The 65,071-nt window shown below is 38.5% G+C and overlaps 1 protein-coding gene across 2 annotated transcripts; it reads left to right on the top strand.

Moving 5' to 3' along the window:
• The first annotated feature begins 14,297 nt into the window (after positions 1–14,297).
• Positions 14,298–45,612, top strand: MAP3K7CL (MAP3K7 C-terminal like). Of its 2 annotated transcripts, XM_010014136.1 has the most exons (6): positions 14,298–14,666; positions 16,806–16,950; positions 17,468–17,576; positions 26,767–26,825; positions 36,639–36,754; positions 44,451–45,612. In XM_010014136.1, the coding sequence occupies exons 3-6, from the start codon at positions 17,507–17,509 to the stop codon at positions 44,629–44,631; spliced, it is 426 nt and encodes a 141-aa protein (XP_010012438.1). In that variant the 5' UTR covers positions 14,298–14,666; positions 16,806–16,950; positions 17,468–17,506; the 3' UTR covers positions 44,632–45,612. The 2 variants fall into 2 exon arrangements, with proteins under 2 accessions (XP_010012438.1, XP_010012437.1); XM_010014135.1 differs by lacking the exons at positions 14,298–14,666; positions 16,806–16,950 and adding an exon at positions 17,196–17,213.
• The last annotated feature ends 19,459 nt before the right edge of the window (positions 45,613–65,071 follow it).

Raw genomic sequence — 65,071 nt, 5'->3', positions numbered from 1 at the left:
GTGCGTTTTGCTTTAGGTGAATGTAACCAACCGAAGTCAATGGTCATCCTACTATTGCTGTATTTATGTCATATTTATGTAATTTATTTAAAAGGAAAAGACTCCAGTTCATGCTTTTCTGGAACAGGTATGAGAGCATTGCTAGATTTATTGTACTTGGTTCAACTTACTATCTCTTTTTGTCAGGGGTGCTTCGTGGTGGTGGTCTTTCATCATCAGCCATGTAACAAAGTGATGTACCGTACGGTGACCATGGCTGATGCTGGCTCCTTTCTTTCACTATCAAGTGCAGCATAATGTCTCCCGGGTGTTTCTCTGAGTACATTAAGTGACACATGTCCCAGAAACAGTTAACAGTCTTCATTGCCACTGATGGCAAAAACTGGTCATAAAACTTCGCAGACTCCTGTTGAGTATTTTGCTGGGTACAGACCTGATTGTTCAAATGGAAGCAAAATGTACTGATAGTCCTGAGGTTGATAGCACTGATAGCAATCTAAATAGCAGCCCTGAAGAGAAGGATTTGGGGGTGGTGTTGGTCAATGAGAAGCTCAACATCACCCAACAATGTGCACTTAAGGCCCAGAAAGCCAACCATATCCTGGTCTGCATCAAAAGGAGCATGACCAGCAGGTCAAGGGAGGTGATTCTCCCCTTGTACTCTGCTCTTGTGAGACCCCACCTGCAGTACTGCATTCAGCATTGGGGTCCCAAACATGAGAGGAACATGGACCTGCTTGAGCAAGTCCAGAGGAGGGCCATGAAGATGATCAGAGGGCTGGAGCACCTCTCCTATGAAGACAGGCTGAGAGAGCTGTCTCTGTTCAGCCTGGAGATGTGAAGTCTCTGGGGAGACCTTATAGCAGCCTTCCACTACCTAAAGGGGCCTACAAGAAAGCTGGAGAGGGACTTCTTACAAGGGCAGGTAATGACAGGACAGGGAGGAATGGGTTTAAATTGAAAGAGGATAGATTTAGATTAGGTATCGGGAAGAAATTCTTCATTTGAGAGTGGTGAGACACTGGAACAGGTTGCCCAGGGAAGTTGTGGCTGCCTCATCCCTGGTAGTGTTTAAAGTCAGGCTGGATGGGGCTTTGAGCAACCTGGTCTAGTGGAAGGTGTCCCTGCCCACGGCATGTCCCTTCCAACTCAAACTGTTCTATGATAGGAAGACTAAATACAGTGAAGTCCTTATTGTCCAGGGTAATCCCAAGTAATATGTTTGCTACAGGACACAGTGAAGCGTACTTAGGAGGCTCACCGTGACATCTCTGTAAAATAGCTGAGATCCAGCCAGGAGGCAGTATGGAACTGCTTTGTGCTTGATAAGTTTTATTGAATTTCCTTCCATGCCGCACAAAATCAAGCATACTTTTTCAAGGCCTTAGAAGTAATACTGCTGTATTTAGGCCATGCAGTATCTGAGCAATATCTACTGACAGAGACTGAGCTTCTCCACCTCTGTGGCACAGATAGGCTGCCTGCAAGGTTAATCAAATCTGTTGATATGTGTTGCTTAAGCAACCTCAAGAGGATGCACCTGGTTTAGGTCTACCGTCCTGTAAGTCTTAAAATTCAGTCAGTTTTAACCTGTAACACATCATGGCAGTGTAACAAGAGAGTGATGATAGAACGTGCAACTATATAAAGCAACCTGTGAATGAACTTAGAAAAATCTGTATGCAGTTTTGCTAGAAGTACTCAGAGGCAGATGCCACTTGAAGTAGAAGAAGGAACCTACTCAGCCTTGCCTATTGTGACCAAGGAGTGGGGGCATTTCCAAAAGGAAGAGCTGGGGCTTGGAACAAGGGCTGTAACCCCGTTTATCTCTCTCTTTGCTTTTCCAATGTATCTCACCACAGTTCAGCTAGGAAAGGAGGAACTGCCTGTCCTGTTCTACAGCCAAGGTACTGGAAACTATTTTATAAAGCAGCTTCTGTAATCTGTTGTTGGGCACAAAGATCAGAGGAGGTACTTACTCCTATGTCAATGTAGAAGTCTTTGTCATGAGCATGAAGTCATGGGCACTATATCAACAGTTGAATGCATTCTAGTCAGAAACAGTTATTTCAGGGCAGAGAGGAAAGATGGTTCAAGTGGTTAGATTGTTCATCAGCAATGGCAGGATGTGTTTCAGCTCTCTGTGACTAATAATCTGCATGACCTCAGGCGAGCCTCTAGTGATTCATCAACACTTAAAAGTTTTGTCATTTTTTTATTGTTTATTTTACATTCTTAATGCCATCATCTGGATACAGCTACCTCATTGTTGCAGGACTTAACATGAGTATCATTTTTCCCAGATAGGAAGTAGAAAGGTGAAATGATGAAATGACTTCCTGGAAATTTTGCAGTCTTGGAAAAGTCCATGGTTCTTTTCCTGTAGGATCCTATCACTTGCCTAGGTGGGTTGCCAACCTGGGCTTAAATTCATGTACGATTTGTATTAAAATATGTTTCTGAGCTCATAGGTATGCGTTGGTATTATTCTCCATCTTTGATTTTTGTCAAGCCAAATAATAGAAGAATCAAGGCAATAATATGCAAGATGCTAAAGAAACAGGATTTTATTCTTAAAAGCACTTTTCAAGTTTACATACATTATAATTTTTCCATAACAAGAAAGGATGAATATTTATCTTTCCAAAACTTCTGAACTATGTTCCCTGATTTTTCAGGCATGGCCTCTCCAAAGCACTCACTTCATCAGAATCTTAGTAAATGTTAGCTCAGAAACTAAATTAAGGGATTTCTTGGCAATGTTGTGTGTTAACTCTGTGAGCATTCATCTTACTAAGAAGGTGACATACCCTTTCTGAGTCTTCAATAATTAAAATGCTGATATTTAATTAGTCTCTCAAGTGATTATATACAGGAAATGTAGCTTACATAATGTGAGAACTACAGCAAAATGCAAAGTCAGCTCATACAGGCCAACAGTAACCATCGCAGAGTTGCATGGCACTCTGCTTGAATAAAACAAGCAGCTAGGGAGTATAAAACTCAACTCTCCATATTCAGCACTTCAGCTGTCCAGTTCACTACACTTTATGTTTTCTCATAATGTTGCTTTTGCCTGGAGAAGTAAATTTACGCATGTTTGTTTCTACTCATAACAATAATATTGCAGAGTCATGAAGCTGTTGTTGCTCAATGATCCCACGCTCCAGGTCTAGTATTTTAAGCAAGACAGTGGCCAAAAAGGCAGTCTCATATCTGCCTGCTTGTTTCATGTCTACAGTTTCCTTCCCCTTCTCTCAAATTCTCTCTTGACAAGCATTTGTGCATCCATGCAATAAACCAGATTAGGGAACTGTTCTGCATTAAGACTAACCCAAAAGAAGCCTAGCCAGCTTTCAGCTTTCCTGCTTTCTACATGGCTGTGCAAAATCTTGGACTGGCACAAGGAGAGAGGAAGGAAGACAGGGCAGCAGTCTCTCTGGCAGTGCTGCCTTATGCCATCTTCAAATACATCTGGAACTGCCTTGTTGTTAGAGTGCTTTTATTGAAGCTTACATTAACTACATTTTTTAAAGTGAGAATACCACTACAGCTAAAATATATGTGTATGATTGTGATTATGAATATATACAATATACAAATATGTTTATCTGTATTAAACTATTACTAAAACATCTCTTTCTGTTATAATCAGAAGTTATTCGGGACTTGCTGTCTAATCCCGACTTTGACTTGGCCTTGATCTTTTTTTAGCTACTTGTCTACACCATTTATATTCTGCACAGATATTGCCATGCTAAAAGACCATCCAAAGGTCAGAGGGTTGGCTATTGGCAGTTGACTGCCCTTTCACCAGCCAAAATCTATTACTGTACACGTGGAAATCCCCAGTTTATCTGTAGGCACATATTTGTCAAATTCTAGGATGGTAAAATTTTAACAAAATCTTGGGAAGTTTATGAAAAGGACAGAATGTTGATTTCTATTTGGTTTTCCAGCAGTGGGAACCTGAGCAATTGGAAAACAAGTATAGAAAAATGTCTGCTGAAGTCATGGGTGTAACATCTGACTGTGTTTATCCAACAACAGTGACATCTGGCCAATGAAAAAATGTGAGTGGCATCTTGAGGGAAGCCTAAGGGCCATAGCTAGTTTGCAGAGAATCATGCTTATACCTGAAACAGTCCATCGGGCTGAACATTTGGGGTGAACATAATTCTCCTGTAACAGCAGCAGCAGTTACATCAGGTTTTCCCAGATTGTGTTTATCTCACTTATGACATAATGAGAAGGAGCACTCTAATCAACTGGAGCACTTCTAATCAATTAAGTATTTCTTAGGTCATTGGTCCACAGCTCCTGGGTTAAACATGACCCTCATCCTGGGCTTACCTCACTTGGTGGTGCAGAAGATCGCAAGCTAGACAGGAAAGCAAGATTACTTTACCATTTGTATATTCTTACCTCAGTGTATGTGATTTCTGCTGTAGCTAAGCCGGTTAGTTTGGGTCACTGGAAAACACTTCTGGGGGTTTTAGAGCAGTGTTGCCTTTGCACTGGATCAGTAAATTAAATTGTTTGAAAATGTTGACTAAATAGTGATGACAGTCCCCAGCTGAGTAAAGTATCCAGTATGTTTGATTCTACCTGCATGAGTGGTTAACAATTCAGAGGTTTCTCTAAACAAACAAGGTTGGAAAGGATAAAAGTCTTAGAAATGAATTGGTGCTGTTTGTATTGATTTTGTATTATAAGTACAATCAAGGTATAAAATCATGTTGTGACACTGGTACAGTACACACGAAAATAAAATTCAAGAGCCTCTGCTTCGTGAGAGAAAGCAAAATTGTTGAGATCTTTTTGGTTTTGATGTCATAAGAAAGAAAGCATAATAGGACAAAATTGACATCTTCTAGATGGTGAGTTCTGTTTTGCATGAGGATGTCAAATCCAGAATCAGGTAAGGGCTAGAGAAACATGTCTCTTAATTTTTCGAAGTGTCATATAGGAATTTTTTTCCAGTGGAGTGCACAGGAGCCAACTGCTCTTGACAGTTTAGGTGTTGTTGTTGGGGTAGGAAGAATCTATCAGTACCTATGTGGATGTGGGAACTTGGAGAACATCATACTGAGAAGTGAGGGAAAAAGGAATTCTAGGCTCTAATATAGAAAAGATAGGAAATAGTGGAAGAAGGTGGTTGGCTCAGCATTGAATAGATGAAGACTTCTGCAGAAATAGCACCTAAATGAAGACGTGAAGAGTATATAACAACTGTCTGCAGACTCCTGAAAATAAGCTACTACCACACCTGATTTGCATTTCTTCCATCTCTGCAGACACAAAGCAGAAAAAAAATCCCTGTAGATAAAAGGTAGAATTCTGAGATCAAGACCACAACTTATGTTGTTTGGCATCTGGGCCACTGAGATCTGTGGTCTTCATTTTTCACTGTGTCGTGCCTTGACTTGGATTCCTAATCTGGAATTTTCTAAGGATGGTCTAAAACAGTACTAGATCTTCAGGACAAAGACAGAGGGTTTTTAAATTTTTAATACTTTGTTTCTGTATGCATATAGTATTAAAGACCTTGCCCAAGTAACTACAAATCTTGTTTCTCCTATCATCCCCATTCTTGTTTGGGGATCAATTTTAGGGTTCTTAATCCTGTGTCATCTGAATATACTTACTGAGAAATCCATTAGTTCTCCAGAACTCATGTCAGTGGGAGTCTCCTGGCCTACCTGTCTCCGAATAGGGCCCAGGGTTTGCAGAGCACTCTCCTTCTTCCTTGCCAGCATAGAGTGTGAGCCAGCAGTATGACCTGGGAAACTCCCCATTATTTCCTGGCTAGTCTGTCAGCTCCATATATCTACCAGAAGGTGAGAAAGTAACCTGAATCTATGCTTGGTTGTGAATCAAAAGAATTCCAGACACCTTTACAGCCCTCATTTCTGTGCTGTATAACCTTCTTAGCTATAACTAAGAATCATAGCTCACACAGGAATGCATAATCTTTCCTACATGATTCCTGAAGTTTTTAAAGAAATGTTAATAAATCAATGCTGTGCACTTCTTCAGAGCAGGAGATACTATACCACATTGTATAAATAAGGGGATCAAGCCAGAGTGTAGTAAGGGCTAAAGGCCACAGAATGGATTCATGCTAGCAGTTGGGCCTATCACACAGGACTTGTTTCCAATATTACATGCTAAATCCTCAATGTGTGATCTCATGTCTGAGCCATAGACACATCACCTACTACCTAAAAAACCCATTAAGTTAAAGATTATACCCTTGCTATTTAAGTTCCACAATAGAGAAAAAAGTGACATATATATATATATGAATAATTATGGACAGTCACCAAAGTATCATTTAAGCACTTCAACACAGTTTACTTCTAAAGAATAAGCAGAGAACATTTTCTAATAAGCAACAAACCAGCTAATTATGAGTATTGTATGAGTATTGTAATATGTACGACAAAAGAAAAGTTGACGTCTTGGAGGTTTATTTAATAAGAAAACCACCCTAATGAGTATCTAATCAGAAAGAACTAATTTTTGTACGGTGCTATGAAGATATATAAAGCTCCTGAAATACTGCATTACTTTGTTCACTCTGATTTACATCTATTTGCTAAGTATTTGATCTCCAGATGCTTTGCATACTACACAATGAATGGGTGAAATAAGAATGAGGGAACTGAACAAAAGGATGTTACCGGACGCCAAAGTTCCAACACCATATCCCTAACTCAGCAGTATCAGTAGTTTTCCTTTTTGGGTCTCAGCCAGTTTTAATTCTGAACCGTGGGGTTCAGAATTGGGTTAAGATTCTTGAAACAGTAATTGAACAGAAAATAAATTTCTGCCTTTTTTGCTTTAGAGGGATAATTTTCCCACCTGTTTTTCAATGACAGTATTGCTTATCTTACCAACTCTGCAGGCTAGGTGTTCATTGCTCAGCAAAGAATAGATTTTATCTGTGATGCATTTTAGCTGCCTTTTTTTTTTTCTTTTTAACATAGTACAGTGAAGTGAATGTCTAAATATTTGTTATGCAGTTATGCATCCTTATGGTCCAGGTTCTCTTGACTAAAATATGGACATCAGTAAGGCAACTGTGAGATTCACAGCAGATTGTCTGTTAATCACTGTCTTGTATGAAAATAGACCAACACATATGCTACAGCATCACATCCATTATTTAGATCCACTAACAGATGTCCCTATCATCAGCCAGCTGGGTAGAGCCTGCAGAAGACATTAAACCAGTGCTTTGAGTGGCAAGCCATACCTCCACTCTTTTACTTTGAACATCAGCATGTTGCGGTTTTAGGAGGGAGTCATCTATGTTCCCAACACCTGCAAAATCTCTGAGACAAAATTGTCTTGTATCATTACTTACAGAGGCTTTGGATAGGTTGGCCTAGAAGACACCACCTTCGCAGAAAGGATTGGTGGAAGGCAGAGTGTACGGATTCCAAACCATACTGGTATGGTTATGCTTCACTTGAACTTAATTTGCTTTATTAATTTAAGAAGACATTTGACAATTAGACTTGCTTTGTGCATGAACTCAGAAAAATACAGTGGAGTAAGGTTCGGAAATATCTCTGGGAAAGACAAGAAACCCATAACAGTCATCCAGCAGTGTGTGATTCCATTTACAGTGATTTTGAAAACACAGGTGTAACTCCCTTTTCTCTCATCAGCAACTTGATGACTGATTTTCAAGCCTTCAAAGTCCTTGAATGTTAAACTCTCACACCTAGTGGAGTACTTCATTGTGCCTCCATGCCTCCAATCCTCTATCATATAATCTAACCAGCAATTTCTTTTTTAATTTCTGTTACTGCTGGCACATTCAGGAGAACTATATAAGAAAATTCTCTGTTCTGATGAGACTAATAAAGGATTATGAACTTGAGGACTTAAAAAAAAAAAAAGGAAAAAAAGAAATTAAAAAATATCCAGCACGGATTTGGTTTGGAAATTTTATTTTGTTCTTAGATTATTGTGATGACCACATGAAGCAAATCAGAAAATCAAAATCATCGTATCATTATGGACTTGCAGGAATGTGGTGTGAGGAATAGTCAACGATTTTTGAATGGCGCAACATTATACTGTCCTGACCCAGCTCTTTGACACGAGATGGGTGAATTTCTCGAATGTGTCCTCTAAGGGGCAGCATTGAAGAGCAGGTCTCCGTAAACGGCTGCATCTTTTCATAATAGGGAGTAGTTGTTAAGTAAGTGACTAACAGATTAGCGCCTATTCTCTGTTGTTTGGAATTACAGGTTTTCAAAGGTAACCAATATTATTGAGAGTCATTACTGACAATCTGTAAAAAATCCTGTAGCAGACCTATTTCAGTTTAAGTAATAAAAAACCTGGAATTTTCCCCTTTGGAGTACTAGAAATCATACAAAAAAGGTGAGTATTTTGTTAATTTATTTTTTGTTGGTGGTGATGGTTTTTGTTGTTTGTTTTTTGTTTTTTGGTTTTTTGTTTTTTTTTTTTTTAGTGAGAAACTGATGGCAGAGCCTATTTGCATTTCTTTCTTGTGAGAAATATCAATATTGTGTCATTTCTAGAAGCAGTATGTCATCTTGACTAATGCTAATTAGATAATGTCAAGTCTTTCCTGTCAGTATTGCACTAACCAGTATAGTGTGGGTGACTTAATATGGGAATATTCTGGAGTATTAATATCACTGGCTTAGTCCTGAATATTAGATCAGAAGAATATCTGCTTCTTCCTTATTAAAGTCCTGTGATAAGAGGAAGGTTGTAGCATTCATGACAAAACGGTAATGCTTGATTCTTCACTTCAGCCTCAGAATGATGGGTAGTCATTTAGGAAGAATGAAGTTCAAGTGATCTTGTCCCCCTCCACAAAATTAGCAGTTTATTTTCCTTACCCTACTTTGTCTCATCAGTGTCCCAATAGAAAATTGGTAGAGTCTTGTTTTCTAGGCAGGAGCTGTCCCTGTGTAAGATAGCCTTCAGAATTGTCTTGTACAATTTGTCTGCCAGAGCAAAGTATTTTTTTTTTTTCCTTGTGTGCCTTTATAAAGAGATAACATGTTTGGGTTTATAAAAATATAGTATCTTTAACTAGAACAAGCAATTTGGTTGAGTTTGGGCTCATGGGGGAAAGTGGCTTGAGCACCAATCATTAAAGACTGTATCAGAGATGCACAAGAGATCCAAACCAACTGTAAATAGGGAGGCTGGTCATAACAGAAGTTTTTGACTTTGTAACCGTAATGATTTCCTTTTTAATATAGCCCATTCTACAAAACGAGATAAATTCATGTACACACATCCTGTCCTTGTGTGATAGTCATGTGCCTGATACATTTACTGCACTGCAGAACTGTCTGCTCTGCTCTTGCAAGTTATAATATCAATCATACATTTTCTCTTCAGGGAAGGAGAGAAGATAAATATCTAGAGGAGATGTGAGAACTTCCTGGACAATTATAGGCTGCATTTACTAATGAAAATTTTTTGCTAATAAACTCTCTAGCATTTATTGTTTCTAAACATCTTCTTTTTGTTTGCAGCTCACACTATTAACTAAGGCAGTTGTGGTGCTGAATCAGCAGTGAGGTTTCAAGTATGGGCAGAATAACAGCTGCTTTTGGGGATTTTGCCACATTCTTCTGGTTGCTGATTTCTTCCTTAGAACATCAAAGCTTCATGGAATTGTGTGTTGACTTGAAAGTCGTGTGCATGTATCCATGAGAGCATGATATTCTCAGCCATCACCAACAAGTGAGGCTGTAATGTATAATAGTAGCTTTTTCAGGCACGTTCTTAAGGTAAGCTAAGCATTCTCTTAAGAAATAACAAGTCTAGTTGAAATGAAGTGATTACTTTGCTTTTATGAGAGAATTATCTTTCTGCCCTAGGACAACTGGATTTGTTTCAGTGGCACAACTGGTAAGCAAAATTGAAGCATTTGTGTTTGAGTACTTGCAAGAAAGTGATGGTGTTTCTAGTTAGCAAGTGCTAACTAGAACATTAGGCTGCTGATCTCCCAGTGAATTGCTGTACACTGCCTATCCATATTGACCTTCAGTATTCCCTGTTGAGATGGCCCACCATCATTCTTCTTGTAATTAGTTTCTAAAAGTTATTTCCATCTCTATGCTGATGTGAATGAAGCATTTAAGGATCATTGGCATGCACCATATCTCAAAGGCTTCAGTTTTCTTCCTCTCAGCAGAATTAGCTTCCCACAATTTCTGTCTAGAGTTTGCTGCAGAAGTGGTGGAGCTTCTCAGCAGTCGGATTTTCAAGTGATTGAAGATGTAGTTATTTCCAGATGGTCTTAAGGCAGGTGTAAAAACTGTTGAGTCAAGTCCTGTGAATCCACATTATCTTGATGGAGCTAATTTTTTAATTTCTCTGCAATGGTCTTCTTCATTAGATATGTATGATCCTATATAAGTGAATTCAGCTATTGCATATCAATTTGACAGTAATTATGAAGTTTCTTGTGCTATTTTTTAAGTCAGTGCTTAATGTATGTTTCATGCTGGTTTTAATAACTTAATTTAATCTGATAGGGTTTGGCCATTTATGAGTATAGAGCTTTGGGGAGAGTACATTATTTTACCTGTGTTAAAATACTAAATAGGCAAGGAGACTGGAGGAAGTATCTAAGAAGAGTAACGAAGTGCTCTGTTGGCTGCTGTGCTTGTCAAGACTTGGGAAGTCAGACTGTGAGTGAGGTGCAACAATACAAAATAATTTATATTTAATACCTTTCCATTATCCGAAAGACAAGAAAGAAATATTCTTCTCTGTTTCTGGATTTCTGGCTGGGAAAATTTGTGATTTTATGATTTCATTACTTTATTACTTATTCTACTGTTCTGATGTCACCTAGGATAACTGCTGCTTTAGTAAAAAACACTTCTCTACCCAGTTCCATGCAGATTTGAAGTGGTTATCCTTATGGACTGCAAGAAGAGATCACATCAACAAAGAAATTCCATTTTTGTGGCTGGTGTGAGGGCACTTATTCAGTTACCATGGCAGACAAATGGAATATACCGTCTAGTTTTCAATATTTGGCAAATTCTGAGCTACACAGTCCAAGTGGTGCTGGAAATTCTGCAGGTAATGTAGAGTTAAAGGATGTGACTCATCAACACTTATGCTTTCAAAATCAATCCTCTATAGCATGGAACAGCTTCACTCTGAGCCCTGATGTCAGTAAAGGGGATCAAATCCCTCCCACAGTGTGATTTTTAACGAAATTTGGTGCAGAGATAAGTTCATCAGAAAAAATAAAAAATGGGATTCTGTTTGTACTCAGAGGAATCTATAAAATGAAGTTTTTGTTCCATGTCTTATTTTATACAAGCATTTGAATTTTTTTTTTTTTTTTAATTTCTTCTTGGAACATCTTCAATATGATAGAATATTTAAAGTGTATTCTTAAATAGTGGCTGGCAATCTGTGAAACACCATTTTAGCATGAATGAGGTCATATGCTACTAAAATACTACTTATACTAAGAAACAGATGAATTGAAAGTAGCACAACTAAAAAAGGGAGGGCAACAGGTGTTTTATTAGATAGCGGATATTGGCTTTTTTTACATCTATAGCATAACTGATACTTCATCCTAAAAGTTGTTACAAATTTGCATGTTTCTACTACTGAATATCAGTAAGTCATACTGTTCCTAATTTAATCTATGTTCCTTTAAGGTGTTTTTGATGAATTAGACATGGTACCCTCTTCTAGCATATCACCAGTTTCATAATGTGGTACAGGACTGAAAGAATTTTGCTCGGGTACCAGGCATTTGATGACTAGAAGTATGCTGGAAAAGGGAACAGGGCAGGCTGTGCTCCCGCACAAAAACCCTGGAGTTATCAGCATTCTGTAATTACAGAGATGACTGTAAGGTGTATGTGCAGCCTGTTATAAAGAAGTAATTTTTGTGTTGTAATAAATGGGAGAGTAATTTTCTTAGATACACAGATCTTAGTCACCTACTTAGTGATTTATCTCTACCCAAAATTTAAAATGCCTTTGACTATTAATTTCAGCAAGCCTCCAAAGTGAAGCATCCTGGATGTCAATTTTCCCAGTGTTTAAAATTGAGATCTTCCCTAGTTTATTACTATAATTTAGAGAACCTTCTAAAATGTGCTGTTTAAATCCATACTGTTGGGAGTTTTAGCACCATAGACCAAATAATAAATAGATGATAAAATGGTTTCAGTAAAACCATTCAACCTGGTGCTTCAAATTTAATGTTCTGTATACAGAATGCTACAATATTCTCACATTCTAAAAATATGCTACCTTCAATAAAGTAGTAGTTTCAGATGACTAATCATCGTGTAAAGCACAGAACTGATATTTAAATGCAAATCAGGGGCCCTTAGGTTTGTGCAGTTTTGGTATCTTAGCACGATTCGCACCTTTCAGAAGCAGCACACCCCTTAGGAGTGTGCGTATTAACCAAAGTACAGGTGATTCCACTTTCTTTGGTACAGTGTGTCTAATAATATAGATTCAACTAGAAACATTGACATTTTAAAAATATGTGTGCAATGGATACAAAATATAAAATGGTTTGAATTCAGTTTGCAAATGCACATACTATTTAAACTGAGCACAACTGAAGTGTCACTCTGGAAACGTGGAGTGTCAGAGCCATCTGGAAAACACACCCCTGGGCTATTCAGACATTTCTGTCCAAGACCCTTGCTGTCATGGCTGTTGAAGATCTTGCATGTCTTAAGATTTTATGTAGAGAGCCTTTTTTAGGTTTTACTGTAATGGCATGTAATGAAGGCATTCATGTCACCTAAATACCATCTGTCCATACAAAGTAGAAGAGGGTCTTATGATCTGGGGGACACCCTGGCTCCATGGAAACTGAAGCAGAATATTTGTAGTGACTTTACTGGAGCTAGGATTTTCTATATCTTCAAACAAATACTTTTGCAGTAACTGGACCTGGAGCTGGAGATCAGTATCAACTGCTGATGTTATTGAGCAGTACTGGTGATGCTATTGAGCTGTAGAACATTATTTGCCATAATGATTGTGATCAGAGACAAATCTCTCTTCCCTCTCCTTCCAAAGGAGACATATAGGAAGGAATCCTCAACCTTGTCAGAAACACACCAAGACAAGAGAAAATGATCAGGGTAGTCAGAGTTGCAGTCCCACTTTTCACTAACTATTTGGGTGAGAGTAGTCTGCTCTGAAATCACACTGCAGTTAAAAAGATGGCCTTCCCAGATACCTAACTAATGGTGTAGCTGCCCATGTCACTGCTGGGGGAATGTCTTCTACCCACAGTTTAGTCATTTCAAAGTATGAAGAAAAAGGTCTTTTGAGGCCACAAGGGCAACTGCTGGTTTCCTGAGGTTTGCACTGATTAAATCAATCCTGGGCTAGGACCAGAAGGTGAGAGGGCAAGGAAGGATGAAAACTTGACTTCAGATCTTCTTGTCTCTATTTGTCCTTAGCTGAGCCAAGAGAATCTAGCAATGTGCCTATACAGGAGCTCTGGGTTAGATAAACCTCTATTCAGAATTTAAAAATATAAAATATACCTTAAAAACACATTTTGAAATATAAAAGGAAGAGAACAGCTTTTCAAGCACAAAACAATAAAAATAAAGATATTCTGTGTAATCATTCCGTAACTCTCCGGTTTTCTTCATTATTTCGAGTGACTGTGCTAACAGTCAATCGAAGAAGTCATGCAGGCAGTACATGTGTGTGGCGCAGCTACAGAAAATAAAAGTTTAAGCTGGAGAAATTCATCTGTGATACTTCAAGATTTATCTACTAATTGCTTGCCTGTGGTTTAAAAAATTGGCAAAAGCCATCTGAAATCGCACTAGGAAATCCTCTCAGTTCAGACAAATCTCTGATTTAGTCAGCTTCAGCTACCACTGCGATCACCAGTGCATCTATAAATACATCTGCTTTCACAACATACGTATTCTGAAATTTGCCCATTGCCTCCTCAGAAGTGCAGGGCTATTGTTACTATTAGACAAGCCTGGCTTGACCAAAGCCAACATGAACCCAGCCTAACAGGCCAAGCCCATCCCTTGTTGTTAGCTTTGATAGCTGCTGCTATCATTTGATAGTTAGCTTGTAGCCTGTCCAAGTTGGCAGTGTCAGCCCAAGCTGATTGGAGCTGCAGACATTTTTGCTGACTGGAGTCATGCTATCTTTGCCAGTTTGCTGGAATAGACACAGACACTGATTGGGTCATGCTGAAAACATTCCTGTCCTATGAAGCAAGTCTGTTTGTATTTTAGGTTTGCCAGGACTAATGAATTAAAAATCTTGGGCTCGCCACAGTTTGCTGCTCAATAATGCCTGTGACAGAAGGATTTTTTCCTCCCTGAAGCATGACAGCATCATAATCCCTCGTCACTGGCAAGGAGAGGAAGGAAAAGCGGAATTGTGGAGAAAAGCGGAAAAGGGTGATCTTTTGGGACAGCAAAGCCTATGGGAAGTGCAGGTAGCAGCATGTTGCCCTGACAGCTGTCTCAGCTTCTCAGACCTTGTCAGTTTGTTGCTATGCAGCAGGTGCAGCCTTTTCTTTTATTGAAGCTTTACTCCATAAAGGCAACGACAAGCCAAGGCAGTGGCTGGCCCTGGATTATACAAGTGCAGACACTCCGCTAAGTGAGGTAAGGCAACAGGTGTGAAAACTGAACTGAATTGATAGACCTGTAACAGCGCTTAATCTGAGTTCTGCTGCAGGTTTTTCATGGAGAAACAGCAGCCAGTTCTATAGGCAATTGTTGTGAAGAAGAGAGCAACTCATTAAATCTCACTAAATTCCAGGTTGCCCACTCACCCTCATCTCTGTCTACAGAGATACTGTTCATGCATGGAGAAGGCAGGTGGGGAACTGGGGGTAGTTGGTCTGTGTGTTTCCTGTATCACTTTTCCTGCACACAGGCTGTTTCCATCCCTCTGTTCTCTGTGACTGCTTTTTGTGATGAAGAGCTTGAGGACTCTGCACAAAAAGGAGTGAAGGAATAAATGCAGTATAGAAAAAATGGATAGCAGGATAACTGCTGCATATAAAGATGAGATTTCTTTTTCTGGATTGGAATAAAATGAAAACACTTTTTTGTGTTAAGATAGAATTCACCCTTGCTTATTGAAGGGGTATTGATTTTGCCCTTACATATTAGGTGGTTAAAAGAGGTAATTTAAAGACATTGCAGACCACAGAGTATGTGACTGGGGTAAAAACCCGTATTTGCTTCTAGCAATAATTTTATGGCAAATTTAAAACCTCTTTCAGAATGCATCATTTTCATTTCTCAGGCTATGATATGAAATGTTAAGTATACTCTTATGTGGAATACCACTTGAGATAGCAAGCAGATGTCAGGGGACTGTGTACCAATACAGAATGATGAACAGCCTTGTTTCAAGGATGTGCTTATCACTTTAAATCTCTTGTTTTCTTCTTCTTTTTTTTTTTTTTTTATTTGCATGGGGAGGTATGGAAGGGAAATATAATAAAGAATTTTTGATTAGTAGTTCTGTTGTTTCTGAAGAACAATGAGATGTCTCAGATGTTTCTTATAATGTGAGGGTCTGGAGGAAAAAAAGAGATCAATAATGCTCAGAAGGTAAAAATCATTAGTCTAATGCAATGTATTTCAAAATAGAATATTTCAGTTGACTCCAAGGATCTTTTCCTGAGTCAAAAAGCATACAATACAGCAGTTTAATTGACTTTTGTTTGTCTCTGCCCAATAGATACCAGTTCAATTTTTGTGTATCTTGATTATTAGTAATAGGGAATAAAGAATGATACCTGATACCCCTCATGTATTAGTAGAAGGAGACACTCTCAGCTCCAAGAAGATTTGTTCAAAGTAATCATTTTAGATTTTTTGCTATTATTTTAGAGAGGATTATGTACTTCAGATAACAGTTTATTGTGTAGCATTGCCACAGAGTAACCGTATCACTCTGCTAGGTAAATATTAAGACAGACAAAGCAAATAGAAAAGAAATGCTGAAATTAATGTGCCAAGTGCAAATCTGATACTCTTCCACTGATTGCAAGGCAGTGATGCCAGGGAAGTGTTTGATTCACTTGTGCATCACCAAGGAAGATTATAATCCCGAAATACTGCTCTGTTCTATTGGCATTCCAAGACTGTCAAATAAATAAGTGTAAATTAGAATGAGTTATTGGGATTTCTGTGCAGTACGATAGCTACTTTACTGAAAAACTGCAAGACTATTGGCTTAGGAAACTGGCTTTTGCTTTCACTAGCTAAATGCTGAGTTGGCTACTGACATGTGGTACAACTATAAGTAAATTAATTGCATTTTCCTGAAGAATTTGGTTTCTAATTGACTGTCGAGTTTTTATCTTTATTTGAAAGTGACTCTCATAACTGTCCATATAGTTGGTATGGGTGCAATGCACTCTGGATAGCATAGTCTTCAGTCCTAAAATAATTTCTTTGTGGGCAGATCTTTTGCGTGCATGATGTTGCACTGACTTCATGTTCTCCACACATGGAGCTAATCAGAAGATTAATATCTGTGCATTTTATGAGCTTTGTGCTAGATATACAAGGAGATTAAGTTTGCATTTAGCTGTTTAATAGAGTTTAACCAAAACTGTTTATTTGTAAGGTTAAATATATATAGTAGAGCTCTGAGTATAACGTTTGAGTGCTCAGAGATGCTTTAATTATACCATTACAGATCAGTAGTGGCTAATTCTTTTGTTGCTCAACAATTCTTTAGTGCCCTGCTTGAAATGAACTAGCAGTTTTCTTAATGGACAGGGTTTCATCTCAGTAAAACTACTTTTTGGGATTGGTGGTCTCAGAAGAAAGACTGAGGACTGAATAAGGTCCCGATCCAGGAGTCAAACCCATGCAGACAGACCCCAACACCTGCACAGAGTTCCACTGAAGAATCACCACCAAGGTTTGGAGACCCAGTAGCTTTCTGACCATTAAGTGTGTGACTATCAGGCACAGTTTGACTGGGGGTGTATGGGTGGAAGGTAGGAGGATGGGTGCCTCCTCATTGACACCATGTGGAGTGGTGTGCACGTTTCCAATCACATGGCAGGCTTGGGGTCATGTTACTCTCAACTCCCCACCCCTTCTTCCTTCTTCACCTTCAGAACCAGGCAGCATTGCCACGAGTCAAGGCTTGCTGAAGGGGCAATGGCGGGGAGCAAGCAGGTGAGGAGAGGGGAAGCTTCCTTTGCCATTGTTCTTTCTAATCTGTAAATAGCAAAAGAAAGGCAGTCTCTGCACTGAATTTCACTCAAATCCTTTTTAAATGGAAAAGTGAAATGGCGCTCCCTTGACTTTGATTCTAAACGTTGCTTAGCTAGAATGAGAAAGGTAGCTATGAATGCATGAAAAGCATTAAAACTCATTTGTTGAATGGTGTAACATGCTCTGTAATAAATATATTGTTTGTATTATTACAGCTGGAACAAACAAGTAAAAGCATTGACTCAAGTGCCCACATGATCACCACCGCCAGGGTACCTGCTGATAAGCCAGTACGAATTGCCTTCAGCCTGAATGAATCCCCAGGTACACTTTAATTTATGGAGTAAACCACAGCGAAATGGTCACTTTAAAATTTTACATGTTCTTACCAGTGTTTACAATATCAAATGAAGTCCAGTGTTATTGGTGGATTTTTTTCCTGCATGATAGCATGTGATCAGTTTTCCTGTCTGATAACTTTTAATGTTTCCGTTAACAATTTCATTAGACTAAAACCATGAGCTTGACAGTTTATATCTTAGCTTTCTTTCAGTAGTTTGAGGAATATAATTTGGATTATGATTAACTGTTGAATTTATCCGCATATGCAGTATGTCTGATTTTAAGGAATTTCAAAACAAGAAAAGAAAAAGGACATTTTGTACTGAGGATGATGCTAGAGCAGGAAGAAACTTTCCTTTCAGTAGGGAGGTTGGAAAGTGCCGCATGTGCCCAGCTTGATGAAAGGTTTCAGGAAACAGATGCCCCACATGGCATGTGCCCTGAGAAAGCAGCAGAAATTTCATTGATGCTTATCCTGTCAGCTAGTGCTGATTGAGTATTTCCCTAAACATACCCTGTACCTACATGGATCCTTTCGTCTTTGGAATAGATATATATTATTAGTTTACACCTTAAGTATTATGGAAGTCTAGAGAAGCTGTTGCCAAACAGTTAAAGTTAGAATGAAATAAAGTAGACCAGAAGCCGTGAAGCATCCCAAAAAAAGTTGACTGTGCTGTAGCTAACGGTGGATGCCTGGAGTCAGAGTTGAGATGTGTTTATGGCATGAAATATAAGGATCTTTGATAACCATAACTGAACCTCGCCGCTGATGAGTGCTTTATGGGATGGTATGCATTGTAGGGTAATGTGTGAGGCTGCTTCCTGAGCTTTGTGCGAATAGTCTCAGTTTAATGCAGTTATCTCATTTTAAAAGTATTTTAGAATATGCGTTATCTTTCCCAGCTAGTTGTTGTGTTATATTAATTTGCAGCTACAAGTCTGAAACAGAATCTTATTCCTAAGCAAGACAATCCAAAAACAAACATCTTCATATATTACTGCATATCAGTTTAAGCTCAGGAGTACACATGTCTATGTTCCCATTTTTGTAAATTAAAATAATTTGGTAATAACATTTTATTATAGAAAGTAATAAGGAATCATTCTTATCTCTCAAGGCATAGTAACACGGCAAATTTCTTACAGGAATTATGGCAAAAACAGGTCTTGAAGAGAGATGTAAAATAAAGGGGAATGCTCTTACAAATTATGGAAAAAGAATGCTTATGTGAGATCCTGAAGACAAGTCAGGGAAAGCTGAGACCATGGGAAAATCAAAGAGGGCAGAGTAGTTTGTGACAAGAGACGACAGTAGGAAATGACAAGGTTGTGAATAGCTTGGAAGAAGATGACATGAAAGGCAGGAAGCCTAGCTTCCTTAACATTGCATCATATTTTATTTTTTACTTTTCTACCATGCTAATAATTCCAGCCTCTCTTCTAACATTTAGAGAATTAAACTCAATTACAGAAAGGTAATCTTTTTCTGCTACATTTTGTTAACTTTCCCATAATTTTGAGTCCTTTTTTGTCTATATACAAGTGTTCCTGTAGTATGCAATCCAGAATCTCTTTGAGTACTGATTAAACAGCAACCAGTAAAGTTGCTGTTTAAGGAGTGTTGAATGTGCAAAGGAGGGCCAGCTCCTCTGCATCATATCCCCTTGGGGTCTACCAGGAGGTGTAAAACAGCATACTGTTTTACCATGTCCCTCTTGCTCTTCGTGGTAAGCCTGAACTTGGTTATTACATTTGATATGTTTAAATGAGGCAAAGGAAAAAAACTTTTACCAGCTTTGAAAATTTCCAGCAAACCATCATTGAATCGAGAGAGTACAAATAATTATTTAACACTTTATTTTTCAAGTTGAGCTACAAGAACATTTTACAGATAGACCTCTAGGTATTCCATACTTGGCTTTTGTTGTTGTTGTTGTTCTTGTATTTTTTTTCCTGCTTATTTTTTTATATTTAATCTTTTTTTCTCCTTGACAAGGAGAAAAAAACAACAAACAGGTGTTACCTACTGTGTGATGGTAAATCATCAGTTAAGGCTTGTGTACTGCTTGGGTTTATACAAAATGTTCTTCACCGGGGCTAAGTGCTGAGGCAATCTGTCTGACTTAAGCTTTTCCTTAAATTCTACCTCACTTGAAAAGCACAGTGACAGATTTCACCAAGAAAGGCTTGCATTCTCCTTCCAGGGGCTGTACAACTGCTTACTAGGAGGAACTGGCAGCATAACTAGATATAAAAAGGGGAAATGGAATGTTTCTTCTGGGTGGTGATTATCTCACTGGCTAGGATTGTAACCAAGCACTGGGTGTGAGGAGCAGCGAAAGGAGAAACTGCTCTCAACTCATGAGAAGAGATTAGTTTGTGTTAACTGACCTACAAGACTGGAGCTAGCTTATCCTGAATGTGCAAGAAATAATTTAATTGTGTTATATTATTTGTCAGTCAGCATCTGGTGACTGAAATCCTGGTCAACTTTGAGCAGAATTTTAATGTGAAAGTAGGCTAACCAGTTCCTTAAAAGTCTCAGGAGCAGCCCATGAGTGGGTGCTATATAAGAAGTTTTATTGCGTATCTCTTATTCATGTATATATAGATATATATGTTCAGCTCTTTTACTCAGGTTCACTAAACTGGCATCAAACATAGGTTTCTCAGGGTGTGTCTGCACACTGTATTACACCAGTATGACTTAAGGTACCATTCTAATTTAATGAATTTGTAACCTATTATTTCAGCCTATCTTGTATCACTTGGAAAATAATGGTGTTCCAAAATTTAAATGTGTTCCTAAGTTGAAAGTTCACTGCAGTTTATCAACATCAATTTAACTAAACAAATTAATTTCAGTGTGTCCTAATTTACATCACTGACTTATTTACTGAACATATTAATATACAATGATTATAACAGGAATTTTATTAAATTTAGAGAAGTGGGTTTGTTTTGTGTAATAGTTCTAAAGGAAGGTTTGTAGGTAAACATCTCTTCACTTTCCCTCCTAGAATGAAAGCTTGACTCTAGGTGAAAAGTTCTGCTAGTGACATGTGGTGATAAATTTGATATTATTATTAATAATAATAATAAGCTGGGTTTGATATTATTAGTAATATCTTTTGTTTGAAATTAATCTACCTCTGATAGTACTCTCCAGAAAAATCACTGATAACAAAGGCAAAGCATACATCTCCTGATGAAACTGCAGACAGTGGAAAATGTAATATTTTTGCAAGCATAGCAAAAGACTTATTTTACTCTTCTTTTGCCTTTGTTATCCTAGTGACCATGAAGAATCTTTTGCTTTTATAGTTGATCATGTAAGACTGTTTTGTAACAGTTGCTTCTTCAATAGCAACCTTCAAATCTCTCCTCCATCCTCACTTTGGTTGTAATGGCAACAGAGGCTTTCCAGCAGATAAGATATTGGCTGAAAACCAGTGGGGGTTGCTAAAATATATGGCTAAAACGTAAGAAGCTAGTTTTCTAAAACTACACCCAGCCTACAAGTAAATGGCTTGATCTGTGGGAAATTAGACAGGAACTTAGGTGAGATACCCTCAAAGGGATCGTGGCTGTGCATTCATCTGAGGATGCTTTAGGCTTAGGTGAAGGTATAAGTAGCAGGATGGTTTTGCTCTTTTCTGTTATGGGCCGTTTCTATTTTGGGAAGGTCCACAACTCTTATTACTGAGCAAGCCTTCATAGCCTATTCCTGGGTCAGGCAGTGACCATTCCCCACTATTTTACGAGTGAGGTAACTGTGAGGTTGTGTAAGGTCATGTCAAGCAGGGCTGTGAATAGAAGCCTGGGAGCTTCACGCAGCAGTGCCAAGTCTCAGTCACTTAGCCACACAGCCTTCCAGGACGAATACGATGGGTCTATGCCTGCCTGTCAGTAAACAGGCTGGAGCTTCTGGATCTCACTGTCCTCCTAGGCCCAAGACTGGACCCTGATACACAGTTTACCAGTGTTGTCCCACTGTGATTTGTGGTACTTGCAGTTGAGTTTGGGCACTTTTCCTGTGTAAGAGCTGATCCACTTACAGGATAACAGCCTACTTATGTTACTAATTTAATTCTTTAATTTAGGAGGAAGAGATCTGAATACACTTACCCACGCATGTAGGAGAAAAAAATAGTACCTGATTGTATAATTAAAGACTGGATCATAACTCAGTTACTCAAGGAAGCAGAGCTGTCATTGGCATTTCCTATATTTTGATTGCTTGATTTAGCAACCTTAATATGCTTTCAACACATTTAAATTTTTATGTTCTATTTCTGTCTTTGTGAAGATCCTTGAGAAAATGGAATTTGCAGATTTATACTGCAGGTAAATCAGATGTTGTTCTTAAAGTATTCATTAACTATTGCCTGTAGCTCACAGCTCAGCTAAATGGAGCAGCTATATAGGAAGAGACTGGGGTGTTACACTTAATTGTACCAGATATTGTGTCAGCCAGCAAAGTGTGAGGGATTTTGTTCATTCATCTATTTGATGGAGGTCTGAGCTACTGGAATCTCCAGAGGCCAGAACATGATTAAATAAGTGTAGCTTTCCAGAAAGCGTGATTCATTCTCAAATGTACAACATTAACATATATCAGGGGACTGAATGCATCAGGACATCACTGAGAAGTAGTAAGCCTTTTCAATGAAGACAATCAGTCTTAATACAGTACAACCCTCTAAATCAGATGGCTTGTGTGAATCTCTGTACCATATGTTAGAAACCCACCTCTCTTGTATGAATGGGTACAATCAACAGAGAGACAAGAACTCACCTGGGCAGTAGATTGCTGCTCAGAGAACACACCCAATGACCCACACAGCTCCATGCCCAGATGGAAAGGAGGCAATGAAAAGAGACAAAAGGAAGGAGTCACTTGGATGGGCAGAAGAGCCTTGTTAAGAAGTTGTGGTAGGAAAGGAATGGGCTAGTGTTGTTTGTGAAGGTGGGTAACATTCATTTTTAGGGAGGAGGCTCAGGGAAGACCTTATCACTCTCTACAACTACCTGAAAGGAGGTTGTAGCGAGGGGGGGTGTCAATCTTTTCTCCAAAGTAAGAAGTGATAGGTCAAGAGGAAATGGCCTCAAGCTGTGCCAGGGCAGGTTTAGACTGGACATTAGAAAAAATGTGTTCACCAAAAGGGTTATCAAGCATTGGAAGAGGCTGCCCAGGGAAGTGGTTGAGTCACCATCCCTGGGGCCATTTAAAAGATTTGTAGATGAGGAGCTTAAAGACATGGTTTAGTGGTGGACTTGGCAGTGCTGTGTTAATGGTTGGACTTGATGATCTTAAAGGTCTTTTCCAACCTAAACAATTCTATGAATCTATGATCGTGAAAACTGAGCAGCTAACCTTGTTTCCCTTACACAAAGCTACCCACCACAGCACTTAAGCATGAAGGAGGGTCGGCTGGGCAGCATGCTTAGGGAGCTTGTTCTTTTGTTGTGGTGTTAATTTGTTAGTTTTTATATAGTTTTAATGGTCAGAGAGCTGGCTCTGACATAGAAGAGTACTTTGTCTCAGCCCAGCTGATGGAAAGCAAAAGGAGGAAGTAATTTCCCCAGAGACCCTCCCTCAGATGCTCTCTGTTATAATGACAGATTTCAGCAACAAGCAAAGCAGATGATGAACCTGATGAAACAAACACAAAAGTCAAACTATCCCACACACATGAACCAAGTCTTTGATTAAAAAACTGTATGTGCAGAGACGTCATCTTGTAATTGGGGTAAAGGTACTTTACCTTTAGTGCACTTTTATACATAGACCTTCAAAATTAGTTTTCAGGATCAGGGAAACCAGGAAGTGCTACTCATTTAGAAATAATGCAACAGATAACTTTAACTTAGGTGGTTGTAATGACGTCCCTAATCTGACTCTTTCACAGCATAGGTTAGTGCTCTTAAGGTTGCTGGGATGGCCATAACATTCATGTGTACGTTCTTCCTCCTTTCTCATTTTCTTTTGACCAGAATCTTGATTCATTTTCAGGTGCAGCAAATTGTAGTCTCTGATTTTCTTCTATTTTTTTTTTTTAAGCAAAATATGTTTTCAACAACTAGCTTGAATCCTTTCTTTTATGACTGACAGGGAAGGGAGCAGTAAAATAGTGACCCCAGGTGTGTGATGCTTTTTGTATCTGGTGAAGAATCAGCCTAGTTATTTTCAGGGTTCTGTGGTACAGAGAAGCCACTAACTTTATTATAAAGGGAGTCTTTGATTATGTCAGTGATTCCTTATGCCAATCAAAGCACCCATTAAATACTGCTAATAGATTGAGAGAAGGAGAAAAAGAGCGATTTCTGAATTCTGTTGTCCAGTTAAAGACATGTAGAATAGAAAAGAACAAATACAGACAGATAAGGAGATAATTTTGAGAGTGTTTTGATCTTTAGATTATTTTCTTTGGCATTTCAGAAATTTTCAGTGTTTCTGATTTTTGGAGTCATAGATTTTTAAGGCTGGAAGCCAATGTGATTTTGTCTGATCTCCTGCATAACACCCACTGTTCAAGCTTGTAAGGGAAATAGTGACTTTTAGAAGAAAATGCAAGACTTTGTATCTTTCCTCTTGACTTTCTGAAAATATCCTCAGTTAAATTTCAGGAGGTGAATGACAGCTGTAATTTGCTTTCCCCTTTTGTGATATATAAACATGTTTAGGTTTTACCAAGTGATCTTTGCTGTTATTGTTGTGGTTGTTACTTTGACGACAGTGAAATACAGACTGACCTGATGCAGTAATTTATTTCACTGAAAGCTTTTCTTTTTGTGGAAAGCAAGATTGCAGTTAGCTGTGCGGATTTCTGTTAATTTTTGTAAACTGAATACTTCAGCTGAAAATTTCAGAGTAGCCTAAGAGAATTGGGAACTCAGAAAAATTTCAAACCACTGAAGTTCTCGACTTTTCTCAGTGATATTCTGCACATCAGACGATGATTTAAACAAGTCTTAAACTAGCATAACTAAAAAAAACCCTAGCAGCTGTTCAATGGATGCTAGGGCAGGCCCATTATAAAATGTACTATGGTATGCCATAATGGTTAGGATACCAATATGTTCTATTTTTAGTACCATTGACTCAGTCACTTGAGTTTAAAAAATAAGCAGGGAACATCTGTTTATTGAAAGGATTTCCTCTAGTAATTTCTCTCTCCATCCCGTCCTTTTAAAAGTATTTGCAAACATTTTTTTTACAGGTTCTTTTCTGAAGATAATCCAATATATTTTCTCTATTCTGTCACTGTATTAATTTTGTTTTCTTATTAATATCCAATGCAGTGGAAAAGTAATCTTTGGCTGATATTTCCTTACAATTCTTGGAGTTGTTTTTGCTTTGTTTTTCTTATATTAAAAATTTTTGAGGTCCCTCCTTAAAAGCTACTGTACCAAAGATTGTACTTCTGGAATTGTCAAAACAAATAGCAGCTTAGCTGCTGTCCACAACTCTGGTCCAATATCTCTGTCAGAATATTTAACAGCTATTCAGCCAAATATTTGTAAAGCAGCTGTACCCCTAGTCAGACTGAGCCCTACTCCATCCTTCCTTTTAGCCTTGCTGTATGATTCATCTTTCTTTTTTTAGAATATTAGCCTATTTTTAAATTTTGTACAAGAAAGCAACAGCAAATTAAAGGTAAACACTTACATATCAGTGTGTTACAATTCTATACAATTAAAGCTATTAAAGTATTTTCCAGAATGGACATGTTTGTGACATGGCATAAAAAATGAAGGGGGCGGTGGTGGATATGACTTTTTGATAATACTAGCAAAACATCTATCCCATGAAAATATATAAATTCACTTTGTTTCCTGAGGAAATTAAAGAGGTTTTGCTTTTTCCCCCTGTATCACTGTAGGTTTTTTCTTCTCTGGGCATTCCCCCATGTTTATTCTTCATAGGATAAGGTGAATTATTTTACTTTTTCTCATGAACCTGCTTTGCTGCATGACCACCGAGGGCAAGATGAAAGAAAAACAAATATTTGACAAATAATTAAATCCTAGTCTGTATTCTGTAAGAATATTCAGAATCCTGCTTTGATACATGGTCGTCTTGTTGGAGTTCTGTTATGGTGTATAAGTCTGCCAGCACAGAGCAGGTTGCAGGATCTGACCTATGTTAGCAATTTTGTCCTACGAGAGCCGTCCTTATTTAATTCTGACACATTACAAATAACTGTAGTAAGCTTGTTAATAGTAACCTTCTCTTGACCTCCCGTAACCTGTAGTAAGATGCATAAACAGTCATCACAATCCAGTGCAAAACTGATAGTGTGAAAGTCACTGAGAAAGAAATATTGCAGTGGCTAGCTGTGACGCCACTGGGTATGATTCATATTTCTGATCTTAGTCCAGCTACTAGTGGGCAGGTGTCCACTTCACAACACTGACGTAACTGGCACAGTCTGTCCCACCTTTGCTGGCAGCCTGTACTAAAAATAAAGAAATAAATAAAAACACAGTTTGGCCTGTTGTCATGAATCAAGTAACTGTAGCTCATAAGGATTGTTATCTACAGGTTAAAGACATTCCTTTGCAGTATGGAGAAATTTGTGGTGCCTTCCTCATGCTGATCACGTCTGTGTAGGTAACAGTCTTATCGTTCCAGGGTTGCCAGGCTGGCTTGTGTGTTCTGTAGTTGCCTTCGGGTGGTGGGAGAAAAGTTTTCTGTTATTGTTGAGTTAGCCCTGGCAAGTCATTGTATTGTGATGGAGAAGATATCTTTCCCTTCATTCAGGTAGCGAACACTTTGGTAATAAGGATGCTGTACCTAGAAGATTCTTTACTTTGCAGTGTAATAGGAAGCTCAGGAGGAAAAACTGTTTGTTTAGATTAATTTTTCTTATTAAGTTATCACATGTTCTACTGTGTTAACTGGCTTTGTTTAGTTTCTTAATCACGGCAATACAAAATAGGCTTTTGTCTTTCCATCACCTAAACATTTACTTATTGCCAACCCCCTTGTACTTTCAAGGAGTCTATGGAGGTATCTCAAGGGTAGAAAGATAAGCAGATGATGAGGTGTTTCCAGGATCACAATATTATTGTGAATACATGCAATGTAGAACAGCATTAAACAGATCATTTGAAATGCCCTTTTCAGCAGACATTGACTTTTAACATCATGTTTACCTTTTAGACGATGCTTCCTCTGAAAACTTCCCTTTGGCTTTTCCAGAACTAGATCAGCAGCTTCAGGTAAACCTTTTCACTACAGTTCTACTTCACATTCACTATACTTGTTATGATAAAAAACTTCTGGTTGCTACAGTAGAGTGAAAGTGGTGCTTCTCTAACCTATTAATATTTAATAAGACTGTATATTTCCACAGAAGAAAACATTGTCTTTTCAAGATCTGCAGAAAAATTTGTATAACATTTTTAATCCAGTTGTAGGGAGATGACTATTTTAACCATCTCACCCGCCTTTTAAATTTTTTGTACAATTCCTGTGAAAACACAACAGATACTGCAGTGCTGCAACGAAGAGAATTCTTGTAGTTTTGATGAGAGAAGGAATGAGGCAGGTATTATATTCTCATGCCTACAGGCTGTGCTTAGACTGTTACGATCAGCTTTCTCTGAAGCATTCCAGGAGAGTGCAAAGGCGTATTTTGTAGTGCCATCTTATCTCTAATCTTGTGTGACTAAAGCCAGTCATCAGGATTGGTAGGAACCTCCTCCACGTTACTCTAGTTCATGCTGCATAGCCAGCAACCCTAATGGTTACCCTAGCAAGTGTCTGCAGACAGCACAGGATAAAAGTGGTGAATCTTTTTGTGACCAGTCCAATTTGTCAGCGTAGCACAATGGAGCCTGGGTACACAGGAAAATCAGATGGCAGTTGATGGCAACTCCATGGTTCACTAGGCACAGAGCCAGTTCTGTATCCAGGGATTATTTCCCTTTCCTCTGTGGCGGTACTGGAGTGCTTGTTGGCTTTTGTAAACTACTTCAGATCATCTGTTTCCCAGGAGCATTTAGACTTCCTCTAATATTTCAATATGAACACAGTTGTTTCCTGAGTGTAAATTGAGAAAGGCATTAGCAGACCATGTTGTCCATTAATGTCATCCTTCCTGTCCCCATCAACTCGTGAGACAACATTGGAGGGCTGCTGATTTAAAGGATTGACTTCTCTTCTGTTGCTCTCATCAAAAGGATGACTGAGGAAGAAATGGAGGCTGACAGAGACTCATCTTGCTCTAACCCTCTAATACTGAGAACAGGGGCAAGTTCCTTAGGTGTAACTAGAAAAGATTAAAGGAATAAATGGCAACCTAAGATCTGGGCTGAAAGGAATGAGGTAGTATGTTGGCCTTTTAATTCCACTGGTCTTTCAGTGCAGCAAAGATGATCAGTACTCTTTTTCCCTCAGAAGAATTAAACTTGAGAAAAGCAATATTGTTTTGTGGCTGAAGAATTGAAAGAACCTGAATTCTGTTTCCAGCTCTGTCAGTGACACATTGTGTGATCCTAGAGGAGTTGCTTCATGCCTCTACTCATCTCTGAAATGAAGTTAATATGTTTCAGCTTTTTTGTTGAAGAGCATGGAGATCAGTGGGTGAAGAGTGCTCTAAAAGAGCAAAGTATGATTTCATTACTGTTATTGGTACATAAAAACAAGATTACTAGTGTTAGATGTAGGTACTTTGCAGGCCAAGTGATGATTTTTTTTTATTAGGACTTTTACGACCCATTTCTGCAACATATAATGTACTCTAAATGTGTAATTCCATGATAGACTGAAATTGCTCCTCTGGAAGCATTCGGGTCTGCTGGATAAATAGCAGCCATTCTGTCAAAGTCTTTAAGTATGCACCAGTCCAGTTCCACTAAGTACACTCTCTTGGTCTGTTAAGTACCTGACTTTTTTTCAAGAGAACCTTCCTTTATTCTCATGATCTCAATATGATATCAAATTCAAACAATCAATCAAAGGCTTTGATTCAGATAATGTTCTTTTTATTATCCTTCAGAAACTTTTTTTGGAAACACTGAGATAGTTGAAAGAATAACTTATGAGAACTATCTGTCTGACTCAACCACTCAAAAGTATAAAATTAATGGTAGTGCTTCATCTTTTAGCTTTTCAAGCTTATGTGCATATTTAAGTTTAGATGCCTTTATCTTCAAACAGAGGCAGTTAAGTCAACACAGGGTTCTGAGCTGATGCAGAGGTAACAGTGCATTTAGCTTTAGCAATGAAAACTTGAATTTTCTTGCTTTTGTCAATCTGGATCACAGCTTAAATTTGTAGTGATTTAATGTAATTACATTAAGTTTATACTGTTTTAAAATTTCAAACAATAACTGTAAACAAGGTTATAATTTGCCTAGTTACATTTTCTTTTTTTTTTTTTTTAATGTTATAATCCAAACTGCTAAGTGTGTGTCAGCCCTGTATAGCAGGTGGTTGCAATTTAGGTAAACATAACCACACCAGTTTTGAAACAGGTATTTCCTGTATTACAGAAGCAACCTACAATATGGGCTTCCCTTGTCATTCCACCCATGTCTTTGTCCCAAAGTTATCTAGTATAAAGCAGTACACATTAAATGTCATCTAAATGAACCCTTTAATCAATTGTGGCATAGCACCCTGAAATGCTTGAATTTATAAGAATGCTGGTACATATTTTCATAATAAAAGTATGACATCTAGAGTCACAAGATTTTCATCTCTGTGCCATAAATGTAGTCAAAAGCATTTGTATTTTATTTAAAGAAACAAACTGTAAATGCAGGGTAGGTAGCTATATAATAATAGACATAAAAAGAAAAAAATATAAATTCCAGGTTTCAAACATACAAAGGAAATTTTTGAAACCTGATTTAAAAACAAAACAAAAACTAAAAGGCCTATCTTCAGGTTGGGTTTCGAAAGCAGCTTGAAAGCTATGTGTGTTCACTGAGTGACTTGGAAAATCAGAGCCTTAGAATTTTATGCATGCAGGCAGCAGACCACAGCCTGAGTACCAAGCAATTTGCACCTCTGTTTTAGGCTTCAAGCCCTTGTCCTCCTAAGTTAGGCCTTGGCAGACAACTTGGTTGTTTGAGCAGAATTATCTAGTGTTCCCACTTCTCCTACCACGATCCTACCATACCTACTCCCTGGGCACTGGTATCCAATGGCAGGGCAAAGTTCAGTGAAGCCTCTCCCTGACAGGGTAGTAAACCCTGCTGTCCAAGCACCAGTGCCAACTTTATAAAGGCAGAGGTAGGACTGGCCAGAGAAAAGGTATTTCTAGGAGGCTAACTACAAATAGCTAATTCTCTATAAGGGCTCTTACTAAAGGACAATCCTGGTTGAAAGTTACAGCTTCTTACTGAAGCATAAAAATGATCAGTCTAGTGTCCTGACCTACTACCTAGGTTCAGACCAAAATGTTGTTTTCTCTAACTACCTTTTTGAATGTTACATTTTTCTAATACTCTGAGAGAAAGAAATTCCAAGAAGCAATTTGTAAGAAAGTAATATCAATTCTCTAACTCAAAAACTTTGCTTTTGGTTTGTTTGTTGGTTTTTTTGTTTGTTTGGTTTTTTTTGTTTGTTTTATTTTGGTCTTTTTACTTAAAATAAAAATTAATGTATGGTCAACCAGACAGTTTAAGCTATATGAGGGAAAAGCCTGGTTCTTTTGCAGCTTTATTATTAAAAAAACCCATGAAGTTGTTCATTATATGCTACCAGTGAAGCAATGCTCATATTAATCAGTTTCTTGCTTTCAATTCCTTTTGTTTGCAGTACTGGAAATTATTCTTTTCCCACTGACAAGCAACACTTTAAATGAGAGTAAAGCACTTGCCAGTGTCATTTCTCCCCATCCTTGTTTGAGCAGTGCAGTGGGTAGTGCAGGGAGGGTAGGCTTGCTACATTTGTCAGTTTGTTATTGGGAAATCTTAACCTTTGCCTTGTGCAAAAGTTGGACTGGGCATTGGAAGGTGCTTCCTTGATTAGCTGCATAGTGGGTGGTGGCCCCTGTGACAGACACTCTACTACGGGTTATCTGCTATATTTAGACACCTAGATCAGCATCTAAGGCCTCGTTGTTTAGGTCACTGAATACAGAGGAAGGTATCCAGTGTTAAGCACCCTCATTACTGTGCCCTGTGTGCTGTCCTATTCCAGCATTTCCTATGACTTGCTCAGTTCATCTCCACCAGTCTTTATTCCAGCTGGGAGTTTGATCCTGAAGAGGGAAGAAAACAAGTCACATATGGATGCACAGGGTGTTCTGTAATTCTTTATCATCTCTTCTTATGGAATCATGAGATTGAAAGAGGCATTTATGTCACATTTTGTATTACGAATCTGTTGAGATCAGTGGGGTTAGATGGCTGTAAAATTGCTGCAACAGAGAAAAGGCTCCAACCATTTATAATTTTTTATTTGTTAAGTCAAGGGGTATTTTTTAATGCTTTAGTGGGAAATATCTACGTGAAAGAAGCAAGGAAAAGATTACGAAAGGGACAATTTGTTGTGTGAGATACCAGCATTTAGCAGAACCCTTGTTTACTCTGAAACTTTAATAATGGAACTGTTGCTTCTACTGAATGCTAAGATTCTTGCTAGATGCATACAAATTATTTTAGAAAGTTTAAAAGTATATTGTATTTTTAAAGAGTATGCTGTATTTTTTAAATATGTATTAAATTACAAGAGAGTTCACAGAGTACTGTGGTGCTCTATAATTAGATTTGATTTCCTATGAACTTGATAAGTCTCCTGTAATGCTGCAGTGATAACTGTGATCTTAAATTAGATTATGTAAGACATGAATGTTTACAAAGTAAGAGCATCACTCTAAGGTTAGAAAAGAATGGAAAATCTCTCAGAAAAGTAGAGCAAAATTCTCAGTTTCTCTCATCCAGTTGACTTCCATTGTTTGGAGGAAAGAGAACTGCTTACTTTCATGATAAAACTAGACTAGACTAGATAGATTCTAGACTAGATACCTAAAACTGGTTGAAGAGAACAAAAAGTAGCTGCAATATGCAGCTATCACTTTGCTTGGAATAATGTGGTTTCTTTCATCATGGAAAAAATATACGAGGCCATATAATGAACATAGGCCTCATGTAAAATATTGGCACTGAACTTTCTGATTTTCCGGAATAGTCTAACTGAAAATTACCAAAACTACAAAAAGTGAGGCCAGTGCTAAAGACTGCCTTTGAAATGAGTCCACATGCTCAGCTGTCAAAACTGCACGCTACACTTTTTCTTTAAGATTCAACCTTTTCAGGAGAAAGTTTTGATTTTTGTTCCCCCGTGATACAACCAATATGTAAATGCAAACAAATGAAGGTGAATTAAAAAAATAAACCATTTCAGAGTTTTAAAACACTTGGGTGACACTATCAACTATACAACCTCTGTGGACATGTAATGCTGATATTCATATGGCAAGGCAAAACACAGTTTGTCATGGGAGTGGCGAAGCAAAAAAACTGGTGAAAACTCTCCTTTTCTGTCCCCCAACAAAAAAGTAATTAGAACAGCTCCTTCAGCCTTTCTTAAGAAACAGGCAGAACTGCTCAGGCTCTTTCTATTTTTTCATAAACTGCCTTTGCATATCATCTTCCCACATCTTTCATACCTGGATTCCAAACAAAAATCTACATAAACAGCACATATGTCTTGTAAAGATGTACGTAGATACATGCAGTTATGAATAGCCTATAACAGGATCTCTTAGTGTCTACTTGCTGGTTTCTGTAGAATGTTTATTAGTGTCATAGTGTTATTCAACAAAATACAAGGAAAAATCAGACCTTGTTGAAAATTCGGCATAGTAGGAGAGACCACTATTGTGACTGAAAGCTGTAGCTTTTTTACTAACTTAGTGAACAAAATCAGAGATGTGTGCGCATATTTTGCCAGCACAGGAAAATGAGGGTGGATGATGGTGAAGCCTGAAATAAGCAGGATTAAAAGTAGCAACTGTTGCCGTTAAATATAACTTTTTTTGGCAGGGGTGGTTTTTGCTTATGTAGCAGGTATGCTTTTATATATATTAATTTATGGATGGACAAGATACTTCACGAAGTTACAAGCTTGGGCTGTCCTAAGGAGAAATTAAAGCATGGCAATTGGCTTCTGAGTGAAAAATATATATACTGCAAATTCAGCTTTATTAAGAATTGTTGTAATTAGTCTCCGATAAACTAGCGAACTAAAAAAATAATTAAAAAAAAAGTATACAGACTTCATGGATGAAAAATGCTTTCTGCTGGGAATTCCAGTTCTTCTCTGGAATGCCATCAGGGTAGCATCTGCAACACTTCCCATGGCCTGGCCACAGGCATTCAAAGAAGTCATTCCAGGTGGAATGGAAGTTGCTGGAGCAGGTCCAGAGAAGGTCAACGAAGCTGGTGAAGGGTCTGGAGTGCAAGTCTTATGAGGAATAGCTGAGAACTGGGGTTGTTCAGTCTGGAGAAGAGAAGGCTCAGGGGGGGACCTTATTGCTCTCTACAACTACCTGAAAGGAGGATTTAGTGAGGTGGGGATTGGTCTCTTCTCCCAAGTAACAAGTGATAGGACAACAGGAAATGGGCTCAGGCTGTGCCAGGGGAGGTTTAGATTGGATATTAGGAAAAATTTCTTCACCAAAAGGGTGCTCAGGCATTGGAACAGGCTGCCCAGGGAAGTGGTGGAACCACCGTCGCTGGAAGTGTTCAAAAACCGTGTAGATGAGGCCCTCAGTGAAACGGTTCTGTGGTGGGCTTGGCAGTCCTGGGGTAACGATTGGACTTGGTGATCTTAAAGATCTTTTCCAACCTAACTGATTCTATGATTCTATGAATGGGGAGCAGAGAAAGACTGTTTGGATAAGCTAAGGGAAATAGAAATTTCATCTAGGATGCTTAGAGGAATGCAGCTTTGCCAAGACATAGGTCTTGGGAAGTATATGAGAACTCTTTGTAAGTACGTCTCAGGGGTAAAACAGGTAGGACAAAGAACCACCATTTGAATGAAAGATAGATATTCCTGGCACAATGAAAGACTATACAAACCAGTCTTCAGGAAACCCATACTGGAAATAACACAAGTACTTCTAATCCTTGGTGAGGCTCTGGGCCAGTCTTACAACTGGGCATGGGACTTCAGGTTTTGTAAAACAGAACTGGACGAGCCTGTGAACTGCAAGATTTGCTTCTGATAACAGGGGACTGGACTTTCTGATTTTGCAGCCTCCTACCATTCCCCTTTAGGTGATATGGGCTAGTCAAGTAATTGTTACTATTCTGTTAATACTCTAAATGTCTGCTGGCTTGTTGGAACAAGCAAGTTTTGCCTCTGTTTCTGCATTTGTTCTTCAGGAGTTTGCCCTGCCATTTTCTGAAAATACTTCTCTTGGTGGGAATAGATGTTTCATTAATTCTTTGCATTCTCGTTTATGTCGAAAAAGTAGTCTGTTAGACATGGGTAAAATAATTTATCTGTGTTTCTGTGTTTGCTTGAATTTTCTGGTGAGCAGCAAAGAACTGGCCAGACTTCCATCTCTCCATTTTTTCTTGCAATTGGAGTAGAGATGTTTCCTAAATAATGAATGTATAAACCTGTTTCACGTCCTGCTGGTCAGAAGTTACTCACAGACACTGTAGGTACTATCTCAAAAATTTTTCTTAGAAATTTCATATTGAAAAATAGCAAACCAAATTGCCCATTCATACAGAAACATAATCAAATTTACATTTTGAAGTGCAAACACACTCAAAATTTAAAAAAAGTTCTTGATACAGAGCATTTTATGAACAGAATATTAGTAAACTGATTGTATCTTTTGTTGTCAGTTTATTTTGAGTGATAAAATATCAATGTAAGAAAAAATGACACTGAAGAGGAAACAATGATAGGAAGGGGTTTGAAAGTCAGCAACTGGTCTAAGTGGGAATTAGATACTAAGTCTCAGCATGACTAGATAATTTTTAGCTCTCTATATATATCATTTGAGTGGGAAGCTGGAATATAGAAATTGAATGCTGCTTGAATTTTTGAACTGGTTTAAGCCAGCCAGATTTGCGGAAATGAAGTTGGAAGCAAAAGCAAGATTTTTATTTTTTTTTTTCTTTTGAAGTATCACCATCTGGGGACTTTCACCAGAGTTACTGTTCAAAATTGTTTTATTGTGACGCATTTCTTGTTTGCTGATCTCTGGTAGATACCAGAGATGCTACTTTGGCTCACCCTTGCATTCTTGGATTAGAGCACTGAGACTTCTATATTCTGTCTTGTTAAATTTATGCTTATTATTTGGGTGGCTATGTGAATGGTGTTATTGCTCATACACATTGAAATGCAATTAAAAGCCCTTTCCTAAGGACCAGATGCATCAAGTAGTGGACTGCCCTTTCCCTGGGTTCTCAAATTCTCCGAGCACAGAGGGAATGAAACAATATGCTGTGAAACAATTCTGCCACAGCATTTTTACATTTCAAACATGGAAAATGAGTGTTTGTGTTAAAGTTTTGGTGAGGAGCCACATGCTATCTGCAAGTACTTGCGAGGTCCATGCATTAGTTATATCTGTGCATTAGGGTACATCTGAAGCCAACTTACCCTGCCTCCTGGATAAAAATAGTTTTAATCTTTGTCTCTGAATATGTTTAGTAAAATTTGAATTTCCAATTTAGCTAAACAAATCTTTACCAGATCATAAATATAAAAAATCTGAAGACTTGTGCTTTCCCTAACAATGTCATTGAAGAAATATTATACTCCAGGGAAGAGTCAAAGAAGGATAAGAAGAAATAAAAAATAATCTACTTATATTGTGAAAGGCAATTGGATGTTATTTAACTGGACAGTAAAGGAACTATTTTAAGTGCTTCCTTTTGCTTCAGACAGGTGGCTCAAGCATGCTATTTGGAGTTCATTTACAGTCAATTGATTCATGGCTAATAACTTAAAAATACTACACTTCCTGAAAGTGTTATAGCCAAAATATTACAGTCAAGCCTGAAGCCTGAATTAAGTTCCTTTTTAAGGAACAAAAAGCACTGACATTTAACTAAACCATATTTTTAAGATCTTGGATGAAAATCATATGAGAAGTCCCAGGACAGAGTGGGTTTATTTGCTGTATTTATCACTCCAGTGCGCATTGGAAAAGAAAAAATAAACTAAAATCTTGCTGCAATAATGTTGGTATTTAGGTTAGGAGGTGCAGTGCTTTTGCCTTTGCTGTGTCTTTTTTTATCTGTTTGGTTTTCATTTTTTTGTTGGGTTTTTTTTTTAGTTTATGTCATCCTAAACTCAATCTCACCTGCACTTCTCATGGAAATTTAAAACACTTCAGATATATAACTGATTTAACTCTCATGACATTTCTGCTAACTAAATATATCCCCTTCTACAGGAACTAAAGATGCAGAGAAACTCAGTATCTTCTTCAGCAAACTACTTACAGCTTGGGGCATTACTGGGATAGAACCCATAATGAAATCTTGGCTGCACTGGAGTCAGCCCTGTAACTCCTGCTGAGCTTACTAATATTGTCTATGGAAAAAAAGAGTGTTTAGTCAATAGCTTTCCATGTCTTTTCTTGCCATCTTGCAGAATTGGAGAATAAGAGCTTGTTTGCACTCAAATTACCCTTCTACTCAGTGCTGCAGTTTCTGCAGTGAACACACGCGTGTTTTTGTATGAGTCTGATCAGTGCATCAACTTTAGCATTCTTATATCGCTGTAGCTGAAGAAGTAAGGGAGAAATCTTTCTTTGAACAATCTTTCAGGATACTTTGCAAAGTTGACAAGGGAAGTTCCGAAAATTCTTACAAGGTTTGAAGGTTTATATGCATATATTTATGCAGGGCAGTCGTTTTTTTCCCCTCTATGAAAGGCAATCACTAGGAATATTTGTCTGTATCCTGCAGCTGGGCACAGGGGGAATTCTCTAAGTATTCTCACAGGAATTGAGATAAATACTGGATCTTTGAAAGTGTGTGTTTTTTCCTAAAATTTCATTCAAATGCACTATTTTTTTTCTTCTTCTGTTCTTAAAGCCACTGCCTCCTTGTCATGACTCTAAAGAATCTATGCAGGTGTACAAACAGCACTGCAAAATAGCAGAAGAGTACCATGAGGTCAAGAAAGAAATTGCTCTGCTGGAAGAAAGAAAGTGAGTAACTTTCCAAGAGTATTTACTGTTGTATATTCTCTTTGTAAAATCCTGTTTTAAACATGAGTTTTTCATGTGATATTTTCTGACCTTACACCTCTGCTTGAGAGTCGCTGTACAGCACAACAGTTAGGCTGTTGTTCCATAGAATCAACTGAGGCCACTAAGGACACAGAGCTATCACAGTTCTGGGCCCTCAGTTATACAGACGTCCCTTGAAACCTCCACTGACAGCCTACAAGTCACATAACAACCTAGTTCAGCTGGCGTGAGCCCTTTTTTTAGTTTTAGGGAAATTTTCTTCAATTTAGCTTTGCGCATCTTAATGAAGAACAGTTAAGTGGAGAGTGCTTGACAATATTAGTAAACATTTTTCTGTTTATGAACAGGTGCATTGTCTCCATGTACATTAAAATTTTAGGTGTTCATATCCAAAGTGCAGAAGCTGGAGACTTTTTTTCTTGTCTGTGGCCTATACTTATAGCCCTGTCATCTTTGCATGACTGTTAAATGGCAAAATGCACTCCATGATTTTCAGTCCCTTTCCACAAGAAACCTGAAAAATAAATTTAGAGAAAGAGGGTCAGTAGTGAAAGTTTTTAATAGACGACAAACCCCAAGTAATAACAGTTACTGCTAAGTAAACTTTCTCTTTCAAATGTTTTTTTATTTTCACATTCACAGTGAAGCTGACTCAAGTAGTGTTGCCTTTCTCAGTGAGAGTTACCTCAGTGTAGATGTCAGGCTTCCTGTGAAAATGAAGACCTTATCATCATTCTTTCAAATGCTGCTTGAACAGAAACATTTGTAATATAGCAACAGGGGTCAAAAGAGCTCTGTTGCAGAGTGGGCTTTTGGACCACTGTATCTGTTTCATAGCAATCTTTGCACCAGCTGACAATGCAGTACAGCCAAGTTTGCATCTGTGGGAGTATTGAGCTGCAGAAGCATTGAAGTACTTAACTTTTGACGTATAAACTCAAAAGATGGCCTTAGATCATTTGGTTTTTGAAGTCTGTTAAACATAAATGCATTTTTATTACTGACACATCCCTGAGCCACTTATGCACATTTATGAAGTAAGCTTGGAGTCCTTGAAAACCAGACTCACATATATATTTTTGCATTTAAAAGAATGAAAAAGAAAAGCTATTTGAATGCATTTTTGTTTATCTATGGAGTCTGTGTTACTTGCTGAATTAGAAATATTTTGCTCATTGGGAATGGCAGACGCACATAATCGTTTACCTGAGCTCAAAACTACCCTAATTATCCTCTGAGCCTAGAAGTCAGCAGTGCTTATCCTGGATGAACTTAGGGGCTTCAGGCTGGCATTTTCCTTCATTCCACCAGTGGCTATCAACAGTAGAACAATGTGAGGGAGCTTCCACCACTGCTACCTTTGAGAAATCTGTTCCGTCGATAGAGGATTTCATGCCCCAGTAAGCATTTGTTAAACAAGGATGGCTGAATAAGGCAGCAAATTAGAATTTATTAAAAATCCCTTATATTATTGTGATTCTTATGTGCCTTCTAATTACGTATCTGTGGCCTAGATGTTAACATGCTGTGTAGCTGTAAAATGCCTAAACATGACTAATAACTATGCAGCACCTTCACCACCTTCCAAATCTCTTAATGTGAAGACATGGTCCTTTAGGCATTGGGGAGCTTTTTTACTCCAGCTGTAAACTATTTATGACTCCTCCCTCCAGGTAGATTCTCTATTTTGTAGTATTTTGAAGATGGTATCGTGAAGGTCTCATGATACTGCATTTCCCCTTTGGGATGTCTTCTCTTTCTGTAGCAGCCTGTTTTTATAAAACTTTCCAGAAACTAACTGGGATCTCTTCACCGCATGGAGGTTAGCTGAAATGGGAAGGTGGATAAAAAAGTTATTAGGGCACATACACCTTTACACACATGTAGGTATACACAACCTGAACACTTTGGCCTTGATTTTTATATAAAACTAGATTGAAAGGAAGTATAAGTGTGGAGGTGAAGGAGTAAAGAAATAAAAGGAGTAAAGAAGTAAAACGAGCAAGAAGTAAAAGAGGGTTTTGGTCTAGTGATCACTGATTTATATCTAAAAATGTTCTCATCAGTTACAGTTTGAAAGTTAAAGGAAGTTTATGGGGTATCTTATACTGAATGGAGAAGAATGGATGTCGTGTCATGTGTGTTGAATATTCCATTCTCATAATCAAAGGATGCTTTGATGCTTTTTCTAAAAAGTCTGATGAGATGCTTTTAGCCTCAAATGCAGTCATAATCAAATTGAAAAGATGGAGTTTGCAGCTTTCTGAAATTTGCTCCTGTTGCAGGTGTCTATCTTCTACATTTGAATTTGAATGTATGGAAGTGAAGATTCATAATTGCCTAATACACCTATTTATCGTCTATTTCTTTTAAATATTATTTTGATACAATGGACAAAGATAGCGGTTCATCCCTTATAGTGGGAACAAACACTTTGTGCAGTGTTCTTCAGCGTACATTTTTACCAAAGGCCACCAGCAGTGATGTTGGATGGTACCCCTGCCAGTGCTCTGAACTTCCTCTCCAGAGATCAACTCACCTGTGGAATTAAAATGTCAAGTCCCATCAGGCAGCGACTGCATCTGGGGTGCCTACTGATACTACATTGTGTGCACAGAATACTGAAGACAATGATTGTCAGGAGAAGAGCAGAAAATGGATTGCACAAATATTTTTGATTTGTTGGCTAGGGGGAAGAAATAATGTTAAGTTAACCTGACATGATTGTCCATACAGGAACTGGAGCTTTTTAATAAAATAAAAAATGGAATTCTATTAATTCCATTTAAAACAATTTTTATTCCAACCTCCAAAGTTCAATGTAACCTTTTACCAGGAAATAATACATGCAGGTATATTCCTAAAGGAGGCATCTCTAAGAAATAGAAAGTTGAGTAACATTGTTTAATAACAAGTCAAAAACCTTAACTCTTTTGCAACATTTCAAAGGCTTAGCTTGACTTGTCTCTCACTGTAGTATGAGGATCAAGTATTAGCTGAAGGCAGTGGTGTGAAATGACAAGCATTGTTTTTCATTAAGCCAAGAACAGAGCTTATTTGCCCCTTTCTCTTGTATGCAATATAGCTAGCCAGAGAATGTACTAGGCTGGGAGTGGGAGAGAAGACAACTATTTCATAGGTAAAGTGGAAATATGAAAGAGAAAGGGTGGTTGCAGGTTCAAAAAAGGGAAAATCAAAGGACAAAGCAAATAAGGGGAAAGAAGTTACTCAGGAAAAAGGCAAACAAAGGAAGCAAGAATTGAAAGAATTTAAATGAACACTGGGTACTTATTTTTTTTTTTTTCCTAATACAAATAATCGCAGCTTTGTAGTTCAAGGGACAAAATAATTCTGGAATGGAAGACATGATCAAAAAGAAAGAAAAGGGTGTGGAAGAGAGAACACCACATTTAGGTCATAGAATGTAATTTAATTTATGTTCCAGAAACACACATGTATTTCCATAGCAGATGTTTTTGGGTATCTAAGTTTGGGTGAAAGGGATGGGATGGCTGGTTATTTTGAGCACTTGTTATATTGCTATTACTAGATAATGACCCTGGATTATGTAGTTAAATATTAGAGTTGCCATGGTTGCTAGCTATATCTTATATTCTTAGCACTGGCTGGTTTGCTCTTTTTCCTCCCCCAGACAATTCTAATATAACTCTCCAGAAAATATCATTTGATCACCACCTGGTTTAGGATCACTCCTTTTCTTTGCCACGGATATGATTTCTTTTCCTTCTTTTACATAGGTTACAGTAGACATGCGGTGGAGATGTCTGCTTAATTTTGTGGCATCCTTCCATATGCTTTAGCATGCTCTCATGACCATAGGACTCATTCTAAGGTCTCAAGTTCAGATGGTTTCTCCAGGTACACTGTTTCTGGAGTGTCTTTTGGAGCACTATTGAGATGAGTAGTCTTCAGACTTTCAGGTACTGCAGAAAAAGATTGGTGTAAACCATAAAGGCAATTTTTTTTATCTTAATGATTTTCCCATTCTAGACCTGATTTTTCATCATCTTGCCAAGCAGTGGAAATTACAACTTTATTTAGAGAAAGAGAAACCTCAACTCGCTCTAGTGCAGTGATGAATACTTAAGGACCGTTTATGTGCTGGCATCTGAGACATGTTTTCATCTACATTAAAACAGTCTGTCTCATTGTTTTAAAAATTAATTAGTAGACTTTGAACACACAAGAGCAGTCTCCTTAGACAGCAGTTACCTTACAGGGTGTCATGATTCCTCCTGACGTGAAAGCCCTGTCAAATGTGGGAAGAGTAAATGGTCTTATGGCCACCAGAACACACGGATGCTTGTTAGCTGGGAAGAATTGTGTAGTGCCAGAGATGCATGGTCCTGAATATGTTGTTCACAATGGAGGAAAGACAAGTGTGCCTCTTTGCACTGTGGTAGCGGTTTTCCTTGATCAGTCCATCTCCAAATACACTTGTCTTCAGATAGATTTATCTGCTTCATCTGTCACTTTTCTTGATGTTTATTCATTGTGAATAGTTCTCTGAGGGAACTCTGTTCTCTGCATGGTCAGTTATAAAGGCCAGGACAAGAGAAATGATTTCCCAAAGACCATGCTGGGTTTTAATTCTGCTCTGGAATGGCTTGTGGTTTATTGGTTTATGATGCAAATCGCACTTGTCTTCCCTTCCCACTCAAGCCCCTCCCTGAGAAAGAACACTTAAACTGTGTGTTACAGATTGTCCGGAAGCTTCAAGTACCTCAGCACCATTTTAGAAAATACCTTATGAATGCTGTTAATATTTAAACTCAGGATAACCAACCATTAACAGGAAACATAGATTACACAGTGCTAGATCTATTTATTAAGCATCCATAACAAAGACTAGATGGTGCAACAGCTTAGTGTGGTGTTCTTTAACCTCTGGAAGCTAAGTTCAAATCCTGGATTAGATCAGAAGCAAATGTTAGTTACTGTCTTCATCCTTTTGTGAGCTTCGTAAACCATACCATTCATAACATTTAGCAATTCCCTGGTACACTAATTTTAGATCTCTGTGGCAGGCTGACAGTATTTGCCTGAAACATCACCCTACTCTGTAAACAGGTGTTGATCCTTATGGGAAGGGAATAAGTAGGTTCTGCTGACTCAGAAGCGGGCAATTTTACTCCCTCAGCGCAAGGAAAGTGTTTTCTGCAAGGGAATTCCTAGACTGTGGACTACAGCAATGGGTATAGTTTGATTTTAATTCATTTACATTTTGTTTAATACAAAAACTAAATCCTAAATCCCAGGGGGGAAAAAATGTTACCTGTGCTGCTTGAGTATTACTGGAGAGCAGCATGAAAACCATGCCTGCATATAGCCTCATCATATCAGATCAGGACTGACACTCATTAATAGAGCTGTCCTTTGCATGTCTGTGCCACTCCTGGCTCAAGTCCAAATAGAGTAGTTAGTGCCTTTCTTTTACTTCGTTACTAAAAGTCCCTATGGAAAAGGTTTACCTGCTTTTAAGATGCTCATTACTTATTAATATTTTTACTGCATCTCCCTTTAAGAACCTCATAAGTGTAAGAAAATGAAGAATGATTCTGAATTAATTTGTTTGGACACTTGTGAGTCAACAGTCTGTAATTTGGAAGAGCTTAATTTAATCCTTCAGTCCAGCATTGCACCAGTAGAGTAATTCCAACGAAATATTGCTAAGCTTTCTTTTGCTCCCAAGTGACAGAAATCTTCTAGAGGAAGCCCTAAGAGACTGAAGTGATTAAAGATGCTGGGCTTGTAAAATATTATTGTCCCTAAATGCATTTCTCACTCTCTAAAGCACACATGCAATTAGTCCTTTGTGGCCTATAGTCCCATTAATAGGAGCTGTCTAGCAAGATAAGTTCATCTTAGCCAATTTGAAAAATTGGTTGATCTTGCATGGCCCAAGTGAAGAGGAATGAATCTGTTAATGGCTTGCTGCTTTTAAAAGTTTTACAGCTAATGTACTAAATGTTAATAGAATTCTGCTCTTGATATTTTCTCTTAAGAGCCTGGTGAAAGGAAAGAGAAGAGGCTTTGCTGCAGCACAGCTGCTATGCAGTAAATCGGTGGTATAAAACGAAGGCAACATACTTAGTTACAGGAGGGTTCCTACACACTGCAGCTTTTGGATTATTTAAAATTGCTATAATGGATGCTTTTTCTTTCTTTCTTTTTTTTTTAAATTTTTTTTAATGGGCGGCATGGTTGGGAGAAATGAGTGGGTCAGGGCTCTCTGCTAACGACTCCTTGAACTGCAGTAACTTTGTAAACAGTCAGCTAAAGTATGGGAAAACTGTGCAATCACTTAAAGCTGTATTAAAGACAGAGGAAGATCAAACTGACGAAGATCAAACCAATTCTAAAACAAGGCCAAATAGAAATGTTTTTCAAAACCTGGGTGCTTATAATTTTGCAATTGTAACTGGTAGATTTGCAGCTATAAGTAATGTAAGCGATCAGCAAATACTGAAATGTTATAATTTCATGAATACTCTGACCTGTAGTGATTGAATTGCTAATCTGCAGGAATTTCCTGTTTTAAATCACCGATCTAGCCTGACAAGAGTGCTCCTTTAAAGACTGTGGCAAAAGCTATCCACTTTGAAGGCATTGTATCTTCCCACTGATGATCTATAAGTATTGTTTTGACATGACTGACACATAAAGTCAGAGGGCTATGAACAGTTAAAGATTAACTAATCTCTGAGACAGAATGATCAAAAGAACTGAGAACCTTTTAGAAGAGACTTCCTGTAGCAAGGGTGAATAAATGATTTGACTTTCAGAGGAAAGAAAGCAGAGGCCAGGCTAGCCTGCTGGGTAAGTAAGTGGAGAGTGATTAGATACCCTGTGAGCTACTCATGCCTTCAGTGTGTTTTGTTTTAAGACCTCTTTTATCTTAACTTGTGCTGAGGTAATTTCAGTTGATACTATACAGGAGACTCAAGCTCCTGCCCAGCTCTGGATATACAGGGCACTGTGTGACTCCATCCAGAAAGAAGCAACAGCTTGAATCCTGTGCCTGCTCTTAAAAAGACCAGGAGAGGTCAGGTTTGCAGCTCTATCACTCTTCCTCAGCAGCAGGGCTAAGGTCTGAGCGTAAACACATTATCGAAACAATAGATGTAGTTCAGATTCATGTGCCTACTATTTACTAGAGTAATTTTTCTTGTAGCAGAGAGTAGGAAACCAGGTGTACTTCACAGAATTTACTGACAAATCTAACCAGCAGAACAAAAAAACTTCCTTGCTTTCTTTCAATTATATTTGGTATTGAGAGAAAAATTATCTGTTATTCTTCAGGCAAAATATTAGCATAAAGTTTCCAGGAAGTAGATTCTCCCCCCATGAACTGCATGGTCAACTCTTACTGAAGTTAGAGGTACTTGAAGGTCCTCAGCATCTTAGAGGTTTGGTCAGTGAACAGCAAATCTGTCAGAGATTTTGGCAGCTTCATCTTTTAAAAAGAAAGGTGGGATTTCTAAAAAATTAATTTTATGGGTCTTTCTTCAAAGGAACTCAAATACCATGTTAACAATCTGTAGTCCAGCTTTAACCTAACACATGATGCCAAATATTTGCAAACTGCCATTTTTAATCTTTGTTTGTTTGGGTTTTTTTTCATAATCCTCAGAAAGGAGCTGATTGCCAGGCTGGAACAAGTGGAAAAAGAAAGCATGGATGCTGCTCAGCTGGCAAAGGAGTATGCAGAACTGACAGAGGAGAACCGAACACTGAAGCTGGCCCAGACACAGTGTGTAGAGCAACTGGAAAAGCTCAGAATACAGTACCAAAAAAGACAGGGGTCCTCATAACTCTCAACTAGTTTACGTGAGGCAGTTAATACAGGATTGGTCCTGTGCTGGAAAGAGATTTTAAAATGAAGGTCTGTTTAATATGTTATAATACTTTACTACAGATACAGAGTATGTAGAAGTCTATATTGGATTTAATGCTTGCTATTCAGTAGCTTAATATAATGGATATTTCATCCATTATATAATGGATATTTTATTTCAAGTAACATAATTGAAGTTAATCTATCCCCATTATATGTTCTAGTAGATCGTGTTTCTTTTCTAAACATATTTCTTCCAATTTAAGAAGATATGGACACACTAGAAAATGATATAAATAGTCTCTGTGTTGGAAATTTGGACCATACTAAGGCATACAGCAGGGACAATGTTAATATATGGAATACATGTATGTTAATTTTAGTTTGGTGAAGATTTTTTTAATTATTTTCCTCGTGCCTAAAGTGTTTGGAAGTTATATTAAAACAGGTCTCCTTACTGGTAAAAACTATACTTCATTATCCCATGTCAACTTTACACTGTTGTAGAAAATCTGAGAAATGGCACATTAAAAATTGAAGTAACATAATCATTTTTATCAAATGAGTGTACTGCCAGTAATAATTCGCAAGTAATGAAATTAAAAGGAAACTAATGTGGTCAAAAATTCTTTCCTTGAGCATGAAGATAGCTTGAGAGTCTTTTTATTGTACTTTTGGGCATGCAAGAAATGAAAAATTAACGTAAGAATACTACCATGGTAGCTTCAAGTGAGAATATGTCAGTAAAAGTACTGTGAGGATGTTTTGTTCTTATTTCATAGCCTGTTTTGAAACATAAATGGCTGTAAGTAGGGACAGGAGTTCTGTCATATACAAATAACCTGGAAGTAAAACATTAGTTTTATTTGCTCTATTTATCCCTGCATTTTCCTAGATCAACTGAAAATTCTTTGTTATACTTCCATTTCTATTCATACAGTATTTTTTTCATTAAAAGTGGATATAGAAAAGCCATTTTATGTTCTGAATATTATTAAATCACCCCATATTTTTAACTCTGCATGGCAGATGCAGTTTGTTACATCTTCATGAGGCTGGAATTAAACTTCATGTGTCATTAGTATTGAAATGTGTCTTAGTAATTGAAAACTATGAACTTGAGATTTCTGCTTGAACTTTACCTTTATTATCACTAATCTAGTATAAAAGTGGCATTTTATGTTAATCGGAACAATTCCTGGGATAGTCTTTTGGCACCAAAACGTTCCCCAGTAATTCTGGCAGCAAAGGGGACAATAAGAAATGTAAGCTGACCTTTATTTCTCTGTTCTAACTACGCACAGTTTTCCCTGCAGCACAGGCATGAGAACAGGCTCTATGTTACTGACAGCACCTGACATTGAAGTAGGAGAGTATGAGAAAGCAGAGGGAGAGGACAGCCCTGTCTCCACTTCTCCTGAGCCACTGGGGCAGGGGCATGTAGGTGCTCCCCATTGCTTCTACCTTACCCTGGCCACTGCCGAGACACAAAGGGAAATCCCCAACCTGAGGCATATGCTTTCTGCTGGGATTCTCTGCGGGCACTGTACCACTGTATTTATTCCTCTTTCATTGGACCAGTTTTCACTATATCTAGTGAAAGTTGAAGATTAAAAATATGTAATGAATAAAATGCACTTGGGATGTCAAGCCTGGGAATGCTGGAAAAGCCTTGTCTGAGTTTTGCACTGATGAGAAACACCCTGTACAGATTTGAGGGCTTTGCTCTGAGCACAGGTCACCGCAGAATTTAGGATGTGTTAGTTCTGTCTGTATTTATGTTTTTTGAACAAGAAGATTCTAATTTTCAAAACTAATTTGTCATTTTAGCCAGAGATTTTTTCATTTTGAAAATGTCAGCCAGTCTGGTAATTTCAGTGAATTCATTGAAAACTGTGCAAATTACATGAAATTATTTCATTAACAGACTGGCTTTGGAGGGAGATGGATCAGACAGCAGAATGTTACGTACAAATAACTCTGTTCACTTTGAAATTTTCTATTTAAATGCAGCTATTCTGCTTTAGATGTCAGAATAATAACAGATTATACTCTCAGAGAAAAACATGGGGTTTTTCTTTCTTCACAATCATGTGAAGAAGGAAAGCTGGGCCTCATTTGTGACACAGGGTGATTTGAGAGTAGACAGGGAATATGGTTTTCCTAACTGATAGATACTGACCAGCACAAAAGTCTTCAGGAAATGTTTTCATGTGTGTACAGACATCGAATTCATGGTGTTGTCCAGCTACTAGCCTGGATAAATATGGAACTCTTAAAACATCCCAAACTGATTGATTTGTATTTAATCTGGACTGTGGCTATTTGCAATCAAATTTTCCCCCTACTTTTAGTTCTGGTAAAAGAAAAAATAACTGCTTTGTATCAATACATTTGCCTGCCAGCATGGATGCTCATGTGCCTGAGAATAGTGACTCATAGAAATTGCATCACAGTCCAAATAAGTAAAACTGATGTAGAACTACCAAGGAAGAGAAAGTATCTATCTCATGAAAACAAATTTTTAAAGAAAAAATAGCAGGGGAAATGTGATTCAAAGTCAGGAGTGTAGATAAATGGAATTTTCCAAAAATATTCATAGGCAAGTGAAATCAAAATGCAGAAAACTCAATATAAGCTAGACAATGATTCAAGTTTTGCAAGGAGTAAAAGTGACTATAACAGCCTTCTGAGAGGTAACTGCTGTATCTATCATCCACCTCTTGATTTTTTTATCAAGAACGTAATAATGATAAACATTTCATACTCAATAAATCTCCAATTTTGACATGCTGAACTTTTCCTCTGTATATTACTTCAAACTGTGTAGCTCTGCTGACTCAATAGCTGAAATTAAGTTTTTAAAGAAAACATTTGTCATATTTATGCTGTAATTTCCAAATAGACAATATGATGTATATCCTTCTGGTACCTAGTGAGAGATCTTAAACTGGTCTGCAAATAGGTCCATTGTAAGCATAGCACTGTAAAAAAGAGTTCTATACAACTATTTCAAAGATGTTTTTACACCATATTTCACCCAAGGACTTAGAAGGTGGTTTCAGCTTTTGAGTTCAGCCAATGAAAGGTTCAATTTTACAACTTCTGACTCCAGCCTGTGATAACCGCAGTTGTATTCAGGAAAACAGCAGTGCAGTCTGAGGCTCTTGCTGGCAATTCACCAGTGGTCAGAAGGCAAGGAAAGACATGTGAAAGGCTCAGATGACAAAAGAAGTTGCGAAATGCATACAGCATACATAGATACAGTCTGACACACAGATAAAGTGTATTTCTTGCTATTATCCAGGTTATTCAGGTTAGCAAAAGTAAGCATACCACTATGATGACAAATGTGTTTGCTTCGGACCCCTTAAGAAAACAGTGAAGTACAAGGATTTGAAAAACAAGACCTGTGCTTTCCATTTCCTATTATTACTAACTTCCTTCCATCGCAACAAATGCTGAACAAGCTCAATTTAAGTATTCCAGTTAGGACGGATATGACTCATGCAGTCTTGAATCAGCCAGAGGCCAGTGCAATTTTACACTTGAAAAGATAAGGACCAGCAGGTTTGGGTTTGGCGGCTTTTTTTAATGTTTCCCTTTCCAAGATTAACTTTATACTGGCTGGTTTTGTGAGTTAATGATCTTCCAAATTGTGCCACCTCCCCCCAGAGGTTTTATTGCCGTCTAAGCTTAGTGAGCATTACACATTGTTCATAGCAGGTACAAATACGCAAGGGTACGACACAGAGGCGTTCTCCGCCTTCCTCTGGGCTATGTGCTTGGGGAGCTCTGGCACGTGCTGCTCAAACTCCAGCCACAAACCACCTTGCAGAAATGAGCTAGCTGCAATCTTAGTCATGGTGTCACTGTTTTTCCTAGTCATGGGGTCACTGTTTTTCCTCTGTAAAATTCTTTCCTTGTTCAATGCACAAGATGGAAGTGTCTAGAGAGAGGAGCAGGGGAGACTGTTGTCTGGAGGAGCCTTGCCTCTCTTCTTGTGGAGGGTGCACGATGTGCAATGATCAAAGAGGGTTGCAGTGAAAGGAAGTTAGGAACTTTTGTCCAGGCAGGGATGTAGCAGGACGGGCGCTGGCTCTGGCCAGCAGTATTGCAGGGACAGTTGACAAAACCTGAGATCTGGTGTGACCTTTCTCTCCCATGCACATACTTCCACAGACATATATCCACACCCACAGCGCTGAGTGTCTTCTCCTTCCTGTTAGAGTGTCCTGGCATGTATATGCATGGATAATATGGTGATGAATATCCTTGGAAAACCCAGGATGAAACTACTTTCTTCATGACAGGCCTGGAAGGTGTGCAACAATGAAGGCCTAGGGCTATCATGGAACAAGTCCCAAAAAGCTGGTCCCTGTTGTCTATCCTTCTGGGCTTCTCTGGGACAAGACCAGACACTATGACTGCATGACTGTACTACGGTGCACATTAAGGACGGAGCAAATGCAGCAAGGCAGACTGGGATGGGCAGCCTCAACCTTACCTTTTCCTCCACTGCATCCCTTGGTTTTGCAATGTTACATTGGGAACTGCTGAGATGGTCCTTCAGATGTGCACCAAAACTATGCAGCTGACACTTTTAAATTCAAAGAATTTGGTTTTTTTTTTAATAAGAATGAAAAAAAAATCTAACTTTCTTAGGACAGCGCCAGTCATGTCTATGTTCTTCAGTTCTTCATGACAAGGAATGTAATGCGTTACTCATACCTGTATGAAAGAAAGATGACCATCATTCCCAAATTACTGTCAACCTCGACCCAGGCTTTCTAGACTGCCGTTTGGTGGTTTGCACTGTAGAAAGCGCAAGATTTAGAGTACAAGTCACTCAGCTTTTCCACACACCAATCATCAGTTCCCCCATCCAAACCTCAGTTCCTTTAATCAACCTCAACCACAAGCCATGGATCTGTACCCCCTACTGAGTTACCAGCATCAGTCTAGAGCTCAGATCTGGTTGACTTGTGATCTCATGACGTGGTCTGATGATCACCATGTGCTTGAGATGGTTTCCAAATGTTACAGTCGCACAATGTGTTCTGATTGGGTGCTTGTGTACGGCAGCAAGGTACTCTGCCAACCTGCAGGTGCTGGCTATCAAACATGCTTGCTTTCTTTGAACTTGTTAGGAAAATATGAGAGCAGGTGGTCTGTGGATTTAGTTTTTTGTATGAATTTTGTATTAAATTTTAATACAGAAATTAGGGAAATGAAATGAGGATCTGTGTGCTGATGTAACAAATGTGCGGCCAGATGCCAGACTATGCATTGGGTGCTCAGAATGAGTAAAGTGATATGAGAACTGTAAGTGACGGAAAGGAAGTAGTTACAGCTGGGAAGAGGAACTGGTGAGTGAGCTGTGTGCCTCAGCTCCTTGCTTTCTTGCTTTTTATGGCTTGCACCAGTAGGATGTATAGGATGTTGTCTTTAACATTAAGATGCTTTTGTTTGGATGTTTCCCAAGGCTTTTTGCAAGTCTAGCCTACACAAACACTTTATACTGGAATATTTACTTCATTTAGGTTATGTTTTTGTCTAATACGTCTTGTCTCAACAGAGCTATACTGTGATAAATATGTTCACAGCATTGCAAATGGTTCTTCTATAGAAAGAGGAATAATCAGTATCAGTATATGACTCTCTTCTGCTAATTATAGAACCATAGAATATCTCTAGTTGGAAGGGACCCATAAGGATCATTGAGCCCAATACCATGCCAAGTGCTGTGTTTGCATTAAAGATAAATAAATTACAGCCTTGATAAATAGTCTATGTACAGTAAAAACTACACTGAAGGTAGGCCATGTTAATACTGAAGTAAATGCATCCCCACTAATGGGCTTTTGCTGCTTTCACTGCACGGTTAGACTTTGGTGCTTTTATTAACTAGATTCCCAGTTACCCACATTAAAGGATAGTGATGTGATGTTCTGTGATGAAAAAAATATCCACCTCTGTCTTACGACCTTATAAGTATATGAAACATCTCAGCGCACAGCCCAGGTTGCCCTGTGCCTACAGACTTTCTCCACAGCCGTTTCATCTCAGTGCTCTCCCCAGCTTGTTCCTTTGACTCTTGCCTGTCACATTCCTCTGCTCTGCTTGGATAGCTGAAATAACCCAACCATTCTGTATTTTTAAGAGTAGTTAGAAGCAAATGCATAATTTAAAACCATTGCCTGGAAAAAATCTTAATTGCCTTGCAGTCAGATACTTTTGTATTCGTGTTCTGCAAGTATATCAATATATATGTTTATTGATTAGATGTCTGCACAAGAAAAAATACAAGGCAAGTGTTAATATTCATGGAAGACCGAGGCACATTCAAACATCCTCCTATAAATACTGTTCTAAATATTAGGCTTATTCATGGACCTCACTCCCTGTTTTTTTGACTAATCAGAAAAAAAGCGCACTACTTACATATGAAACACTACCTCCTTATGAAGTCATCCGCACCGAGAAGAATGTGAACACTTATTTTTGAAATATTTTCACAAAAGGAGTGTTCTTTCAAGGAAAGCCAAACCAAAATAAAAACATTGCAGTTACAAGCTAATATTAATTACTTCCAGCTATGCACTAACTGCTAAAAAAGCGCTTAAACCTATTTATAACTCTTTAAATAGTTCTCATTAGTTTACGCAAATGTAAGATACCCTTACATTTGACTGTATGAGCTCCCTCTGGTGGGCAATGGGACATCTACCACATTGTGAAGCAAATGGAAATGCCTCAGTAAATGTTTTGGGTATACAATTATGTTTGTCCAAGTGGTTTACATTTATTTCAGTGTTCATAGCTACTAATTGTTTATATATCTAGATATAGGACAGCATACTAATTTCATAACATCTGATCACACCTGAAACTACCAAAAGTGTGATATCCAATAATTTTAAGATAGTACAGGTGCTTGCACAAATGTGCAGTTTTCAGCAACACACTGGGTAACAGCTAACATAAGCACCCAAGTTAAACGAGTTCTGGCATCCTGGAGAAGCTGAAATAGTACATAAAACTAAGAAATTATACAGTAATATCTTTATTTGTCCAAAGTACTTCTGTTGAGTTCAGATGAATTTATGTGTCTAGAAATCTTGCCTATAGGGCTTTAGTTTTTTCAAAGTACTAGACAGTACTAACTGATTGCAGACACTTTATGTAAAAAGCACTTACTTAATGGTACAAAAACTAAGAACCAAATATTTGTTAAATAACACGGTATAGAACAACTGACTAATGTACCTACTTTTTTTTTTGGTGGCAAGTTTTAATATGCTTTAAATCTCACACCGCCTGGCATTCATGAGTTACACTTTTCTAAAATAAAACATAAGTGCTATCTTCCTATTTTTCTCTTTGTATTTAGGTTAAGTAATCTGAACATGGGAAGTGTTAGCCTTCAGAAGTGTCCTAATGGATGGGCAATGTTCCAGCCACAGTTCAAGTTTCAACAACCCAAACCAATTGTGCTGGAGCATTAGGATTGTTTAACCAGCAATGAATTTGGTGGCTCTTGTGCACCCCACAGTTTATTTGAACAACCGTGTTTTTGGAAAATTTGGATTCTTAAATGTTTTGGAAGGAAGAAGAGAAGAAAAAAAGCATGCTGATAAGTTTGCTTTTCTACTTTAACTGTTTCAGAATTCCCCTTTGAGAGATTTATGTTTTGTCAGTTGGCTAAAACTTGGCAAGAGATGAAATTCTAGTTGCATTGTATTTAAAGGTGAGGACAAAAGAAAACAGGAGGATTTTACCAAAGGCAGTGGGTGACATTTTTACTTGCAGTTTTTGATAGCTGTGTATGTCCTGAGTATGACTGTATGTGCCATGTTTTCAGATGTTTATGATACTCTCCTAATCCTGTAATTTCTGTTCAAGAGACTTCTAATTCACAGTTGGCTGCCAGAGTGCTCTGATGTAAATCTACCACTGTATTACTGTCCAAAAGGGAATCACTGCTGAATTTTTGTCTTGAGAAAGTGGCATTTAAAAGTGCTTAACATTGCTTCAGAAATGAAGGTGTCCACATCTAAGCAAACAAGGCTTTCTCATAGGTAATCAGCAATGCCAAAAAGGCACCACATGGTAAACTGGATTTAGGCCCTGGTTCAAAACAGCACTTACTGTGGGGCACTGTGGCCACATCAAACAAATCTCTTGAACACACACCTAACTATAAGCAATGAGTAGTTCCCACTGATCTGCCAATAGAACTGTTCCCAATAGTAAAGTTTTATTCATGCACTAGAGTGTTTTGCTGGATTAAGGCCACAGATACAAGCACCTCAGCTTGAAACTTGACTGTTAAAAGTTCATTGGAATTTAATTATGTGCTTGGAGAATTTAAACACTGTGCTGCATCGGGACCTTTCCATTGAGCTGTCTGCCAACAAGCTAAACGGGTCCTCACAGCATCTAATATCAAGAGGACCTTCATGCCATGAGGTGCATACAGAACTTGGGCATCTTGTTCAAGCGCCTTGGGCTGGGTCTAGGTCCAGTTGCAGCTGCCAAACAAGCCAGATGCTGGCATAGGGTGTCAAAAGTAATGAAAAAAACATTCTCTTTTGTCATTGCTGGTAAACACATTTATTCCCACCCGCACAACTGCAGCCATGCCAGCCCTTATGAAGAGGCTCTGTAGGGTCATTATATGGAACTATACAAGTTGAAAAAAAACCTGAGCAAACACAGAAGAAATGTCAAATATTTACAAAGCTTTATAAAACACATCTAAAAATGGCTCTTAACTAGAGGAGCAACAGCATAATACTGTTAAAGAATTTTAGAAATACTCCTCTTTGGAAAAATTTACCAGACATACTGGACTAGGATGAAAATGCCATGAGTGTCTCCATCAGATAGGTCCCATTCCTCCTTTCGTCTCTCTTCACATATCCCTCCCTGTTCTCCCAGTAAGAGGAGATCTTAGCTGCTTGAAAGACAAGATAGAGAAATAAAGTGTATCTCAGAGATATAGTTGCAGCACCCTTTTCTTGAATAAACTCCCTTCTGCTTTTGATGTAGAAACTGGGCAGAGGAGGACTTTTAACTTGGGTTAAAAGTGTGTTCTCTACCCTCCATGTGAATGCCTGCTCAAATTTAGATGTGTAATAAGCACCTGAAATTTTCAGTTTGTATGTAGTAAGAAGAGACTTAGAGCTAAAGTATTTCCTAGCTGAACCTACTCCGTAACCCAAGAGCTTCAGTACATCGGAGGCAGTTCAGCACACAGATTGCTCGCCCCTGCAGATGCATTCTTCAGACATGCATACATGACCACAGACAATTTTGCTTGTGATGTCATCTCGCAATTTGATTCTCCCATGTAGTCAATACTCTTCCTTTGGTCATTGTAAACGGTGAGGAGGATGATTTCGTGTTCGAATACAAAATGATCTAACAGACCCAGGAAAGAAGAATATTCTGCCTTTAAATTTGGATAGAATCCATTGCTACTTTTCTGATTTGCTTTGTTATAATAATCACTACTAATCAAAGCCAAAGCTTTTCCTTTCTTTCTCCCTGCCTTTCCCTTTCCCTTTCTTTTTTATTTTCCTTTTTCCTTTCTGTTGTCCCTTTTTTTTTTTTTTTTTTTTCTTTTTAACTGGTCAGGAGTATTAAAATATAGGCTTAAAAAGATAAGGAACTTAGAGTGTCTTTATAAGACAGATAGTCAGTGAGCTCAGACCTATCACGATATGTACAGCTGAACAAACAAGATGACTGTTTCAGTATGAACTTAAGCATTTGGAGCTTTTTGTCTGATTACACACTTTTCTATTTCAAGAGTAGCAGTTACTTAATATCTATCTGAAGCAAGCAGAGGATTTATGAAACACATCATCTTCAGCTAGTCTCAGCCTTACTGGAGCATTACTGAGGACTTTTATTTCAAAATAAATAAATAAATAAAAACTTCCAGCCCCATTTATTAAATACATATCTATTAAATAAATAAATATTAAATAAATAAATTTCTAAATACCATTTTAGTTGCAAGAGTCAATGCCAGTTAAAGGATAAGATTAGAAGAAGAGGAGTAGTCCTAGTGGGCTTACACTGCTCACTATAAAATTTTAAGCCAAGTTTTCAAAGCGAGGTGGTGTTTGGGGAAGCAGCGTGCAGTAGTCTTCCAGGGCTTCATTCTCAGGGACTGGGTAATAGGGCTTTCTGAATATCTTGGTTTTGAAATAAATCAAACCTGACACATCACAGCAAGTCAGATTCTACCTTTGAAAATCTGGACTGTATGAAGATCTCCTCAGATATCCGACAGGGACTTAGACAACACAGACAGTGCCCCATTCAAAAAAGATGTAAGCAGTTCAGATTGTGTGTTATCTGGGGCTAATTCTATTCTGGGAACAGAGTCCATAGCAGGAATTAAGCATTTGTTCAGACTGTGCATGCATCCTGTAGAGGTGTTTTACTTTTCCACTGACTCTATTATGGACCTTTTGGTCCAGTCACCCACCAGCTGCATCTTGCATCTGTATGAAGGAGCCATTCATTCACTTAAAACTTGGCTCTCTGCGCTTAAATATTAGCCTTCTGGGAATGCTGCTAAGACTGAGACTCCTGGTGCTTTGAGTCATGCTATGTGGACATAAAAAGCACCTAAAATTCAGATTCTGAGTAGTATCAGCAACAAATTGTTCTGTCTTCACTCGAAAAACCCCTCTCATAAACCAAATACATATCAACAAACTATTCTGCCAGCCACACAAAGGTGGGTATGGCATGGGTACAAACTGAGCACACATGAAAGTGAACTTGAAATTCTTATGGGATGTCTGCTCAGCTACAGTCATTGCTCTCTTGAATTTAAGGGTCTGGCATAAAGCCTACCTGTGTGCCATGCATGGTGCAGCATATACATGTGAATTCCTCTCCTTAGGGAGCCACTTCCAACTTCTGCAGGTGAAAGTGGAGCAAAAGGGACTGCTCCACACCTTGCCCTGCTGATTCTGCCTGTTGCTCTCCATGTGAGTGGCAAAAGGCAGCGAGGTCTTCAGAGGACAGAAAATGTGGCCATTTGTCACCAGGGCTCCAGAGGCACCATCAGGTGGCAAAAAAGAAGCCAAGAAGACTTCAAACCTGCAGAGCAAATGCTCCTGCATCTTCATAGAGGTTCTAGAGCACTCGACTGTGAGAGGAGATACAAAAGAAAATGAGATGAAAATATGATGGAAACATTCCTGTTAAAAACCAGTTTTAAAAGTTATCAAATATTACTGTGGTGCTGCAATGAAGATGTATGAGATACAAATGGACAGTTGTCTGTACTATACAGACATCTATATTCAAGAAGAACTTGGTCTTTTTCAGAGGTTAGCCTGAAGCTTCTTCAAAAATGGGACAAGATCATTTGGTACTTATGTAGTCTATTAAAGGAAAATATAAAAGAAACTCAAACCAAAGAAGTGTCATCTCTGTACTGCTTGTGGTCTGAAGCCTGATAAATGAAAATCTTGGAGACAGATAGCTGACTAGTGGTAGGACGCTGCATTTTCGTATGTTGAAAGAAGAAATTACTTGGTGATCTGAGCTAAGAAATAGGGGAAATAAACATGTTTGCTCATCAGCACTCTTTGACCTTCAGAGGGTTTTGATGATGTCTCAGCTTAAGAATAGACTTTCTATTCTATCTTAGCAGAGAAATAAAGACCTGGAAAGAAAATAGATATGCACTGTAAGCCTTATGACAGTGTACGTGGGTCTTTTGAGGCTTCCTTGGAAAACTGTTTTGGAGTGTTCCCTTCATGTGCGGAGGACAGGGAGAAAAGCACATGGTGATTTCTTACCACCCTCCTCCCCAGAGTCAGTCTGTGGGACCTAAAAACCCAGGACAGATCTGCTGACTCACCCCTGCTGCTGCAGGAGCTCCTGGGAACTCCAAACAGAAGCACAGGGGAGAGGAAAGGAGGCCAGAGCCTGGGTTCCCTGGCACCCTTTGCTGTATCCCCATCTGCAGCCCACTTTGTGCATTCACTCTGAACAGCTGACAAGCTGATCTGGATTGTTATTTTTTTTCAGTTGCTATTCCAGGTGATTCCTTCCTAGATCTTGTTCCTAATTTTCTTTAAAACTGGGCTACACACTCTGTGAAGTCAGCTTCAGTTTCATCCTTCCTTCTGCCTCATTATTTCTGGAAAATCTATGCGCAGTTTATCCATGCATCATTGGTATGGTCCAACAGTCCATTTTCATAAAGTAGAAATGTTTGCTTTTTAATCCTGTTTATGAGCAGCTTCAGCACCGAACTTTCCTGTTCTGCTAGAACGTTCGCTCCTCATTTTCTTTTGGGAATTGAACCATTTCATTTCATTTTTCACTAGAACTGCCCCAACCTGCTGTCAGATGGCTGCTTCTATAGAAAAATTAATTTAATACCTACACAAAAATTTGATTAAAAAAATTGGAATTTATTGGTAGCATCATAATAACTGTCTTAATTTATTAACAGTCAATTAACTTTCTTGATTTCAAGAGTAAGTAGCAACAAACTACTTGTTTTATAATTAGTCTGCTTTCCAGCCTTGTACTGACCAGTTGATTTATTTTTCCTCAGTGCTCCTCAAAAGGATCCTTCTTTACTTTTGGGGTTTTTTTTTAACCAACAGCAACAACTTTTCTTCCCAGTATAAGCTTATTTCTCTTTCACCACCTGTAGGTAGGGAGAGGACTCTATCTCTATTACGTCTGCTTTGGCACTGATAGTCTGGAGGCACCTTTCCTGCTTGGAACCCATTTTCCTAGAAGTTTGTTTCCTGCCTTTATCTGCTAATGCAAACATGTTTTGTACTTCAACAGTTTCTATAAGCAGGGTGAGTTTATCTTAAAGACAACAATACAACTTTTCTCAGCAGTTTGAATTTGTTTCCCAGAGGAGGTTTTGGTTAACTAATTCTACTTCATTCCATCAGTGGTTAAATTTTATGCTTTCACTGTAAGGATTTTCTGGGGCATTATCAACCTAAATACCACTTTTTTTTCCATTTGTATGAAGCTTAATTTTTAATATGTGCATCGCATAATACTTGCTCAACTATGGTGGCCATCTAGCCAATGAATCAAGTACATCTTGAATCTGTCTGGCATTATGGTGTATTTTGCTATTTGAAACCTTGACAGCATCTGAACAAGCTCAGTTTAAGCCATGCTAATTTTCACATATTTAATGGCCTGCTGTCTATTTTTATAACCCATCAATTACATGCTTAAAATAATGCACGCTTGGACTAAAATAAAATCCTTGTGATGTGTTCAGGAGAGTAGCTGTTTGATCAACAGGAACAGGCTTATGTCTGAAGAGCTAATGAACAGAAGGAAATGAGAAGCAGTAATGAAAACTGGCGATGGCATTTTTGTTATCTGTGACTTTCTAGTAATTTCTAGCAAAATAATTCAAAAATGCTCAGAGGAAAGAAATGGAAAGCCTTGTCAGCTTTGAAGAGACTCCCCTCATCACTAGAAAACAGGTGAAATAGGTCAAAGCACACGTGGAGAAAGAATGCTCATCCTCTCACATTGCAAGTGGGTTCTTGTGCAGCAGATTTCGTAAAATCTTTGAGTGGGGTGCAACAGCACCCTAACTTTTGGGTACTGCAGTTCCCCACCCAAATTTTATGCTTATACTTATTGATATTACTCATAGCCCTGAGGTGAGGGGCTGAGTGCTTTCTATTTCTAGCTAGGTGCCCCCATCAAAAGGCAAATTGCTCCATTTTGTTCCATTTTGTGGGAAGCTGGGCTTTGCCTGTGCCCATGGGATGTCATATGCACTGTGCTCAGAGACTGTGGACACTGGAAATGCCACTCAGCACTCCTGCACCCCGAAACTCAAGCAGAGCACTTAAGTAGGTACAAGGCACCAGCTTTCTCGGGCCATGGCTGGCCTGTGCATACTTAGGAGCACAACCAGAGGCATCGGGAGGATACTCAAATCAATCAGGGAAGGATGGAATAAACTGAGACATGTCCAGGAGGGGAAGCAAGGAACTTATTGCTTGGTTTAACATTCTACATGTAAGTGGACCTCAGGTTTAGATAACCAGGTATATTATATTTGTATCCCTAGATATATCTATATATATTTCCAAACTCCTCCCACAGTCTAGTATTTGCAGTTGTGCTACTCTATCACCAGCTCACAACTGCTGTTTTAACTGCTGTACCAAATGCAGTGTGTTTAAAACATGCTAGCTGTTTGATTTGTGAATCTGCCTCCCTGCCCTTTTTCACTAGTTAATATTTCACATCTTCTAGTTCCCCAGAAGAACCACTGAAGCGCTTGCAAATAAAATGCTGTTTTTTAAATTTTCAGTGCAAGCTTTTGTTAATGCTTTTGCTAATTATTTAGGCATAATCTAGATGTTCTACCTAAACTTGGGGTAGAAGCGCAGATGGGTGCATAGACCCCAGCTAATACAGTGAGCCTTTCAAGAACAGACACCAAGCACAGCAGGTCCCCTCAAGTCTGGGCTGTGCAAACCACTGGAAAGTTCCTGGGCTGTGAGTCTGCTCAGCTCTCCACAGGGGCACTTGCTTTCAGATCATGGCTAAGGGCCTGTAAGATCATGCTTTACCTGTCAGAGGGCCCCATCACATGCCTCATCTGGTAAAAATGCTTTTTCTTGATTGATTCATCTTTATTTTCATTCATTGGGATATACTGATTTATAGCACCTGTGGACTTGTGTCACCTTGCACCAGTGCACATTACGTCACATCCTTCTGTTTGTTCTGTTCTAGTAAATCACACCTATCTGCAGCAGCAGGTGGCTGCTCTACAATATGCAATATTATTCTTCACATAATTGTTAGGATACAATGTCATTTAAGGAATATCATGACAAATAAGATGAGGCAGGTAACATCATTTTATGTTTAATATTGAAAATAACAAGATATGAATTAAGAGGTAGCTTCTAAGGTAGATTTCTCTATTCTTACCAGCATCAGCAGTGTAAAAACTTGGCAGAAGTTGAATTAAAACAACTGCATGACTTGAGATAATCGACAGTGTTCTTTCAAAACCGGAAAATACCTAGAAAATACAACTGACTTCTCAGTCAGCAGGTTTTTGTGCTGCATGATTTCCACTGCAATTGGCACATAACAAAAAAACAAGTAAATTGTTCACGTCCTGACAGAAACAAGCACTGTACTTCCTTGGCACTGTACAACTGAGAACTTTTAAAACCAAATTTATATTGCAATGTGCATTTGAGAAGTTTCTACTATTTTCTAAGAGGCATCTAAGGTATTTCTTGCTTTTTGCAACAGAAAGTATTGATATCAATGACAGCCACCTTTGTATTAATAGAAAAATATGAAGCTTAGTCATCATGCCTTTACAAATACAACTGCAAACAACATAAAAGCAGTTACAACTTTCTTGTTGGTAGAAGAACAGCCACTAATCCAAATAAACATGACACATGACCTCTCTCAGTCAAAGGGACAAGATTTGCACAATGAGAGACAGAACTGGTATAACCTCAAACTGTGTTTTGTTTATATATCAGTTTACAGTTTTAGCTGCTCTGAATGAACTTTGGCAGAGGTTTAGAAGCCTCAGTAGGGACTAGTTAGGAAAAAAGGTAATTTTCCAAAGGCAGTAATAGATTATTATACAAGAGCATTTTCTCAAAACTGTTTTTATACAAACTACCTGTTATTCCTTATTTTTTAAGAATGGTGTTTGGAAGTTTCCTTCCCATTCTGCTACATTATTTCAGTCTTCTAAATTATATTGTGCCACTGATGAAATTTCCAAGTTGTATTAAAAAAACACAAATCAAAATGATGGAGAAAAAAAGGTCTCTGATATATCCCGATGTGCAAAAGAACAGGATATGTTTTGAATAGATTTTTAAAGGGTTGCTCATTGAGATCTTAGTGGGACTAGTCCTCTGCTTATTGACATGTACTCTGCTAAATGTCCTAGCAGATAAGGGACTCAGAATATACTATATTCCACTTCATTCTCTCTGAAGCATTTAGCTTACAACCCTAGAGTTGTGTAATTTTGCATTCCTGATTGTTTCTGTTTCACCTAGTGCTTTGTTCCAGAAATATTGTCAAAATGGATTGTTCCTCCTTTCCTACACCTTACAATCTATTAATAAGGCAAGTCATGACTGTGTATCTACATGCAATTTCTGCATGTATTTATTAAGTTCATAGAGGAAAGTATCTAATTCTTGTTTTGCCCTCTGCATGCAAAAAATTGCACATCTTTGTTACTTAAACTGTCATTTTAAGATTTCTTCTCCTAGCATTGTGTCAGCTGTGCAGCTTCTGCTAAGTTTCTCTGCATGAAAGGAATGTGCAATATAATATATCTCCTGGTGTCATGCAATAACTACTGTACAGCACTGTCACTAGCTGCCTCGGTTCAATTCATTCTCCCCATTTTCCATATGCGAAACGTGACAGGTGGTGTCATTTTTTACCAGGTAGAGATTCATAAGCATTTAACTAGAACACTGGTATTTAATTCTTTATTAGAGAGACTTCATGTGAGATAATTACCACAATTTCTGATTTATAACTTTTGTTAGAAAGTACAAGGCATTTGCATTTTCTTAGGCAGCAACTCACTTTCACATGGCGGGACAGCATGCAAACAAGCACTCAGAGCAGAAGGCTTGTATTTTATCAGGACTAAACATGTCTCTGCTCAGCCATGGCTACACATGGATATCTAAACTGTTTGACTGTGACTTGCAAAACTCCACCTAAACCCCAGAATCCCAAATTTTACAAGTCATTCTGAGGTGGAGGGATGTGAAGTACATACAGGTACAATGCATCCCAGAAAACATTGCTCCAGTGAGCAAGTCACAAACACTAAAGTGACTCTGGGTGTTTCGAGATCTTAGTCAACAGGAGACCACTCTGCTGAGTGCACCCTCTTGAAGCCTCAGTAGTAGCAGCATGCTTGGAGAGAGCAGGTAGAGAAGATACTGCTCTGGAGATCCTATAAATGGTTACCTCCCTTAGAAAGGCTGTAAGGGTCTTAACCTCCTATGGACTACACACAACCACAGGCAACAGTCACATAAAATCCTAGCACAATCATCTATGTATTGGGATAGTCTCTGAGCCAATATAGCCAGAATTTGCTAGATTGATAAAAAGTTGAATGCTTTGTACAGGAAAAAGGAGATCATAGTGACATACAAAATAATATGAGAAGATTAATCTCCTAAGCTAAACAACTGTTGGAAAACACCTTACAGGGAATTCAAGGTCTTGTTTGTGATTCTCCTTATCAGGAAATAAGTCTGTGTGAAAAGAAGTACCCACAAGAATTTGATTCTCTCCCACCCTTCTGATAGACTGGCAGCCCTTCACTCCCTCTGCCTTCCCTTCTCATCACCACACCTCCGAATACTTGCTGAGAGGTAAAGCAGCCAAGATGTAACCCAACTGGTCTCTTCTGGGGACTGAAGACCTTATGTGAGCTCTGCAGACAAGAGGAAGGGGCTCATTTCACAACAGATACAAAATATGAAACAGGAGCTATTACCAACATACAAGCTGGTTTTCACACCTGTGCTCAAGTCTAAGATACTTTTGTCCAATTTGGATATTAAATCTGTCAAAAGGCATACGGTAATAGTAGGCTGCTGCATGGTCCAGATGTCTAAATAAGTCCTAACTGACTTTTTCAGGTGTTTCTGCAGAGTGTTTTGAATAGCTTCCAGGCTAGGTAAACTCTGGCTGGAACAGCATCCGGGATCCAAGACCTGCTCTGCCATTAAGTACGACATTTACACCTTTGACTGAGAAAAAGCAAGTCTCAAAAAGTGTTTTGACAATCATTTGACAGTAGCAAGAACAGCATCAGAGTTTGTTGAATAGATATGTCAGCGTAGTCCCTGATGAGGCAGATTGGCCTGTTTCAGCCCCCATTTGGTACTTCATCTCTGTTAAGGAAAGGCTGAAATGGGATCTCATCCACAGGTACAACTATCTGAAGGCAGAGTATAAAGTTGAGAGAGACAGGCTCTTTCCAGTGGTATCCAGTGACAGGCAATGGACACAAACTGAAACACAGGAGGGTCCACCTGAACATCAGGAAACACTTCTTCTCTGTGAGGGTGACAGAGCACTGGCACAGGTTGAGCAGAGAGGTTGTGGAGTGTCCATCCCTGGAGATACTCAAAAGATGTCTGAAAATGGTTGTGGGCAACCAGCTCTAGGTGGGCCTGCTTGAGCAGGGGTGTTGGACCAGATACCCTTCAGAGCTGCCTTCCAACACAACAGTCTGTGATTCTGCGAAGCAAAAGGTGAAAAGAAACCCTGTTCCTGAGATATGTGTGAAAGGGGTTTCAAGAAGCTCCCACCTTGCACCATGAGAAAACAAACTCCGAAATGTTTCTAAAAAATCTTGTGAGTCTCCTCCAGTTCTGGCAGAACCAGTCTCCACAGGTGTGGATCATCAGCTGTGAAGAAGGGAGAGGAAAAGCAGGAACAGTTGGAAACTGGCTATTGTGTCCGAGGCAATACCTCATAAGACAAAAAATTAACAAAGAACCGAGTTATCAGGAAATGACAGTATATAATTAGTTCCAGCCTTTCTATAACAAGTTCCAGATTTTCAAGTAAACTTTCCAATTGTCAACTTGCTGTTTTCAGCAACTTTTATCCTCTGACAAGAAATGACCACTAGTTTGTGCATCATCTAATGCTGTGTTATTGAAAGGACACTCCACCACAGTAAGACCCAGTGCAGAGAACTGCAGGTATATTTATCTCCTTCTTCTTTTCCTTTTGTTTTTGCACGTTAATGGCGATACCTCCTTTTGTGTCTTATTTGCACCAGGTTACCTTTGCTGTGTGTAGCAGTTTGGGCTGATTGTGACCTTCACAGAACTAAGCTAGAGATAAAATCAAAAGTAGGGTTAAAATTGGCCTCATTTTCCTTTCGGTATGAGTTGTGCACTTAAACCGTGACTCACCGTGGCTTGCAGTCACACCCAAGTGCACCATGAGCTGACTGGCCAGCCACTTGAGAACAGGAGGAAATCCAGATAGACACGGCAGATGGGTGAAGATTGGCTCCCTCCTCTTACTGGATCACCGCAGTGACAAACAAACTAGTAATCACTCCGGTTTCTCAACTGAGACTCCAACTTGATAATAAGTCCCAGAAACTGAACTGCTTCCGTTGTGGGGCATTTAACATGCAGCTCTAAACAGAAGCAGGCATTGAATCGATTTTTCCTCTTATGACAAATGGGAAAATGTACAAAATCAGAAAAATAAATACCGTTTTAGAAAGCTTCAACAGTAGAGTTAGTATGTCGAACAGTCAAACTATCTTCCTGGCAAGTCATTGTGTGATCAATACAGAAGTAGTAGGTAACAGTAAGAGTATGCTGTAAAATTAGAACCTAGCCAGGTATTTGAATGTATGACATTTTTTCCCAATTTTGGTACACTTTCCAGTCTTAGCCAGGTCTCCAAATACACCATTCACTTTTGCATTCACAAAGAAGAACTTATTTAAGCACAAGAGTACTTTAATCATGTACTTTAAAAAATTATGTTATACTATGTTGCAAAAAAACCCCAAACCAAACACTTATTTCTTTTTTATGCCACTGCTAGACATCTCCAAAAGCACATACAATTCAGTTGTTCACCATTCTGGTGTTGGTATATTTACAGCAGCCTTCAGGCAGCCTAAGTCCTTCTCCAAGCATTAGACTTAAAAGGCAAATATACTTGGATATACTGGGATGACAATTCATTTCCATATCTTGTTTCAGAGCACTTGAAATGTTTTTGTCTAATGCCAGAAAGCCTAGCCTTTTGAATCATTTAACCAGTGTTTTTGTTGTTCATCTGTCTGTCTTGGTTGCGTCTGACCTCTGGGATGAATGTAATAGAAAAAACATTCAGCTTTTCTTTCCTTTCTTCACTATGACTCAACATCCTTCTCCTCTCAGGGGTATGACTACAGTTCTCAGGGAATTGGTCCAAAGTTTCAATGTTTCAAGTATTACAGAGATTTATGAATCTGCATGTGTGTGAGAGAGAAGCCACTTCTTTCTTACCTTCAAGGGTCTCACCCACAATTACTTTTGTCATGTAAGAAAACTAAGGGTACCTCCTTCCATGGGTATAATGAATGTTCCCTGAGTTTTCATCTGGGGTGGGGTGGGGAGGGTTTGCATTTTACTATAAGAGCAACAAACCAGTTCTCCAGATAGCCCTGATAATGTGGAATTAATAAGCAGACTTCTCAGAGCAGTTTAGAGTGAAAGGAAAAGAGCCCCAAACCAGACACACATGGGAATAATGCACTACCAGCTCACTATCAGCTCTTAGTTCTCCTAAACTAAGGGTGTGAGGGGCAGTGGGGGGGG

The sequence above is a fragment of the Nestor notabilis genome, unplaced genomic scaffold (genome assembly GCF_000696875.1).
Source record: "Nestor notabilis isolate BGI_N333 unplaced genomic scaffold, ASM69687v1 scaffold2425, whole genome shotgun sequence".
In the NCBI taxonomy this organism is placed as follows: domain Eukaryota; kingdom Metazoa; phylum Chordata; class Aves; order Psittaciformes; family Psittacidae; genus Nestor; species Nestor notabilis.
Note: the sequence above shows the minus strand (reverse complement) of the source record. Positions and strands in the feature narration are given on the sequence as shown.

Coding starts and splice junctions, on each gene's coding strand:
- MAP3K7CL (XM_010014135.1), top strand. Junction 26,826..36,638: donor AACTAGATCAGCAGCTTCAG/GTAAACCTTTTC, acceptor CTGTTCTTAAAG/CCACTGCCTCCTTGTCATGA. Junction 36,755..44,450: donor GCTCTGCTGGAAGAAAGAAA/GTGAGTAACTTT, acceptor CATAATCCTCAG/AAAGGAGCTGATTGCCAGGC.